General features: G+C 44.7%; 1 protein-coding gene across 4 annotated transcripts; it reads right to left on the bottom strand.

The window, feature by feature from the left end:
• Positions 1-33,103: 33,103 nt before the first annotated feature.
• On the bottom strand, positions 33,104-62,590 carry KLHL26 (kelch like family member 26). 4 transcript variants are annotated; one of them, XM_069217192.1, is made up of 4 exons: positions 62,485-62,568; positions 61,268-61,430; positions 40,547-40,729; positions 33,104-35,074 (listed from the first exon to the last, which is right to left on the bottom strand). In XM_069217192.1, the coding sequence occupies exons 2-4, from the start codon at positions 61,285-61,287 to the stop codon at positions 33,493-33,495; spliced, it is 1,785 nt and encodes a 594-aa protein (XP_069073293.1). In that variant the 5' UTR covers positions 61,288-61,430; positions 62,485-62,568; the 3' UTR covers positions 33,104-33,492. The 4 variants fall into 4 exon arrangements, with proteins under 4 accessions (XP_069073293.1, XP_069073294.1, XP_069073296.1 ...); XM_069217193.1 differs by lacking the exon at positions 61,268-61,430 and having other exon boundaries at positions 62,485-62,581; XM_069217195.1 differs by lacking the exon at positions 40,547-40,729 and having other exon boundaries at positions 62,485-62,569.
• Positions 62,591-72,089: the final 9,499 nt, after the last annotated feature.

The raw sequence follows: 72,089 nt of genomic DNA, 5'->3' as shown, positions 1-72,089 counted from the left end.
CTGCTGAAGTAACAGGGTGACAAGATGTTATTGTGAAGCCATCAACCTGCTGCAAATACTGCCTGATAGACCATGGGTGGCCTTCCATCTGGGATAGAGCAGAAAGCATTTTACTCTGAGACTGCATGAGGGACCATCTTTTAAAAGTCCCTGTCCCCAACGATAATTGCTGGTGCCACCTACCATCAACCACTGAAACAAGCTAATTGCTGCCCAGACCCAAATTTGCCAATATCACTTTGCACATACGTAGGGCCAGATTTACTAAGGACGTCCTCTGCCTTGCCGTGACACAAATCATCACAAGGCAACACAATTCCTTTAATGGGAGTAACTAGACCGCACAAAGCCACATTGCGTGGGTCTGCATGGTTTAGTAAATCCAAAGTAATGCAAGGCAGTGCATATCGCTGCCATGAGTTACCTTGAGGCAAGGAGGTGTTCCATGGTTGGAATATTGGGCATTCCCACGCATCCATCAATTAATTTTGACACAATCCCAGACTTACAAAGGTCAGGAACCTGGCATTGCCCCAAAATGGTGCACCTCCCTGACCTAGGCAACATATCTTTATTTCTCTGTGTTATTTCCTCTTTGTATGTATGCGGAATTGTGCCGCACACATACAAAGAGAAAAATACCTTTAAGGACTGATTATGTGCAGAAAGGTATCCATTTCTGTACAAAAACATCCTGCCTGTAATGCAGGCAACCTTGCAACATGGTGAACGCACAGCTGCTTTGGCGCTAGGCAGCCACAAGTGCTACAGCGCTATGACGCAGCAGAAATGCAACACTACCAAACCAGTATCCCTCCTGATCTCATGAAATTCATCAGGATGAGAGAAGTGTCTGCCTTAACTAGACACCAACCCTTTATGAGTGGGGAAGGAAAAATTCAGTTTTCTTATGTGCAACCCTAACACACTCTATTAATGTCATGCTTCATCATCTGGTTTACCCTGACTGCTAAAGGTCAGAGTGAGCTCAATCACATTCCAGGGAGCTCTCATACTTAGAAGAAAATAGACTAGGGGGTTTAACTTTAAAATAAAAATCCCTTGTCCACTCCAAGGTATCCCTTTATTTGTGCGGTGGACGGTAACAATGAAAAACTGAACTATGGAAGGGTGTTGAATGATTTATTGGTCCTATGACCCTTACTCATCAACAGCAGAAATGCGCCATTGTGCCCTATCATATCTTTATAAATATGGCACATTTCAGCTCTCTCCCGTACACGGAACGCAGCAAGTTGTCTTGCTGCGTTGCATTGCGTGAAAGAATATTAAATCTACCTCTTATTTTTTAGCCAGTATTTGAATTTTTAGAAGCAACTCCTCTGCCCCAGAAATGCAAAATGCTGTTGGTGAAAAATTCTGGACTGCCTGATGGACACTGAATCACTGCAACTCCATTTCCATTTAAAAAAGATAAAAACATTCTCCCCTTTTTTCAATTTATATTGCACTTGCTACCCCGTGTCATGAGTAGTAAGCGCTATATAAATTCAATTACATACAATGTAATTTGTGCTTTCTGCCTTTTTTTTGTTGCTTGGGTATCAGACTAACAGTCCAGTTTGAAGCAGGGAAGAGATTGCCTTTCAATTGCAGACGGTGCCTCGGGCATTGGTCATCGCAGTGTTAATGTGCAATCATTGTCTTCCCTTTAAAACAATGAGGAAAGCTAAAATACACAGCCCAACACAGCGAGAGCCCTCACAAGGGGTTTGTGAATTAGCATATTTATACTCACCAGTCACCACCACCCCTACTTTGAAGACACTTTCTAGCAGCACCAGAAGCTGAACATGTCAACTAAAGAAAAAAAAAAGATTTTAGCTTATACCAGCTTCCGACACAGTGCTCTGCTGAAGGCCTTTTAGCTCAATGGGTGTTGCGCACTGGGGTACCAGTATACTCCACAAGCTCTCATCGGTCTACAAGGTAACACTTCTGATTGAGACTAACAATTAGTAACAGTATTAGCCACAAGAGCGCGACAGTTTTAAAGCCACCATTGCCCAAACGTCACAAAACTTATCAACCTCAGTGTAATACAATAAAGTTCCACTTGGTGGCGACAGTCTGAAGGCTTTCGCTGTGATCAGCGGTTAATACCATCGAAAATCGTTCTCTTGTAATACAACAATGAACCACTGGGTGGCGCCAGTCTAAAGGTTAACACTGTCATCAACAGTTAATGCAATAGGGGTATTACCCTTGCAATACACAAATAACCCATGTGGTGGCGCCAGTCCAAAAGCTAACGCTGTTACGGGTTCAGGAACCTTTGCTTCTCTCCCATCGGCCTTTACTGACCTTCCGGCCTTTCCTCAGGCAGCTCCTCCGGCGAAACGAAAGTTGGTGCCAGTCAAATAGTCTTTAAATTGCGGGTTGTAGCTCCCCCCACCTAACCTCCCCCCTCAGTTTCCACAGAAATGTTAACTGGAAAAATCTAAATTGGGGTCTGAACCTCTCCTAATTCACTTCAGAAAAGCCTCTAAACAACGACATCATTTGGACAAGTACTCGGAAAATTGTGTTTTGAAATAGAAAATGAACACAATTGCAATGCTCGAATTATTCAATAAATTATTTTGAAAATCAAAGGTAACAATAAACCCACATTTTGGTCAGGTTTCTTAGACTGTATGTACCCAAAACTGAAGACCCTTAGGCAGTTTACTTTAATGTTTTAGAAAGCCGTTTTAATTCCATACGGAGCACTGTACATACTTTTGTTTTTTTTCTCTTTAAATACCACAAGCCCCACCTCACCTTTCAGAGCCCGGGCTCACCATCTTCAATCTCAATTCAAATTTTAGGCAACCGTGCAACGTTTTAGCCAGCAAATATATGCACTCCCAACATGGTTCTGTGTCTCGTGACAGCTGTGAAAATATATTTATTTGTACTAATTTTATCAAAAGGCTGTGGGAAAATGTGATGTCATTATGGCGAGAGGTTAGGGTTCAGCCAGAAAAAGGTCAAACCCAACTTGCTAAAAGTTTACGTCTATATGAGGAGGATAAGACGGTCTGACCACGAGGTGGCGCCCTCCCCCTTTGACAAAATGTGCCCGTAAACTCATAGTTCAAACATCTCTGACACTGGCACGTACAGGGTGTGTCCTCCTGGGACTAGTGACACCACAGGCAGCTCTGCAGAGAGTCCATGGCTGCACCCCTGTAAGGGCACACCCCTCCCCCCCCCCCCCAAGGACACAGGAGTCACCGGGGGTCAAACACGTCGGGGCCATCTAAGCACCATCTGAACTGAGATCCAACCTGGTGTTTTGTTTGCTGTGCGGAAATGTTATGTTGTTTTGTGTTTTAATGTTCACAAGATGGAGCCAACCACGTGATACCTGCAGGGAGGCGAGAACCTGCAGTACTCAGTGACGTCGGTTCATCAGAATGGGGCCTTATGACATCACGAGGCTGAGGCCTTGTCCCACGCGTGGCCTGTACAATGCTTCCTGTTTACTACTAAGTACTCACCCGTGGTCTCAATTCACAAAAATTCCACCCGCCCTGACCTTCCCTACCACACATGCTTACACATACACACAATCTCTCTTACATACACACACTACCGGCAAGCACGCAAACAAAACACGTTTTTTAAAGCATTTTTTACTTACCTCAGCTACTAGGGAAGGTCATATTCCAGCTAATTGTACTCCATTTTTATGACAAATAATGAAGAAGGTAAAAGTATTAACTATTAGTGTAATAACAACAATGCCAGAAAATGACAGTGGAGCACCAACTGAGATGCCCTCTGTCTCTGGCATTAATTTTGCCACCTCTAAGGCCAAGGGTCTCAAATGCAGAGCCAGGGGTTGCAGCCATGTACTCCTATACTCATAGGAAGAATAAGGAGTTGACCTGCCTCTGCCTTCATCACCTAGGAGATCGGGGTAACCATAGTAACCAGGTGATGCCCAGGGCTCCACTACCGTTTTTCCATTTCCTAGTGGTCTTCTGTGCTTAATTTGTTAAATATGTAAATAAGCAAATACATGCAGGGCCCAAAGAATTTCCTACCAGGCCTTTTGTGCTGTTGGTTGCCAGGGGTGCCACTTACCAGGTCTGCCTGGTCTTCATTCCACCTTGCTTTTTCTTCCACCGCCCTCCACTGTCGCTTTATCTCACTCTCACAGGTTCCTTTTCATCCATGCTTTAACATGTTGACACATTTTTCCTAACTTTCTCTTCCTCCCCATTTATCCCTTTTCTGCATTTTCAGTCCTTAATTTGAGCAGGTGTTGCATGTGGGGCCCACTGGCACTCATTTTTGGGGACTGGCACTTATTATTCTCCAACAGGCTTTGATCCAGAGCACAAAAAGGGGAAAGAACGAGGGAGAGAAAGACGCAATAGGTTCATAAAGGGATAAATCAGGGATGAAAAAGAACCTGCAAGAGTGAGATAAAGAGGCAGGAAGTGTAGAGCGGTGGGAGAAAGAGGCATGAGGTGGAATCAAGACCAGGCAGCCCCGGTATTCATGAGATAAAGAGACAGGAAGTGTAGGGGGTGGAAGAAAGAGGCATGAGATGGAATAAAGACAGGCAGCATATTCATAAGATAAAGAGACAGGAGTTGTCAGGTGGTGGAAGAAAGAGGCATGAGGTAGAATCAAGATCAGGCAGCCTCAGTATTCATGAGATAGAGACAGGAAGTGTAGGGCGGTGGAAGGAAGAGGTATGAGATGAAATCAAGACCAGGCAGCCTTGATATTCATGAGATAAAGAGATAGGAATTCTAGGGCTGTGGAAGAAAGAGGCATAAGGTGGAATCAAGACCAGGCAGTCTTGATATTCATGAGATAAACAGACAGGAAGTGATGAGGGTGGAAGAAAGAGGCATGAGGTAGAATCAAAACTAGACAGGCTTGGTATTCATAACATAAAGAGACAGGATGTGTAGGGTGGTGGATGAAAGAGGGATGAGGTGGAGTCACAACAGTGCAGCCTTGGTGTCTGGCATGCCAACCTTCACTAGCATCAGCTGCGGGCACCTGAGCAAAACTTGACCTCATCACATATTCTTTTAAAAATTAGCTTAAACTGTCATGTCTGAGACAAAGTCTGATATTGAAATATTATTCTCGTTCACCAAAAATGTGTGCCAGTGCCCAGCACCTGCAAACACCGGCAAAAATTAAGCCTTAGTCAGTAGTGCCTTCTCCATTTATTAATTTGCATACTTTTTTTTAGGTATGTGCTGATGAGATTCAGATAGAATTGCTCAGATGCATCAGGAATCTATTACCTGTTCCCTTTAAATCTACTCCAGCGCTCACCTTTGTGAGTAAGACTCAAGGTTAAAAGTGCAAAGTTTAGATGTTTAGATCTTCTTTTCAAATTTGCTTCAGAGAAAACCTTGTGTGAATTGAATGCAGTGGATCTGTTATGAATCCGTAAGCCACCATTCGCGACAGAAGCCCGTCAAGCCATGTAAATATACCAGCCGCAGAGCTTGATGTCACTTATAATGCGAACACAACAAAGCGTGCAAATAAAGACTTGTGAAACATGATATATTACCTCAGGTAATACATTTCTTAGTCAAGCGAACTAAATGACAACATTACCCGACACTGTTAAGATCCCAACACGCACAAAAAAGATGGCGTAAGGTGTCGCTCTTGTTACTCAATTACCTACTGTACATAAAAAATTAACAGCATGACAGTAAGATACAAGGAATTTTCTACAAGAACATATTTGACGACTGCTAATGTGGCTTAAATAAGTGCTACAGGCAATATTTAATATGCCTGTAAAAATGACAAACTACACATTGCAGACATTTTAAATATTGTTTATAGCAGCAGTACCACTAGTATTGTCGTACTTAGACTACGAAATGCTGAAAACTGAGACTCACCCATAGTTTCTCAAAATCTGGTCCACTGGAATTTTGCCACTACACATGATATTAACATATGATTATGGATCTGCCAGCCTTGCCGCATAATTCATCCTCTGTTTCATAATTTGCTAATTTCTGCATCTAAAGTTATTGTTTTCCACTCAAGCTATCTCTTGTTAAAGCCTTAAATCTTCTAGTGAGGCACTCATAAAATAAAAATATAATGTACTATGTTGTTCTGCAGGATTGGTTATTAATTAAAAGGGTGTTTCAGAAGAGAGTATCTTAGTCTAGAATACACTAAAGCCAGAAGTGAGGGGCAGGCGGAGCATTGCTTCCCTGCAGAGATGGAAACCGAACAGAGATATAGCTTCAGCGCAGTGATCACATGCGCTGAGTCTTGAGAAATGGTCCCCAAACATCAAGGATCCATCAGTGATGGAGAAAGGACGGGTCAAGGTTACATTACTTTACCTAGGAAGAAGCCCCTGCATGAGCTGGGAGGGGAAATGTGAAAGTGGACAGAGATTTGGATGCACTTTGACCTCTGAAGGTTACATATCCTATAAGTATAACTAACTTTACTACTCCCCAGTATCAGTCACTGAGGGTCCCTTTTAACTTATCTACAACTAAACTACAAGCAAACCAGCAGAACCAATTTTTTTGGCAATGTCAGCACATCCTTCGTAACAATCAATTGTTGCTGTTGTTAACAAATGCAAGATGGCAAATCTTGGCACATACGGAGGGGAATTACCTGGGATACCGGCCAAACCCTCACCCAGGAAGCAACAGAGTGGGGGACCTGGGTCGCCATAATGTAAGACTGGGATATACGTGTAACACTACCGGCCTGATTTAGATCTCGGCAGAGGGGAATACTCTGTCACAAACGTGACGACTATCCCGTCTGCTGTATTACAATCTCCATTGGGTATAAAGGGATCGTAATATGGCAGACAGGATATCCGTCACGTTTGTGACGGAGTGTTACCCTCCGCCAAGATCTAAATCAGGCCCTATGTCTTTTTCAAAGCAAATATGTATCAGCCTCAATATAAAAGTGTATCCGCCTCACTGTAACTATGTATTGGTTTCAATATAACAGTATATCTGCCTCAGTGCAACTTTGTGTCTGTTTCAGTGGAACTATGTAACTGCCTTAGTGTAACTGAGTCAGCCTCAATATACAAGTGTATCCGCCTCACTGCAACTATGAATCAGCCTCAATATGACAATGTATCTGCCTCAGTGGAACTGTGTTTGCCTCTTTGTAACAATGGTGGCATCAGTGGAATTCTGTATCTGCCCCCAATATGTTCATGCATCTGCCTCACTATAACTATGTCTACCTCAATATAACTCTCTATCAGCCTCACTATAACTCTGTGTCTACCTCAAAATAACTGTATATACTGGATATACCAATAGCAATAAAGATCTGTAGCTACCTAAATATAAAAATGTGTCTGCCTCATTATAATTCTGTATCTACCTTAATATAACTCTGTGTCTAGCTCAATATAACGCTTTATCAGCCTCAATATAACTCTGTATTGACCACAACATAACTCTGTATTAACCTCAATATAACTCTGTATCTGCCTCAATTTAACACTGTATCTGCCTCAATATAAAGGTGTCTGCCTCAATATAACTCTGTATCTGCCTCAATATAACTCTGTATCTGCCTCAATATAAAGGTGTCTGCCTCAATATAACTCTGTATCAGCCTCTATATAGCTCTGTACCTGCCTCAACATAAAGGAGTCTGCCTCAATATAACAAACAATACTATGAACATAACATAAAACATGCTAAAAAGGTTGTCAGCTCAACGAAAGCGAGTTAAGGCCACAACTGAGGAGGATGGGCCAGCCTAAGAAATAAAAAAAGAGTGCACCAAAAACTACATAAGTTAACAAAAGAGTAGAGGCACATGTAATGGGGCAGTGCCCGTGGGGGGAAACCAGTGCTTAATTTGTGCTGGTTGTTTCCGGTGCTGAGCACTGGCACATATTTTTGAGGGCCGGGGCTTATTCTTCTGCCTCAAGCATTTGCTGCGAGCGAAAAGACACATACGGGAAAGATGGAGGAAGAGAAAAACGAAAAAGCGTCACAAAGGGATAGAGTAGAAAGCTGCAAGAGTGAGCTGAAGGGGCAGGGAGTGGCTTCATATGGAGTGAAGTGGCTCAATATGGTTTCAGGATTACTCTGCCTCAGTATTCAGTGTTCACACATTTAATTGCAGCAGCCGCATGTTTAGGAGGAGGGCTTTGGGCACCAGCACATTTTTATTTACAAATTAAGCACTGGGGGAAACAGCACACCAAAAGATGGGACAAATAGCAACGGTCCACCAATTAGAAGCAAGGAATTTAGAAGGCCACAGGAAGGAACGAATGAAAAGGGTGGGCGTGGTAAAAGCCCACAGAGGAGAATACAGCATGTCGAGAGCCAGCGCTTGCTCTAGCCTAGACCTAAAAACAAATAACAGGCAGAGGATGCGCCCTACCAGTGTGGTTTGGAATACCTCTAGGTGGCGGGACCAAAACTGATTCACGTCTGGTCAGGGCCAGAAATGATGGAATGGAACACTACAAGCTAGACGTCCCGGTGGTTGGCGCAAACCTTCGCAGCACCCCAAGAAACATGAGCCCGTCCTTCTTCAGTGATGACGTCAGAGCCGTGACGTGCACACACAGCAGGTCTCCCAGACGGACCCCGCTGCAGCTCTGAATTCCGGGGCTTTATTCATCCAGTAAAGCACGGTCTTGTTCCAGACTTCAGCAGCCCGGATGCTGCTGCTCTGCAGGTCCATCTCTGGTAACATAACACTTTGGAACAGCTTGGCCCTCGTCAAGAGGCACTTTCTCCACTTCTAACAGCTTTAAAGTATCAACATAAAAAGCCACTTAACTCACTGGAATCAATCGAGGGCGAATTACCAGCATTTAATCTGCAATTATTGTGCACTCCTGGTGAGTTGTTGAGGATTATGGTGAAAACATTGAGCCTCGGAGCGGCTTTAAAAGTGTCAGCACCCGGGTGCGACGTGCTGTCTAAGTGTCGGTGGCAGCAGTGATCAGCCTGTGCTGTGGGGTGGGCGGCGAGGCAGCCAGCCCTGCATCCTGCTGTCATGGCAATGTAGGCGCCCGCGTCCGGAATTACTTTGTCCTGTGATCGCTACATAGCGCCTCGTGTGTTCTTTATCACCTTTCTCTGGGCCTCTGGGCACCTTTCCTTTCTCAGAAAGCATCGTGATAAGCTGTATCCCTCGAGGGCCGGTCCATGGAAGAGCCGCTCTCAGGGCCCTCCCCCCAAAATCTACAATTGCGTGTTCTTAACTTTAGTGATAATATATTATTATTATTCAAAATATATTGTATTTTATATAGTGCTTCGTATTGCATTTTTGTCGTTTCTAAGGGCAGGACCCACAGTGCTCCCGGATCCTGTAAGAATTGTAGCGAGTGAATCGGGCAGATCTTTCCCCCTCCATCTATTCATCTTTTGTTCAGGCACTGCTCGATCTGCAAACACCAGGTAACTGCACGAAAAATAAAGAGCAGGGGCCAAGTGGTTCTTAGAGCCTGCTGCTGGCAAAATCTAGCTCCCTAAATTCCAAGGCTGCCTGGTCTTGATTCCACCTCATGCCTCTTTCTTCCACCCTCTACATTTCCTGTCTCCTTATCTCATGAATAACGAGGCTGCCTGGTCTTGATTCCACTTTGTCTCTTTCACCCATCTCCTACACTTCCTGTCTCTTTATCTCATGAATTCTAAAGCTTCCTAGTGTCTCTCTATCTCATGAATGCCGAGGCTCCCTCGTCTTGATTTCACCTCATGCCTCTTTCTTCCACCCCCTACACTTCCTGTCTCTTTATCTCATGAATACAGAGGCTGCCTAGTCTTGATTCCACCTCATACTTTTTTTCCACCACCCTACACTTCCTGTCTCTATCTCAGGAATACCGAGGCTGCCTGGTCTTGATTCCATCTCATGCCTCCTTCTTCCACCCCCTACACTTCCTGTCTCCTTATCTCACTCTTGCAGGTTTCTTCCCATCCCTGCTTTCTCCCCTTGACACAATTTTCTAATCTTTCTGTTTGTCCTTTGTGCTTTCCTACATTTCCCTGTCTTGCTCTAGGTTAAAAAGGAGTGCCGGTGCCCACCACCTGTATCCACCAGCATAAACTAAACACTTTCTTAAAGAAACCCCCTTGCAGTAGGCAGTCCAAATCCTGGGAAAATATTTAACAATCTGTGTTGGAAATGGCCCTTTTTGCAGGGTTATCCCCAAACATTTTGCCTTCCTCCTCCTATTTTTCCTGATCTGTTTTTGCTGGTTTATTGTCTCTGCGCAGTTTATCACTGCTGATCAGTGCAAGTGCTCCCTAGGTAAATTGTATCAGTGATTGGTTTATCCATGATTGGCATATTTGATTTACTAGTAAGTCCCTAGTAAAGTGCACTAGAGGTGCCAAGGGCCTGTAAGTCAAATGTTCTTAGTGGTTGTGCCACCCACAAGTAGCCCTGTAACCATAGCTCAGACCTGGCACTGCAGTGTCTGTGTGTGCAGTTTTAAACTGCCAAGTTGACCTGGCAAGTCTACCCACTTGCCAGGCCCAAACCTTCCCTTTTACTACATGTAAGGCACCCCTAACGTAAGCCCTAGGTAGCCCCAAGGGCAGGGAGAAGTGTATGTAGAAGGTAGGACATGTGCTGATGTGTTTTACATGTCCTAACAGTGAAATATTGCCAAATTCGGTTTTCACTATTGCAAGGCCTGTCTCTCTCACAGGTTAACATTGGGGCTGCCTTTAAATAACTTTTAAGTGCAGTTTCCCTCTGAGAGCAGATAGAGATGTGGAGTTTGGGGTCTCTGAACTCACAATTTAAAAGTACATCTTTTAGTAAAATTGGTTTTTAAATTGTCTGTTTGAAAATGCCACTTTTAGAAAGTAGGCATTTTCTTGCTTAAACCATTCTGGGACTCTGCCTGTTTGTGGATTCCCAGTCTGGGTCAGTTTGACAGTTGGGTTGTTTGCACCTCTCCTCTAGACAATGACACAAAGGGGGTTGGGGTGTAGCCTGCATAGCCTGATGCGCCATCTGAGCTAGAGTGGTGGGAGGAGTGGTCACTTACACCTGAAAGGACTGTGCCTGCCCTCACACAATGCAGTCTTAAATCCCCTGGTGTGTGTCTGGGGCCTGACCTGGGCAAGGCAGGATCTTGTCAACAGCAGAGACTTTCCTTTGAAGTTGGGTAACTTCAAAGGCAGAAAGGGGTATAAGTAGTGGACCCAAAGCCCCAGACTTTTAGAATCTTTCTGGATCAAGAGTAACCTCTGCCAAGGAGAAGAGATGAAGAGCTGGAGGACGAGTACTGCCCCTTTGCTGCGTGTGCTTTGCTGGGTTGCCTGCAATTGCTGCTTCTGCCTTAAAAGAGAGCAAAGTGTGAACTTTGCTGTGTGTCCTACTTGAGAGAGTTCTCCAAGGGCTTGGAGTAGAGCTTGCCTCCTGTTGGAAGTCTCAGGGATACCAAAGACTCCAGTTTCATCTGCCTGCAGCACTGGGAACTGTGTGTTCTGTGCTGTTCAAGAAGAAAAACCACTGTGACGCCGCCAACGACGTCGCTGGCCTGCACTGTGACCTGCCGACTTCACACGTATCTGCACCACCCCGCTTCACATCACAACCCTGGTCTCACCGACGCGCCATCTGACACCGGCACTGAGCCGCTGCTTGCACTGTGACCTGTGGGCCCCGCACTCCGGCATCGCCTTGCTCACACCGCAGCCTGGGCAATCCCGACGACATAGAAACTCATCCCACCCATGAATTGTGTGGTCATTCTCTCCACAGTGACAGAAGACACAAAGAAACAACATTAATTCAGTCACATTCAGGTTTTATTTCTACCAATGAATTACACAGAGATTAGTAACATGGTTAGTTTATCACTGAAGTAGCATGCAAGAGAAGCGAGGCCACCACCAGGCTGGACACGGCCCAAAGGGTGATAGCAGAGCCCACACGGGGCAGGGTCATTAAACAGTGGAGTACGCCACATATCACTTGCTCCTAACCCCTGTCTTATAATTCTTCCTGAGTTGAACTTCAGTTAAGACAGAAGTCTTTAAACTGGGGGGCGGACCCCCTTACAGGCCGTAAATGGTCCCAGGGGGCACCAGGCTCTGGCCAAGAGAAGCATTATGCTGATAACAGGACTTTGTTATAAGCTAAAAAAAAATGATCAGCACTAAACCGCTCTGTGGTGGGCCATCACTAACATGTTTTGTCATTTATATCCAAGCTGGGAGTATGTGTCAAAAGAGAAGGGACTCCAAATACTCTTCAAAACCCCCACCCTCACTTCTAATAGTAACACTTTGAATACGTTCACAAGTTAGTAGGGCCTACCTGACCAGAACAGTGTTTGGCATCGTATTCAATTGTATTTTTAAAACAGTAATATAACTTAACTGCAGTGTTTAAATATGTCTTCACATATTTAAACATTGCCAACTTAACAGAATATTTGTGAAAAATTCGGAAGGGGGCCCTGATGATATTTGTTTTTTTCACTGGGAGGGTTCGGCATTAAACAGTTTGAATTAAGATTATTGGCCTACGCTTCTCCACAGACACGTCACCATCAACCTCTAAAATGCACATGACCAAAAACCGCTACTCATCACATGCTACTGGCTGGAGGTTGGTACTGACACACTCTGCCCAGCTGCACATATTACTGCCACTGCTGAGTATTGGCTCATCTGGGAAAGGGCAGCCACTATTTCCTTCCCAGGGGTGAATTGCACCTCCAGAGACAAGGTGGACACTGTCTTTTCGTATATACAAGTATCATGATGAGAGCAGCACCACGGTGTGTCACGATGAAGGCGCGTGGGGCCAGCATTACCCCAGCTCGACAACACATTAGCATGGAGTGATGATGATCCACGGCTGTGGACCACAGCTTAGTGGCGGGTGAAATTCCCACGCAAAAAGCGAAATGTTAGAATTCCACTCTTTTTTCCGCCCGTAAAGTGGGATGGGACCGCTGCTTCGTGGGTGGGGAAAAATGCTGGAATTTCGTTTGTAGGAACCTGGGGCCTTTAACACGCATTGCTCCCTGGATGTTCAAAGGCCAACAGTCCAGCAACTGGTAACCAGTGTAAAGGCTGAAGCACGGGTGTTGTGTCTTCCCTTCAGTGCGTATAAATTAACAGTCTTTGCACAGTGTTTTTGATCATTTGCAGTTCTGTAGTATAGAAACTGGGGCTACGAAGCAGAGACATCAAAGAGAGGGACAGGGAGTATTAAAGGTCCAGTGCACAATCTCCCCAAGTAACGATAAACAAAAATGAATACACTGTTCCTAACATAGAGAAGGGAAACCCACTGGTTTAGGAGCAAGAGTCCTCACACATCCTTTCGGATATCATGCTTCATCATCGGGGTGCTCCTGGTCAGACCGGCGCTGCAATGTCTGACGGGCTCCCCGTGAGGGGGCTCTTTGCCGGAGATCTTTTATAGTAACTGCCGTGGTAGAGTGTGGGGAGCTAAACCTACAAGTAGCTAGTAGCTCAAGACAGGGGAGGATAAAATTGGTTCTATACCCCATCAAAAGATCACTGATTTAATGGTCAACTAGGGGATAAGGCCAAGATTAAAAACAACTTGAAAGTGGACGAAGAGATAATGCTCAAACACTTTCAGGAAAAATAGGTACAAGAAACTTTCTCAAAGCCACCTAAATATTGGTCAACATGTTTCGCGACTCTCGGTCTAACAGATCCTAAGGTGCTTCTTCAGCACCATCGAAAGCAACTTCTGTTATCGCAAGAAATAAAGTACCTAATATAGTTAAACAAAATCAAAGTGTAATAAATCAAACTAAACGTCACAGTCACTTACAATGAAGCGTACTGGCCAACCGGTCAACTAAACACATGTAGGTCGCCCATCCCCAACTGTAGGAACGGCTCCTTAGGAGGTACACACAGGGGATTGTCGCTAGTCTTCCTACGACAATCTCTGCCTCTGTCACCTACCCCAGCGTGTCCTCCTGTACTAAGCAGAGTCCATTTGTCTAATGTCTGGGAGACATCACAAGCAGGTGCAGTCCGTTGTTGGGGGCAGAGAGCTCCACCCCCAGTCGCAGCTCGAGGGTGTGACTGGGGATGGTGGGGGGCTGCAGGGGGAGGGGGAATTAATAAAATAAAATACAAATAAAAAATAATTACACTTACTTCCTCCATTGCTATGATGTGCTGCTCCTCTCCCTCGACGTCGCTGCCAGAACAAGCTCCCAGCCTGCCCTGCGCCAATCCTGACGCTGCTTAGAGCAGCATCAGGATTGGCTGGGAGCACCCAGCCAGAGCGCTCCTAGGCAGATTGGGAGCCTGTGCAGACTGTAGACAGCCTATTGCGCATGCGTGGTTGGCCGGCCAAACACACATGCGCTCTGGGGGGAGTGCACTGTGCACTCCCCTTGTCCAGGTCATCCCACAAGGCCCCGTCCCTTTCACATGGTTTATTCTTTCCCTGTGAAAGGATTTGCAGCGGTTGCTGCTGGCGGGAGGGCGATGCTCCTCCGCCCTAGCAGAGGAGCCGCCCCTGTCCACCCCCCACCACCAACTTTTCAAACATGAAGAGTGTCTGTCAGGCTAAGCAAAGGTGAGCTGGGCAGTCATGTTCTGGTCAGGCAGCCAGGCACTGGAAACGAGCTTTATGCGCAGGCGTCTGACTGCCTGAGCCACAGTTCACAACCCTGTGGGAATGACTTCCTCAGCCTGGCAGAGCTCTGCGAGGGCCTCCCCATCATGACAAGAGGGTACGTCTCCAATACACTCACACCTGGGCGCTTCAGTTTTAAGCCCACAGGTGCCCAGGTCAACTGCCCACCTGAGACGCTCAGCACAGAGTGGGGTAAGCAAGTATCACTGACCACATCCCATTCTGTGACATGTAAGGGGAGGTCCTCCTCTCAATGGCTGACCTACTGAAAGGTAAGCCAGTGACAGGAGGTGAAATCCCTTCCTTAATCATCCAGGAACTAGAGCTTTCCTGCCCACCACCCAATGCAAGTTTTTTTATTTTATTTTATTTTAATGTGTAGCTATGCATGTATGTACATTTGTGCGTGTATGCGCTTGTGAATGGTGGGTGTCTGTGTGCATGCTTGTGAAAGGATGAGTTTGAGTTTGCATGCAGATGAGTGTATGTGGGGGCACATGACACACCTGCTCCACTCAGGCAATCCTAAGTGTGCGAATGGCTTGACGTTTCTGAATGTACCGCAGGTTGGGGGCAGGTGTGTTGCAGTGTCCACTTTGAGTAGAATGCTTTACTTTGGTCTTCATGTGGTTACAGGGATAGGTCAGATTGCAGTGGCATGACGATCTTTTGTGACCACCATTGGTGGTGTTGGTGGAGCCTCCAGTTCTTTGGGCCAGATTGTCATAGGTTTGCACTTGTTCCATTGTCCCTATGTCAGGATCTTGATTTTGGCAGAGTTTAGTTTACAATGGTTGGCCATTATCCATATCAGTCAGATATGTGACTCACAAACATTTATTGCTGATGCTTTCACCCCTCTTTCTTGGCACTCTATTTTTTCCTCTCCAATAATTTTAAAAGCTTTTGATCTGCTTGGAAGTTCAGGCAGAGACAAAAAGAATCTCTGAAAAATGTTAAAATGTGTTGCACATTTTTTTAATATTTTGGGGGCACCACCGCAATACAGCGCCTGATTGAAACAAATGTCCTTGTTGTTGCATAATGAGGGGTACTGCCCATAAGGCAAATCCACATTTTGCCTGGAGCTCCAAAAATCAGTGCTTTGGCTGTAGATATGTGGCCGCTTTGTGTGTGTGTGGGGAGGGGGGGGTCATGGTTTGAAATCTCTCCCCCCAGTCTCAAGGCTAGCAGTGTAGCTAGATGTCACTGTGGGAAATGTAGCTAAATTAGCCCCCGGGGCAGGGGCACCTATGCCCCCTGCTGGGCCATTGGAAATATTGCCACACATCTTCATGTGAAATGGACCATCATGTCGGAACGAGCTGTCAGGAAGTGAGGAGACTGTAGCTTAGCCCTGGGGCGCTGGGAAATAAAACGAAAGCCCTTCATAAGGTAAAGCCCAGTTAAAAAAATATATAACATTCACCACATCTAAAGGAAGGCATCTAGTGGAAAGGCAACTCCAGTTCTCTTTTTACCTATTCTAGCATCATCTATGATAACCATATCCCTGGATAAAGGTGTTTCAGCCGCTTAAGCTTGGGTGGATGATGGTGCCCTTGACTCACTAGGGGACCACGGCTGCTCTGCGGTGGGTGCTCAGTTTCTGTGCACAGCCTGATCTTCTGGAGATCTTGGGCACAGTAGAAACATTTTAAATCTGCGCTCCAAGGCAAGTAGGAGAAATGGTGTGACTTTTTTTTTAGATTGAGACTATGTCTTGCTGTCTTGTTTTCACGTCATTTTTTTATTTTTTTTTGCAAAGGCTGATGCAGACTTTGTTGCAGGAATCCGATCGCCCACCAAGAACTACAGCATGGCTTGACTGGTGACACTGGCTCAAATCCCTTCTGGTCAAGACCTTAGTTGAGAAAGAAGATCCCACCCGTCTCTGGTGAACCTTCCAGATATATTCATGTGTGGTTGAGACCGGGTTAAGTGTCCCAGTGAGTTCAGGTACCACACCTAGCTGAACATCTGAGGATGTGTGTGGATAAGGGGGAAACTGCAAGGGAACAGTAGTGAGGTGCAACCATGAGTCCCTCTGAAGCCCTAAAAACACAGCTGAATAATGAGGTGATCCTTTGTCATGCCACATTGTCTCATCGTTGGGCCACCTAACCTTGCAGCATCTACCGGAGTGTGAAGGGTCATCTCCTGGTCAATGCACCTTGGACAAGTGCTGCATTCTCAGTGACGTGTCAGCCCCCTGCACCCCAGGGAAGGTCTGATCACAGCAGAGGCACGAAGAAAGGAGGGATAAGTTATCTAAAACACAAAGCAGACATAGAAACCAAGGCAAGGGAACAACCAAAGTCCTGCTAAGGCCAACAAGCTGCCTTCTTCTCTTACTTAAAGTATTTGCAAAGAATATGTTTCTGGGACTGGTCCATTTCTTTTGCCAATATCGAGAAGCGAGATGATTCAAGGTGCCGTTCACTGTAGCGCGTTTATTCGAGGTCTACTGGGATTGTGCGATTCCGAGGGATTTTGAGGCCACTGCATTACCCACATAATTAGGGATTTGCCGCAGTTGCCACGTCATTCGCCGTCATCTGCATAATTTCCACAGGGCAACCAAAAAGCGATCCGAGCTTCAAAGCATCAAGTGTTAATACAAATATATTGGGTGTAATGCAGCCCCCGGCACCTTGTGAAGGACATCTGGTCGCCTGTCACCAGCCCACGAGGGTGAAAACGATGCATTTGCAGGTTTAAAGTTTGGGTTGGTCTTGGAAGAGTTTATGGGTGAAAACTACACAGCGGGCCAAACTCACAAGCCCACGAGTATCGTTTTGACAGCTCTATCAACAGACTAGGTGAATAATGGATATTTCTGTTAAATAACATTACGTCAATTTGTAAAGCGCACATTCATCCTTGGGCATTAAGGCACTGAATAGCAGCTGTTTATTGTCACTTTTTATCAACCTTAGAAGGATGAAAGGCTGAGTGGGCCGGCTGGGATTTGAACCTGTGACCAAGAAGTCAAACACAGACTCCTGAGGTGGGTACATTAGCGCACTGAGCCACCAGACCCGTTGCCTTTTCAGCCCTAAGGAGTAAGTTACAGAAGACATTCCTCTAGAATGTTAATCACGTTCCCAGTTTTTGCAGTTAAGTTACGTCTATGCTTTAGACTGACTCCTGTGGGACCTGCCTATGCATAGTTAGCAATCATGAGCGCAGGCACGGCATGAAAAACAGTTATTGCAAAATGTAGACAGGTGTTAAGAGGCCAAGTGACCCGGAGGTTAACTGAACTTTAATTATCTAGCTTTGGAGACAGCAGAAAATGTCAGTGGAGGCGGAGAATGCCACTCAAGCAATCAAGTGAAGGGCACGGGGGCTTGGCAACACTCGGCCTCCTCCTAAATGTTACAGAAGCGATGCCCGCACATGAGAGGGGAGCAGTGGTTTGCGCCAGGCGTGCCATCAAGTCAGGCAGGGAGAGGGAGAGGGAGATGCTGATGTGTGAGGGCCTGCGCCTGGATTCACACCGCCGTTTAGGAGTTCAATAGACCAACAAATCACCCGAGGCGCCAATGCAGGTTTTTAAAAAAATCACAGAATAAGGATTTTTACTAGCTTGTACTAAGGTAATCTACATTTTACAGAAGACAAGAAGGCAGAAATGATGTGGTTTTTCCTTTAAAGACATCCTCCCAACAGCACTGGGAACTCACAGCTGGGGGGGGGGGGGGGGCATCATCTTCCTCCTTGGATGCTTCTCCAGGCAAGGTTTGAGAATGTGTAGGTGGACACGAGAGGGAATAAGCAGTTCTGATCCCATCCTAACTTAGGTCACAGTCCTGGTCAGCGAGAGCTGCTGCCACCACAGGGGCTGCTGTTGTCACTCTCTGTGGACCCGACGGCTGTCACTCACATGCACATCTGTCACCAACCTCAGGCCTGAAAGGTGGACCCTTAATACACCCATCAGAGACCTCCTGCCCGTGGTATGAGTAGCGGAGGGGGAGAGGCGCCTTCCCAGTATGGCCATTTAAAGACAAAGTGAAAGAAAAAAAAAGATGCCCCTAGGGTTTTTGTCCACCCCCCACTGTCCCTCCAGCCCCCTATTAGACACCCCCTTTTCTCTCACATTCTCTCTCTAGCAAGCCTTTTTCTCTTTCCACTATACTTCATGGTCACATCTTTTATTTACATTTCTCGCTTTTCACTGTCCTCTTCTCTCGCCATCGTTTTCCCTTTTCCCTGGCCCTGAACCCCTTCACCCCTCCCTCTCACTCTTTCATCCCAGTGTCCTCTGTTACACATACTCACTCATGCTCTTCTCAGCCTCCTCTACTCTCTGCTACTTCCACCTCCATCTGCACCTTTTTTCCGAGCACATCCGCTGCTGGTACTGGGGGAGGGGGAGAGGCGGGGAGAGAGAGAGAGACTAGTATGTCGTACATTCCTTTTAACATTTCTTCCTTTCAGCAATCTCCTTGTTTCAGTTTCTTCTCACTGTTCTCTCAAGGACTCTTTATTTCCCAGACACTTCTGTTACTCTCCCAGTGTCACTCAAACAGGCTGACGCCCTCGCACCGCTCAACAGACATGCTTCTCGCACAAACACATCACCTTCCCTCTTTCAAATCCTTCTCTCGTTCATTTCTTTTGCGCCACACTCAGATGCATCACTTCTTGTGTGCCACACTCAGATGCGTCACTTCTTCTGTGCCACACACAGATGCATCACTTCTTCTGTGCCACACTCAGATGCGTCACTTCTTCTGTGCCACACTCAGATGCATCACTTCTTCTGTGCCACACTCAGATGCGTCACTTCTTCTGTGCCACACTCAGATGCGTTACTTCTTCGGTGCCTCACGCAGATGCATCACTTCTTCGGTGCCTCACGCAGATGCGTCACCACTTCTGTACCACACGCAGATGCGTCACCACTTCTGTACCACACGCAGATACATCACTTCTTCTGTGCCTCACGCAGATGCATCACTTCTTCTGTGCCACACTCAGATGCATCACTTCTTCTGTGCCACACACAGATGCATCACTTCTTCTGTGCCACACTCAGATGCGTTACTTCTTCTGTGCCACACTCAGATGCATCACTTCTTCTGTGCCACACTCAGATGCGTTACTTCTTCGGTGCCTCACTCAGATGCGTCACTTCTTCGGTGCCTCACGCAAATGCGTCACTTCTTCTGTGCCTCACGCAGATGCGTCACCACTTCTGTACCACACGCAGATGCATCACTTCTTCTGTGCCTCACGCAGACGCATCACTTCTTCTGTGCCTCACGCAGACGCGTCACTTCTTCTGTGCCTCACGCAGACGCGTCACTTCTTCGGTGCCTCACATAGATGCGTCACTTCTTCGGTGCCTCACATAGATGCGTCACTTCTTCGGTGCCTCACACAGATGCGCCACTTCTTCGGTGCCTCACTCAGATGCGTCACTTCGCCTGTGCCACACACAGACGCATGACTTCTTCTGTGCCACACACAGATGCATGACTTCTTCTGTGCCACACACAGATGCATCACTTCTTCTGTGCCACACTCAGATGTGTCACTTCTTCTGTGCCACACGCAGATACATTGTAGGAAGGTAGCCTCTTTCTAGCCTTGTTACCCCCACTTTTGGCCTGTTTGTGAGTATATTTCAGGGTGTTTTTACTGTCTCACTGGGATCCTGCTAGCCAGGGCCCAGTGCTCATAGTGAAAACCCTATGTTGTCAGTGTGTTTGACATGTGTCACTGGGATCCTGCTAGCCAGGACCCCAGTGCTCATAAGTTTGTGGCCTATGTGTGTTTCCTGTGTGATGCCTAACTGTATCACTGAGGCTCTGCTAACCAGAACCTCAGTGTTTATGCTCTCTCTGCTTTCTAAAATTGTCACTTCAGGCTAGTGACTAATTTGACCAATTCTCATTGGCACACTGGAACACCCACATAATTTCCTTGTATATGGTACCTAGGTACCCAGGGTATTGAGGTTCCAGGAGATCCCTATCAGCTGCAGCATTTCTTTTGCCACCCATAGGGAGCTCAGAAAATTCTTACACAGGACTGCCACTGCAGCCTGAGTGAAATAACGTCCACATTATTTCACAGCCATTTTTCACTGCATATAAGTAACTTATAAGTTACCTATATGTCTAACCCTCACTTGGTGAAGGTTAGGTGCCAAGTTACTAGTGTGTGGGCACCCTGGCACTCGCCAAGGTGTCCCCACATTGTTCAGGGCAAATTCCCCGAACTTTGAGAGTGCGGGAACACCATTACACATGTGCACTACACCTATGTGTAGCGTCACAATGGTAACTCTGAACATGGCCATGTAACATGTCTAAGATCATGGAATTGTAATCCCAATACCATTCTGGTATTAGGGGGACAATTCCATGATCCCCCGGGTCTCTAGCACAGAACCCGGGTACTGCCAAACTGCCTTTCCAGGGTTTCCACTGCAGCTGCCAACTCCTCAGACAGGTTTCTGCCCCCCTGGGATCTGGGCAGCCCAGTCCCAGGAAGGCAGAATAAAGGATATCCTCTGAGAGAGGGTGTTACACCCTTTCCCTTTGGAAATAGGTGTGAAGGGCTGGGGAGGAGTAGCCTCCCCCAGCCTCTGGAAATGCTTTGATGGGCACAGATGGTGCCCATCTCTGCATAAGCCAGTCTACACCGGTTCAGGGATCCCCCAGCCCTGCTCTGGTGCAAAACTGGACAAAGGAAAGGGGAGTGACCACTCCCCTGACCAGTACCTCCCAGGGGAGGTGCCCAGAGCTCCTCCAGTGTGTCCCAGACCTCTGCCATCTTGGATTCAGAGGTGTTGGGGCACAATGGACTGCTCTGAGTGGCCTGTGCCAGGAGTTGACATCAGAGACCCCTCCTGATTAGTTCTTACCTCTTTCAGGAGCCAAGTCTCCTTTCTTAGTAGCCAAACCTCCTTTTCTGGCTATTTAGGGTCTTTCCTCTGGGCTATTCCTCAGATAACGAATGCAAGAGCTCACCAGAGTTCCTCTGCACTTCCCTCTTCGACTTCTGCCAAGGATCGACCACTGGCTGCGCTAGGACACCTGCACAACCGCAAAAAAGTAGCAAGACGACTGCCAGCAACATTGTAGCGCCTCATCCTGCCGGCTTTCTCGACTGTTTCCTGGTGGTGCATGCTCTGAGGGCTGTCTGCCTTCACCCTGCACTGGAAGCCAAGAAGAAATCTCCCATGGGTCGACTGAATCTTCCCCCTGCTAACGCAGGCACCAAACTTCTGCATCACCGGTTCTCTGGGTCCCCTCTCATCCTGACGGGCGTGGTCCCTGGAACACAGGAGCTGGGTCCATGTGTCTCCCACAGTCCAGTGGCCCTACTGTCCAAATTTGGTGGAGGTAAGTCCTTGCCTCCCCACACCAGACAGAAAACCTGTGTAATGCGTGATTTGCAGCTGCTCCGGCTTCTGTGCACTTCTCCAAGGATTCCTTTGTGCACAGCCTAGCCTGGGTCAACCAGCACTCCGTCCTGCAGTGCTCGACCTGCTGAGTTGGACTCCGACGTCGTGGGACCATCCTTTTGGGGCTCTGAGTTCACAGATCTTCCAAGTGCCTGCTCTGGTACTTCTGCGGGTGCTGCCTGCTTCTGCGGGGGCTCTCTGAGTTGCTGAGCGCCCCCTCTGTCTCCTCCTCCAGGGGGCGACATCCTGGTCCTTCCTGGTCCCCAGCAACACCCAAAAACCTCCACCGCGACTCTTGCAGCTAGCAAGGCTTGTTTGCGGTATTTCTGCCTGGAAACACGTCTGCAACATCCAGCATGCCGTGGGACATCTTCCATCCAAAGGAGAAGTTCCTAGCCCTTTTCGTTGTTGCAGAATCTTCGGCTTCTTCCACATGGAGGCAGCCCTTTTGCACCTTCCTCTGGGGTTTTCTGGGCTCCTGCCCCCCCGCGGACACTTTTGTGACTCTTGGACTTGATCCCCTTGCTTTACAGGTCCTCAGGTCCAGGAATCCGTCTTCAGTGTTTTGCTGGTGCTTGTGGTTCTTGCAGAATCTCCTAGCACGACTATTGTGTCTCTCTGGGGCAGTAGGGTAACTTTACTCCTACTTTCTAGGGTCTTGGGGTGGGGTATCTTGGACACCCTTACTGTTTTCTTACAGTCCCAGCGACCCTCTACAACCTCCCTTAGGTCTGGGGTCCATTCGTGATTCGCATTCCACTTTGAGTATATAGTTTGTGTTGCCCCTAGACCTATGTCTACATATTGCATCCTATTGTGATTCTACATTGTTTGCACTACTTTTCTTACTGTTACTTACCTGTTTTGGGTTTCTGTACATATAACTTGTGTATATTACTTACCTCCTAAGTGAGGGTATTCTCTGAGATACTTTTGGCATATTGTGACTAAAATAAAGTACCTTTATTTTTAGTAACTCTGAGTATTGCGTTTTCTTATGATATTGTGCTATATTATATAAGTGGTATAGTAGGAGCTTTGCATGTCTCCTAGTTCAGCCTAAGCTGCTTTACCATAGCTACCTTCTATCAGCCGAAGCTGCTAGAAACACCTCTATTGTACTAATAAGGGATAACTGGGCCTGGCACAGGGTGTAAGTACCACAAGGTACCCACTATAAGCCAGGCCAGCCTCCTACATGCATCACTTCTTCTGTGCCACACGCAGATTCATCACTTCTTCTGTGCCACAAGCAGATGCATCACTTCTTCTGTGCCACACGCATCACTTCTTCTGTGCCACACTCATCACTTCTTCTGTGCCACACACAGATGCATCACTTCTTCTGTGCCACACTCAGAGGCATCACTTCTTCTGTGCCACACTCAGATGCATCACTTCTTCTGTGCCACACGCAGATGCATCACTTCTTCTGTGCCACACGCAGAGGCATCACTTCTTCTGTGCCACACTCAGATGCATCACTTCTTCTGTACCACACGCAGAGGCATCACTTCTTCTGTGCCACACGCAGAGGCATCACTTCTTCTGTGCCACACTCAGAGGCATCACTTCTTCTGTGCCACACTCAGATGCATCACTTCTTCTGTGCCACACTCAGATGCATCACTTCTTCTGTGCCACACTCAGATGCATCACTTCTTCTTTACCACACGCAGAGGCATCACTTCTTCTGTGCCACACGCAGCTGCATCACTTCTTCTGTGCCACACGCAGCTGCATCACTTCTTCTGTGCCACGCGCAGCTGCATCACTTCTTCTGTGCCACACTCAGAGGCATCACTTCTTCTGTGCCACACTCAGAGGCATCACTTCTTCTGTGCCACACTCAGAGGCATCACTTCTTCTGTGCCACACTCAGAGGCATCACTTCTTCTGTGCCTCCCTCAGAGGCATCACTTCTTCTGTGCCTCCCTCAGAGGCATCACTTCTTCTGTGCCACACTCAGAGGCATCACTTCTTCTGTGCCACACGCAGATGCATCACTTCTTCTGTGCCTCACTCAGAGGCATCACTTCTTCTGTGCCACACGCAGATGCATCACTTCTTCTGTGCCACACGCAGATGCATCACTTCTTCTGTGCCTCACGCAGATGCATCACTTCTTCTGTGCCACACTCAGATGCATCACTTCTTCTGTGCCACACGCAGATGCATCACTTCTTCTGTGCCACACGCAGATGCATCACTTCTTCTGTGCCACACGCAGATGCATCACTTCTTCTGTGCCACACGCAGATGCATCACTTCTTCTGTGCCACACGCAGAGGCATCACTTCTTCTGTGCCACACGCAGATGCATCACTTCTTCTGTGCCACACGCAGAGGCATCACTTCTTCTGTGCCACACGCAGAGGCATCACTTCTTCTGTGCCACACTCAGAGGCATCACTTCTTCTGTGCCACACTCAGAGGCATCACTTCTTCTGTGCCACACTCAGAGGCATCACTTCTTCTGTGCCACACTCAGATGCATCACTTCTTCTGTGCCACACGCAGATGCATCACTTCTTCTGTGCCACAAGCAGATGCATCACTTCTTCTGTGCCACACGCAGATGCATCACTTCTTCTGTGCCACACGCAGATGCATCACTTCTTGTGTGCCACAAGCAGATGCATCACTTCTTCTGTGCCACACACAGAGGCATCACTTCTTCTGTGCCACACTCCGATGTCTGCTGCCCAATCCACGTTCCCATTCGATGCAAAATACCAAATATTCAGTTACCCTCAGGTGTACAAATGTTGCGACAGAGAATCAAGGCTTCATGCCACAGTAACACACCCTGAATTACTGTGATATTTCACAGGCTCCTTATGGACTCTTTGACTCATTTGTTGTGACATGTTTGCACATTTTAAACATCACGGGACAGGTCAGAAACTCACAGAAAGGTCTGAGAGATGCACCTGCTCACTTTAGCATTACAGACAGGGCCACGGAATTTTTTCAATTCTGTGGCAGCACGTTTAACTCATAATAAAAAAAAAATGTGTGCAGCCCAAACAGATCAAATGCTACAAAAAATGCCCTCAGCGTTGGCTCAGCCAATAAACAGCAAGGGGACAAATAAATGCAATTAACGCCCCGCCCTAACCCACTGTTAATACCCCAAGTAGAAGTCAATGGTACTTTACTACGCCCCACTCCCGATTACAATGAGTCACATTTCTATGGTGCAGAGCGTGCAGGAACCCTCTACAAAAACAGCCGTTCAAACATTCAAGGATATGCAGACAACTCCTCACTGTCAAGCAACCTTGCAGATTCATCCTGCGAAAGCTCTCAGGCGACGTTTCAGTGTGGGCGAGAGAATGCGAAGTCCTTGCTCACAGACTCAATTATGTGCCCAAGTTCTTTCATTTATGTTCCTGAACTATCCTGAAACCTTTTCACAGAAAGAAGAATCATGTGAAATTACTCTATACCCATAAAAAAGCCTTGCTGGAAGAAACTGCTTCGCACCCACAAATAATGTGTTTGTTTCCAGGGAAACAATCACGTTTGGCTCACTCCTCGGTAGGAAGGCTAGCAGGAAAAAATAGAAGAAAATTATACAAAAAAATAATAAATGTACATAATGGCTTTAGAAGGATTTAGAGACAACAGTGGATTTAATTTTACAGAATTAAAAGTTTTTTCACAAAGACAAAAGAAAAAAAAGTTATTTTAAAGTGCAAATGTATCACGTCTGATACGATTTGTTTTATATGTATTGTCTGCCCGTGAACTGTGCACTGGGAGAATTCTGTTTAAATGAGTTGTGTGATCTTGGGATCTTCATATCTTCGGATCAGTCTTGATCCAGGCTGGAATCCTGCTAGGATTAACTGCAGTGCTTACAGGATCAAGAGTGAAACCAATTGGGAAATGGAAACACAGCGCCGCGAAGGCCAACCTTGTACTAGTAACGCTAAAACTAGCACACCCTTAAAAGAGTAGGGGGGTGGTAGTGTCCAAGCGCTAGAATTTCCCTCTGGGATCAAAAGGCATTAAACGGCGGCTTTTACAGCATCTTATCTTCAGTTGACCAATCTGTATGACCCAGACGATTCAAGAGCATTGTCTAGCACAATCATGAGTACTTATGAATGCTTCAGGAGTACTGAAAAAAATCTAGCACAACTGCCGGGGTGGCGAACGAACAGATGAAATACACTCAGAAAGGGTAACCCAACATGGGTCCCACATCCTGGACAGGTTTTCAAGACATCCACATAAATTTACATATAATTAATCTAAAGGTTTTCGTTTTGAAATCCACTGGTAGTGCTGAAAATGTGGCTTTGATTCATTCTTCTTGGACCTATACTGCACAGGCCTGCAGCGGGCCAAACTTAAGTACCCTGCAAGTTCTATATTTAGAGTCGAGAACGCAAACAACCAGGCGCTACAGTTCTTGTGTATTATATATAGTCCATTAACTGCACCGGAGACTGAATCCAGAATCTCAGAATTGATTTCTCAAGTACTTAAAGCAGCCATCATGCAGTGCCCTTAGAGGTGGATTTGAGTCCTTAGTACAATGAGGTGCAAACGCCAACGACACATCCTGTGCTGAACATTTGCAGACCATCTGACGATTCGTGTCGTATCCAGATTCTTACTCCAGGCAGAGCGAGTGTGGGTTCGTCACCCCGTGTTGAAGTGATGCAGACCAGTGGTGACCAGCCACTGTTGGAAACGATTGTCAAGAGAGTAGTTCCCGGAGGTAGCCCAGGTTATGATGACTTGTGTGGACCGCGGTGCTTCCGTACGGTGGTCTGGTTGCTGTAAAGGGGAGCTGGACCAGTCACTGTTGGATGGGGCTTTACAGAAGGTATTGTCAAACATTCTACATTTTAGCATCTTTTAGTCGTGAAGGTTTAAGGTCCTTGGTCCTACTGGAGGCCATTGACGGGGGTGAGGGGAGAGCGGTTGAAGGTCTGTGGCCGGCGCAACATAAGAAATTTCCTCATTATAGGAAGGCAGGTAAGTTCACGGGATTGCTCTCTGGCTTGGAGGAACAAGGAAACAGGCAGCGTGGAAGAATCCCAGCGAAGGGACAGAGAGAGAACTTTTGACTCTGATCAATGCTGCTTCAGCGGACATGAAATGGATTAACTAGATGACTTCAGTAACCTGCGTCTCCTTCAATACCTGCGCATCCGAAGAACGTCCAGTGAACCCCGAAAGTTGTTTTAAAATGAAAGTTAACCTCTCTAAGGTCCCAAGGTTTGATTTAAAAAATACAACGTTCAAGTTATATGCAACACAGTAGGAACTTGGTGCAGCGAACGCACTGCAACTGACTCATTATTAAACTATTATGGAATGTTTTACTGATACCAAAGCAGAGCTCAAGGTAAAAATAGAAGAGTCAGAATATACACCCGGTTCCTTATCGAGATCCTCCTTGAAGGATACATTTTCACCCCTGTAGAGGAACCAGCACACCGGCCTTGAGGGGTTCAACTTCCCGGAAACACAATAGGATATTCTTAAAATCTGGGGTGAACTCTTGCATTTCTTGGGAGTCTGCTTATTCATGTGCTGATGTTTAATTACATTTCTATTTTACAGGCTCCACAGAGTGGCCTTTGTTGCTTTAATGTTTGTATTAAGAGAGCTTCAAGTCACCCCCAAGGACACTAATTTGATTCTAATAACCTCAGGTCAAAGTTAAAATGACACTTGCCAGCCTTGCTCCAAGCAGAAACACATTCTCATCAGGAAAAGCATGAATAATTAATCACTTCATAAGACCCACGAGAAGGCAAGACTGGGGCTTGACGTATGCTGGTAGCTGCAGTTGGTGGGCAGTGACAATTGATTTTGGGGACTAGGATTTATTTTTCATCATCAGACTATGACCGAGAGCAAGAGAAAGAAAGGCAGAAAAGGGTGAAAGAATGAGGAAGAGAGGCAGGGAAGTGACAAGAACATTGGAGAAATCAAGAATGACATTACCCTGCAAGAGGGAGCTAGACAGACAAGAATTTTACAGGGTGGAAGGAACAGACTCGAGGATGAATCAAGACCACGCAGCCTTGGGATTAGGCGATGCCAGCGTAAAGCAGCATCTCTGGTGTACTCGTAAGCAAAATCTTGGGCTCGTAAACTTGATTATTATTTTTGTTTACAAAATTAGTGAACTGGCTCCCAGGGTTCTCCGTCTACAGAGCCTGGTTCTGTGGCATCTCAGTGAAGAGGAGGTTTTTCGATCACATCATTCCTTTGTGGCCACAGACCATGGCCAAAGAGAGCTGCCTGATTCTACACCAAAGTCCTAACAAAAATACAAGGTGCAATCATCCTATGCTGCATGGCACAACAGTGGTTTAGCTAGGTGCAGCAAAGTCACCTTTTCTGGAAGGTATTTCTTGATGATTACCTTTTTCTGACCTCTATTGTTGCTGTATTGCAACTCTGTGCACAGTGCCACAACTACTCTGTGCCACAGTGTGTCCTCTGTCCCTGAAGTGGCACCTTAACATTGGTATCACCCAATGCTTTATTTAATTTTCAGCTAAGGTCACTGACAGCTGCTGGTGAAATTGTACAAGTCACCTGGAATGACAGGTCATACAGGAGCGGCAGAGTGTATTTACACTGCCTACACACACAACATAAAATATGGCTGCAAGAAGCAACGCCGTGCTGTATCTGGGCAGCAGTTTACAAGCACTGCACGGCAGGAAAAAGTGCCTCTGCTAAGGGAAAATCTATGTTTATATATTAGGAGCATCATTTGAAAGGTGTGGCTTGTACGCCCAGAGGGGCAGGTTCCCAATAGAAAAAGTGACACAGTACATATTGGAAACAAATCTGATTTCATTGTGCAGGAAATGCTAGAGTTTTCATGTGCGGACCTCAATAAAGTTCTTACTTCACATCCCAAAATGGAAAAATGCTATAATAATTACTGAGCTATTTTCCACTTAGTTTCAAAAATCAAATTCAACGGTGAAAGCAGCTTTTTGATAACTTTACTGGAAAAGTAACATTTACAAAGTGTACTTTGTGCTGTCTGAGAGAAAACTGGCTCCAAATCAGTTTTGCCTCAGTATACTCCAGAGGGCGATTGCCCATTTGTGGCATTGAGTTAGCGGCCAGGATCCTAGATGGCAATTGCTTGACCTTTGAGCCCAGAAAGGCTGGGATGTTGTCAACAAGTCAGGTAACAGGCTTTCTGGCTCCAACTCCCGCAGGACAGAAACCCCGTTTTCAGCCCTCAGTGAATTGAAGGTACTCCCCCAGAACATTCCTGACCTAAGAGGAACATCAGGAATGAAAGATTCAGCTAGACGCTTGGGAACGAAGAATGAAGGATGCCCGCCAGCACCCTGGGGGCAATGAATGCTCTCCAATGATCAAGTGCTTGGCCTCCTGTTTGCCTGCCGCAAGGATGCATAAGGCAGATGGTCTCCCTTCGCAACGGAGGATCCAGCTGATCAGCTGTGATTGGACACCAAAGAGCCCTGGCTGGAGAGGCACTGAAACTACCCTGAAGACCTGGGGGCCTCAGTAGAGATCCCAGGAGTGACTCTCCTTGTGTCAATGAACTTTAAGCTGTAGTAAGGAGCAGGGAGAGATAGGCCTACCCCAAACACACTTATCCACCCCCTTCCCCTGCAGCCACCAGAAGAGCACCAGGAAGACTGGAAGCACTGAACATACCACTGTGGAAAATGACTGACTCTGCTTCTGACCTCCTGGACTCTAGGAGGCCGAAATGTTAGCCAGTAAGTTTTTCCTTGAATTCATTTCTGGAGCAAGACCGACCTCTGGTGGCCATTTTTTTTAAAGTCTGCCTGACAATGCTGATGTCTCTAACCCTCATGGGGTAATTAGAAAAAGAGCTTCAAGGAACACTACCAAGAGAGAAGCTTTGGCTCCATTCAGATGTAGGCTTCCTAGACTACAGGATTTGACTGTGCAGAAGTTGTATGCTGTCACCGAAAAAGAGTGCTTGTTGCACTCTGATTGGCTGCCATCTTCTAAGATGGCCACCAGATCAAACGTAAGAGCGTGCCGGCATGCAAGGGAAAATTCTTGCTAAGGTTTGATAAGGCTAAGACACAATGACTTTTTATGTGGCTATCAAGCTCAGCTGGGCAGGCACAACTTGGCTGGGGCAGAACAGCCATGTGCAATACAGGCACCTTCTATGACCAGCTCAAGCTATCCGTAATACCCAAGTAGGGCTGCCAGTGTGTCATTGGCCCTACTGCAAAAAAAATAAAAAGGGTAGTTCATAAGCTTGACTGGGTTACCTTCTTCCCTCAGAATCATGGTGTCAACTATAAACACAAGAAGACCCAGTCTGACATCTTTTGCCTGTTGCCGAATTGCTGTGCCAACTGATGCCTGCAAATGATCCCAGAATACCTCTCCTGGTGACCACGATCCCACAATGATCAGCACGGTCCGTGCTGCAGGGATGAGAGCTTTGCAGAGTGTGGTGTCCAGCAACGTACTGACGAGTGCACTGTGCACCTAAAGTCCAACATTGTCCGTGGAAAGCTTCCTGTTAAGGTGCAACATTGTTTCACCCTTTTAAGAAAATGTCAACATCATACAAAATGTAGTTTAACGAATGCTAAATGAAAGCAAAAAGAGGGTGGAATTCAAATGCTACAGCAGGAAAAAGTATGTTATGTTCGCTCATCCCTCTAGATGGAAAGCCAGTGGGGTGTACTCCCACAGACCAGGCAGGTGCCCGGTAAAGTACACATATGTTCAGTTATGGGCATACACAGCTTTACTGGCGGAATCTGGTATGAACACTACATGGTAAAATACTGCTTGCACATGGCATAACATGTTTATTTTATTTTTTGGCATGTGGTTGCAGGTTTTGCACAGTGCCGAGAATAATGTGTGTAATCGGTCTACGCAACTTTGACCAATTGTGACCTGCAGACTAGTTCCAGATACATTCTTAGTGCAAAATAGTCAGTGGTGAAGGAAACCTCAAAGATGAATCAGAAAAAAACAGGGTTGCCTTGTCTGGTACAACAATAATTGTGCATGGGTCGAAACAGAGGTATGCTTCTCTCCGACAGGTATGTGCACTCAAAACGAAGAACCCTTCCAGGTTACAAGGTTTATGGCTCTGGCTGCAGAAGTCCATCTTACATTCCTGCACACAAATCAAGTTATATTGCTAAGTCACTCAATTCTTTGTTCATGTGTTCCACTTCTGCATTGTCTGGAATTACTTTTAAACATACACAGCAAACATGCAGGTTAGATGGCACCAAAAGGATGACTTGTCAATACAATCTTGAAGGCTCAGTATATTTCACAGTTGTCAAGAAAACAAGAGTCTGTGATGGACATGGCCACTCCGTAAAACCAGTGGCCAACTCTTCTGAGGTTACATTCAGGAATGCATGTGCACAGTAACTGCCTGATCTGTATAGGCAATGGTATTTCATTGTCAATGGATCACAACAGCCACTTGCGTTCTCCTCAATGTCACAACAATATCCAGTTATGGCAGCAAAAAATATTAAGAACCAGAATGGACCCAATCTTATTTCATCAATAAATGCCAGGAGAGTCCAGCGTAGGTCTTGGAAGCTAGATCTATGGCAGATCTTCAAAATAACCATAGTATGTAGAATAACTCACAATTCATCTTCATGGAGAGGTTTTACATAGTCAATGGTCATCGTGAGAAACTGGTCTGGAACTAATCCTCCTGAAGATCCGCTGGAGAACACGGTGGCAAAAATTACATTGGAATAACACTTAGAACACTCAAATGGTCCAATATATTGACTGGAAGCAAATAAGCTTTGTTTTAATTCAGCGGCAAAACTGATGTCAGCATTATGTGATTCTCACCAAGAATAAACTCAGGAAAATTGTTGTTCAACTCAATCACTCTCTATTTTTAGGGCATCTCCAACAGCTATTCAGTTTATCTTTAAGGCCCCAAAGAGGAGTCAGGAAGGGCGATGCAGGACGCCACGCCTGCATAGCCAACACTTCCAGATCCGAGGTGGATATTTGGAGGATGTCTTTTTAGTGCAGCTTTGACCAGAAGAAGCCACACTTGCCATTAAGGGATACATCATTCTTTTAGAGACATCTGACCCATGCCAGGTTTTGAAAATATTCACTTGAAATCAATTTAAATACAATGGACTTATCTCATAAAATTGCAAAATGCCCTTCTTAAAAGTACAGCTGTATTTTTAAAGCCTACTGGTGACAATGCATAAGCCAGACCTGCAGCTTAGGTGAATGGCTTGCAGAAAGGGTAGAACCGGTCAGACTGGCAACGCACATGGAATGGCTTCCTTGAGCGACTTCATTGTGATGAAGGCCTAATGATGTCAGCATTTACGAGACACACACACAAGGAAGCAGCACTGATACGTAGAGACAAATTATAAGTAATGTAGTAGAGGGAATGGATTGCAAACCAGGCACACATCTCACTTCCCTGCTTTGTGGTTGAGATGTGCAAGAAACACAGGCCAGCCCTCCCGCCCAACTACAAGCCACACTGTGCACCAGTAGCCTAGGCTGGTAAAAGACACGCACTCCATGTTTTGTGCAGGCGTAGATTTCCCATCACAGAATTTAAATAAAAACTCATTAGCCAGAATGTGGTTGTCCTGCACATGCAACTTGGATCTGACGCTACATGGTGGGCACACCTGGCCAAGATTCAAGAATACTTTATGAGGGGGGGGGGAGGGGCAGGGGAGGTGCTGACACGGCATCCTAATGGGTCTTAATTCAGATCGTGCTTGTTTGCTAAATATGAAGACAGCCCATAAAAGGCACAGAAACAAATGAGGAAATGTATCAAAAAACACAACAAAACAAAGGTGCCTTTTAACAAACAAGAATTGTGCTGACAGGCTATGTTTTCAAGGGTAGAAAAACACAAAACAACACACTGAGGCACACCTGACTAAATCCCCCATTAAAATATTTCAGGACTAAGAAATCAACAACTATGCAAAATTGATTCCATCACTATGGCATTCGAGGCAAGGCTTTCTTGACTTGTGCTGCAAGTTTACAGTTCTTCCTTTTATTTTTTTCAGTTTCTGAGGTCTGTAGGTTATAAAATATCATACGACAGAATAGATGAGATCAGCAATTAATAAACAATGGTGTCATTACTTCCTAAACGCTTATCAAAGTATAAGCAAAACTGTGCTTCTTGTTAATTATGATTAACATTAAAATGCTTTATACACACCCAGAGTGTATACTTATTTAAATGGTGAGGTCTGCTGAAACAGATTATTGTGCCCCCTTCACCTTAACGTAGTGCCACAGTGGTATACCAAAATCTTTGCTTTCTGTTTATTGTGCATTGCCTCCCATGGTCAGCATTACGACTTTGGTAACACCATAAAAGATAAGGTGTACTGCAAGTGGCTGCAGCCGGTCTGCTATCTCTGCGTGGTTGTCTGTGGTAGTATCACAGGAGCACATGCTATTCCAGCAAACGATTCAGGAAAATGCAGGTCCCTCTCCCACTCGTCGCTCTCCGTATTATAGACCTGCACAATACTGGTGACATTGTTCAAGTGCCAGTTATACCCACCCACAATGTAGATCTTTTTTTCTAGCCGGCAGCATCCCGCCTCCGACTGTCCAGCCCTCATTGGGCTCACAGTTGTCCATACGTCGGTCTCAGGCATATAATATTCCACAGCCAAAACATCAAAACAGCGGTCAACATGGTCCATGCGGCCTCCAAGTGCATAAATTCTGCCATTTGCACAAACCATGGCATGAAGTACTCGGGGCTCGTTCATTGGTGCTTTAGATTCCCACTGGTCAAGTGTCGGCTCGTAGCAATGCAAAGCCTTTTTGTCTTCCACAGATATGCCATAGCCCCCAGATATATACAGCCTGCCCCCCGCAGTGGCACCTGCATGCCCCCACGTCCTGCGTTTTAGAGGGCATATGTAGGTCCATTCGTTCCTTTTGGGACAGTATCGCTCAACAGATGCAAGACTACCTGCTCTGTTTCTGCCTCCAGTTGCATACAACATTCCATGCAAGACATTCAGCTGGAACTGTATCCGCCGCTCCTGCATTGCTTGAATGCGCAGCCATTGATTTAAGTGTGGGTCGTAACGAAAGCAAACATCAACAGCTCCTTCTCCACTGCGATACTGCAAGTGCTGGCCACCCACAACATAAACAAAGTTGTCCAGTACTGCAACACATGCATGGCTGTTGCCCATTTCCATCTCCGTCAATTCCTTGAACTGTCGCGCACTGATTTCAGGTAGGTAGTACACTTTGCTGCTCACAGTTCGATCATTGTCTGTATAAGGGGTCCCGCCAAATGTTATCAGAGACAAAACATCTGACCGAATGGTGGTCCGAGGGGACTGCATCTCATGCTGGCGAAAAGGCAAGATTTGGTAATTGAATGCTTCAAGGAGATATTGTCTGCACAAGACATCTTCTACCATGATGTCGACAGTCTGGACACTGTCCACCAACTCTGAGGATTTCATTAAAGGAAATCGGACATGGCAAAGTACTTGACTGGCACTGGCACGACGGGACTGGTCATATTGTAACCAACGGATAGCAGCACGGAAAAGATCGATTTCACTACAATTTTTCAACTTGTTACTTTGCAAGAAGAAGACCAGTCTTTCCAAAGGCAGATGAAGAAAGTCCTCTTCCTCAGAAATTTGAAGAAAATGTCTAAAGGTGAAGGCGTCCACAGACTCCTTTAAAGAGGCAAGGCTAAATGTCGTCGCCATCTGCCCAATATTAAGACACGTTTCGACACTCATAGCAGACTTCAGGAACTCTTCACAAAGTTCCACAATTGGTACCATCTGGAGGAATACAGCAGCGCCCAAGACATCCTGGATGCAGTCTAAGTTGAGGGTCACCTCTGAACTATAGGCAAAGTCAATAATGTGCTTGAGTCCTTTGGCAGACACACCTTTCAGTTCAATCACCTCTTGAGTGCACTCTCTCATTCCGCCAGTGAACATTGCCCTGAAAGAAATAAAAAGCCACTTGTTAAGTGATATCATTAGGATATTCCATAGCAGATTGTAAGACCAACACTACACAACTAACATTTCAAATTATTTTTTTTTTTAAGTAAATTTACTAAGAAATCATTATTGATTAAAAATAAAAGAACAATCTATATCCTCTACATTTTTTAATAACAGATGCAAAGTGTTTTAAGCTAATGACACATGGTATCTTCTTTGAAGAGTTGAGACGAAAGGCTCTGTTCCATTCCAGTGGGCATTTAAATGCATGAAAGTGGAAACCTCATAAATAATGTAAAAAAAGGGTTTGTCAAGCTAGGGAATCTCAAACCCCCTGCAATCCTCCCTCCCCCTCCTAAGATTTACTCTCAGACCTCTCAAGGGCACATTTTCAAGATTATGAGTTTTGGCCGACACGTCGTTACAAGAAACTCCCCCAGATCCGCCATCTGCTCCCGTAAGATGCGGTGGATCCTTCACCATAAGCGCCAGCAGTGCGCTGCCTGATCGAGAGCGAGTCCACCGCTCCATCGTCTTGTGGAGTTACCTCTGTAACAATCTGGCACACAAACCGTGGTGGATTTCCACTCAAAGCAAACATGAATTCTGTAACATGCCGGTGGATAATCACATTGTGGAGCAGGGATGTACAATGTGGAACTCGGAGGGTGCCCTGCCAGATTTGTCACAATAAGATAATTATGCATACATAAATGAAAATGGATATAATTTCCAAAGCCAGATGTTATCCTGAATATCTGATCTGGCACCAGCTCTTCTGAACCTATGCTGAGCACCCCTGCTATGGAGGTTATGCGTATTAAGATAGATACACCTGACAAGCTGCCTTGCCAAATTTTCTGTATCGGATGCGATTGTTTTATGAAATAAGCATTCTTTTGACTTCAGAAATGAAAGAAGATGAACTCCAAAACGAAGGTATTTGAAAGCAACGCTACCTATAGTGGGTTTTATCCGATGCAGACCATGTGACGGATGCATGGAAAGTCCAGTCATTGACTAGATTACCGTCAGAAACAGAAAGTAAACAAACCTTTTAAGACTATTTAATAAAATGTCAAAACACTCATAGGGGCGGAAGTGGACTGACCCAATGCCCCCAATGAGTACAAACAACTGAGCCCAAGCCCCTCGTTGCATGTTTTCTTTCCTTAGTTACAAAAGGGGCTACTCACTAAAGCAGTCTGTAGCTAGACATATAAATATAATTGTTTAAAAACAGGTCATAAAATATGCGTTAGTTTTTTTTACACTGTAGAAATGACTAAGCAATAACTGAGAAACACTTGTTTTTATGACTTAGCTATGAATGACTTAACTAGATTATTTCAAACCCGCACGGTAGATTGCCTTAAGTGATGAAAAATTAGATCTGCCAAATAATCAGAGTTTTCACAAGCGATAAACTGTTATAGTAGCTAATAATTCCTATTAGTCATGATATTTTGCTACATTCGACACAAATGAGTTATTTTTGGCGGTGAGCGTTCTATCAGTCTCCCATAGCCCTATTTAACTAAATGAAAATTATAACAGAAAACGACTTGGCGATCACGCTGTTAACAGCAAAGAACACGCAGGGAAAAAGGTTACGGTTATGAATACAAATTACAATATTAGAATTTCAGATTTTTAACTACACCGCTAGCATGGCACATCCCTCGCAGCGAGGCACAATGATTCACTTAATGAATGTAAAAACAGCTTGCTTTTAATACTTCACCATTTTCAATAAACCCAGATTCTTTAATCTGAAATTGTTTTGCCCCGTGACAGATTAAATCAGTTTGCAGATTCTGGAATTTTCTTTCTGTGCTCAAATTATGAAGTGGCGAGTTCTATTAGTCGCCAATGTTTTGTTAACTCTAAGCATAATGAGAATGTCTTCAAGGTACACCTACTTCAGATGGAGTGAACTCTTTCCCTAGTAGCAAAAAATAAAATAAAATAAATCCTATAAAAATAAATAGCTCAGACTGGAACATGCAAAGCTTAACCTGCACTTTAGAACTCCCGAGAAAAATAATAAAAGAAGGTTAATTGCATGGTGATCTTTTTGATAATGTGGGAGAAAGTTGATTAGGTGACGCGTGTTGCCAATTATTTTTCATCTTTGGAGATCTGAATGACAACAGTGGATAGATTAACGAGCACTGGCAAAGCTAATAGGTCTGGAGTTGCTCCATTAACACAAGCATTGTTAGCACATCAGCGAGATCTCCACGGGAGGGAGCTATTAGGAGCTGACAGAGGGTTACAGTGGTAAAGTAGTCCTTCATGCAGCTCAATGCAACACTGGAGTGGAAGCATACAAATACACTCAAAAGGCCATTAACATTGGGCGCCAAATGAATACACCACTGGGGCGAGCCAAGATGTGACTGACAAAGTCTCAAGCCAATGGTTGTAAGAGGCTGGTCGAAGAAAGACAATGTTTTAAAAGGACAGGCCCAGTGCCCTCGCTGTGTATATTGTGAAATAGGTAATTCTGACAGTTGAGCTGTCAAAACCCAGATCTAAAAATGGTGGTAATTTATATGAAGAAAAATACTGAGGAGAGACTTGTTTGGCTAAAAGAAGAGTTAGCTATTTTATAAATTATTTTTTCATTTCACATGCAAACCTACAATTCTGAAAGGTCTCGGGTAAAAGGTGCAAACATAGGTCCAGGAATACTAGACCCACTCCAAATTTTCATGGCACATTTACACTCAACGGGCCCGAATGAGTGACTATTTTCTATGAACGGAAAAATGAGGCATTTTACTAGTGAATGAACAGTGGTTATGAGACCTATGTCGAAAGCGCTCGGTGTTGCCCCTGGCGTATGGAGGGGTTCTCCAATCGTATTGCAGCAAACAAGTTACTGCGTTAAAGTATAAGTGTACCAGGGAGGTAACAGAGAAGGAGTCCGCTTTGAGGATACTTAGCATCAGCTGGCACATATCTACAAAGTGAACTCTACATAAGTAGAAAGGTATTGTACTGTATTGCAAAAGGGGTTGATCAGTGTACAGACAGAACTGAATTATTACTGGTAGATATAAAATTATTGGTGGAAACAAAACACGTCGTCTGAGAAGTATCTTATCACTTCTTGAAATTGTTACTGGAAGATTCAATTATATTTTTTTCTGTACTGTTGTTCAACTAGAGTGACTAGGAAAAGGGATAATTCTGGATAAAGATACTTTTTATCAGTCTATCAATTCACATCAAAACCAACGAAATTGCGTACAACTATTTTTCTCATACCCAGATTATTGTATTCTCACATAAAGTACATATTTTGGCAGCAATGTAGCACTGTACCACTGTCAAAGGGTATTAGGGGCAATACAGCAGCCTGCTCGGGTAACATGTTGAAATTTAGTTCTATAATGTCCAGGTGTGGCGAGCACCTTACTAGTGTGGCTGGAAGTAACAGTTCCCCAGATTTTGTCCTACACTCATGGTAGGACCAAAAGCTGGGTCGCCGCCAGAAATACATCTGTGCAGTGCTCCACATATTCAGACTGTGCTCTATGCTTTATGAATGTGTTTAGAAAATTACCAATAGATGTTGATGGCTCCTTTAAAACATTTATGTGACCTCTGAACGAATATCACTTTTTCCTGCAATATTGTTTGTTTTTTATTTTTATCAGGGCACTCATACTTTGCGATGGCAGAGGGAAGTAATTAAATCAATCTCTCAACCAGAGACCAAATCTGAAAGTCTGCTTTGCGTGGACAATGGTGATTTACAAGAAATACCACCTTTTTACACACAACATCATTGTACTCATGGCATATTGCACAGGTTTCCCTTTGGTCAGGAGCTATGCCTGTACTGTTAGTCACTGAGCCTGATGAAGTCCAAAATGAGTTCACTCTCGGGCCGAAACAACAGTAAGCACCATTCACCCACTGCATGCACTTTGTATTTATGAATAAAGTACTGGTTTATGAAGTGGGAGCAGTACCCTGGTGGATTGTTTTGTGGTGTTAGTGCACTATAATGATATGCAATGGAGTTAGCATAGACTATTGTTCTGTCAATGATCACAGTGTTAATTTGAAAAGGTGATATACATTTTTTATTGCTGCGCTTAATGAACTCTATATTGTTTATTACCTTATTTTACTGAATCACACTGATCGATGGCAAAACTGTTCATTTGTGATTTCATGTGTGATCATCTCCATTATATAATGCTGATCACCCCAGGGGTAAAAGTGTGACCCTACCTGATTTTCAAATGCCAGGCTATTTCACGTGCTTACCAAGGAGATGGTATAAACAACCCACCTAAATGGCCTAGCACACAACCCTGTAGATACAAGACTACCCACGTGAGTTCATGCCATTCGTTCTCTGGCTCTGCAGAGCCCCACAGCCTCACCTGTTCATTTGTACCTGTGCCCTGCATGTTCCTAATTTGCTCTTAATAGGCAAGACTGCTAATAACAAATTCCCACGTCCTATCCAGAAAGTGTTTAGAAGCCGCAAAAAGTGGCAGGGGTGCTGCACCAGCCAGCCCCCTAAATAAATGAAAAAAATGCAAGAAATAAGAAAGTAGAAAAACAGTGTCAGTACTAGGAGATACAATCATTCGCGAAGAAAAATAAATTGCATCGGAGGACTGGCAGAGATGGCAAGGTGACAAAAGCCACTTGGACATCAGGAATTGAAGATATACTCTAGTCTGCAAAAACTGTGAACTGGCTCTGGTAACAACCAACCTGGAATGAGAGGTCGGCAAAGATCAATTACTCAGGCCAGGGAGGTTCTGTGGAACTAGGTCATCCACACACTATAGGAAGGATAATGAAACATTTAGTGTGAAGATTCAGAGTGGAGGCAGCAAACACAATTCAGAGGTTGTGAAGCTAGTACAGTGAACAACGGGTAGAAACACTGAGTACCGACAAGACAAAGTCCGGCTACGAGAGGGACCGTAAACTGCTCCTATGGCAGGCCAACGAAAGCAGATGCGCAGAACGTGCCTGCCAGCCCAACACTGCATGAACACTGAGGCCCCGAGACACAACGGAGGAGGCCCACGAAGCCGCACAACTTGACGATGACCTTAGGCAAGCATGGGGAGAGGTGGAGGGCGCATCAGTTCTCATCAGTTTTTCCACTGACGGACTTTAGTTTTCATACTTATGCAACTGGTGATCAGCACACTAAATATTTGTCCAGCTCTCTCTACCTGGCAGGATAACCAGCTACACAACGAAAGTGCCCGGAGAAGAAAGATTTACATAACTGGGAGTGGAAATATATTTCATTCTTGTATTTCCAAAGTAAACTGGTTCATCTGTAGTAAATAAAACATAAATAAAAAATAAAAAAAGTAGGAGAAACCTCAAAGCAGCAACATCTGTGTCAAGAAGGTAATAAAAAAAACGAAGTAAAATCAAAACTGTTTCTCTAAAAGATCCCCTGAGGACTCCTCACCTGAAGTAGTCACTGCAGGCAGCCAGAACAACTTTGTGAACCTGAAAAGCTTCATTATTGATAGTAAGAACCACATCGAGGAGCTGGCCCTGTGCCCGCAGTGCTGCGAGTCCAAGCAGGAGGGTTGTGCTATGGCCAGGAGCTGAAAATGTGCATTTCAGGGCACTGTTCTTGTCAGCCATACTAAAATAAAACAAGAAAACAATTTAAAAACTCTAAAAGTTGTGTTACATTCATAAGCAGGCTAAAAAAAGTACAGTTACTGATGCATACAAGTTTGAAAATAAATTTGATAATGGATAGAGATTGAAATGATATATTTAAGGCTACAGCAAGAGAAGACAGAAAAAGGTCGCTCTCAGCTACCAGTAGCTAATAACTCCATACACATGCACCAAATAAATGGTATTACATGGAACAAGGCCATTTATTGATGTCTATGCATAAATGTGTACACAACGGAATCTCATGCGTAATCGATGGTGCTGCCTTACAAGACTTTTTTTAAAGATACAAATCGGGAAACCTCAACACTTTCAACGTATCTACGAATATCAGAAAAATCAAAATGCTAAAAGATGAATATGCTCCCTGAGATTGCCAAAGAAAGTCAGATGGTTGCTAAAGTTGACAAGTAAAAAAAAAACTGCAACAGTACAATATGACCAAACTCACTATTCGGCCGAAAGACTCACAGCGAAACACATACCTGGAGGAACATGTTGCTGCTAAATCACAGGACCAGGAAAAGAGGTCTGTGTTACGAACTTACTTGCGTAACGTTGGTTCAGTCAACATGTATTTTCCGATATGAGAGGACACTGGGCAGTTTTTACCCAGCCATGGTATAATCCGCATTGCTTATCCTTTGGGCGACCGATGGGTTTGACGACACTAACGTGAAGGAGAGAAGTCCAGAGGGCAAGAAGGACTTAGATGGTAAAGTGTAACAGAAGAAATGTTACATAACCTAAATAGGGATGAGAATTGTTTTGCAGAAGAAATAACCAGTCAAAAGGGAAATAACAAAGGCAATAAGGGTGAAAAATGGATGTGACGATAGGAAAATGCAGACAGTGTTCAAGAGGTGTAGAAGTCATGGAGCTAAGTAGCAGACTTGAGAGGAACGTGAAAGATTGCCAGAGGAGCAGAAAGCTCCAAGGAAAGCTTTGTAAAGGGGCTTAAAAATGTTACATTGGTTAAAAAATAGCAACAGAAAAACTATGAGAAAAGGAGCTAAGAAGACCGGAGATAACAGAGGACCCTGCTAAATCCCCGACGACTAATGCAATGTACAAAGAAAGAGCAAAGGGGTGGCAGAGTTACTAAGAGCTTGAGGAAAGCATGGAATACTATGGCCCACTAAAACACAGGAGAAGCACTGGTGAAATAAAGAGAGCAGAAGTTCGCAAGACTGCCTTAGAAAGGACACACCAGCAAGACAATGTACAAAGTAAGAGAAAATGGGCTGAGCAGCAACGAGGGCAGAAGTTAGCAAGCACGCCTAAGAAAGTCTTAGAAGATATAAGAATGTAAAATAAACAATTAATGATAAATACATCAGGGCAGTAGAACAACAAACGTCGGGTCATAAGGCACACTGGTGGAGTGGTAAAACCATGTTACATTTAAAGCCTCCAAGAGTGCCACATGAGCAGTCGTTACATTACAATAAAGAAATGAAACACTGAAAAGTACAAGATGAGGAACTACAAAGTTTTCCTTTTACAGTATGTTGATAATAATTATGAGCCCATAATAAAGAATGCCATTAATAGAAATATGCTACCAACACTTATCTCAACGTCTAAATCTGGAAAGAGGAATATCCGGGGGTCAAGAATTGGTGGGTCAAAATGTTCTATGAACACGCAAGCAAAGAAAAAGTGAGCTATGTAAGTGTTCATTATTCTACAATATTTGCCCAAGACGACAAAAAAAGGAAAGAAAATCAGTGCCAAAAAAAGACAACCTTTGGTTAAATTGACTTCACGATTACAATTGAAAATCACTGAAATTCCTCAGCTAGGGTTAGTTACACAACTACAACCACAAATAAAACTGGTGACAACATCAATTAAATCACTGAAGTAGTGTCATAAAACAGTGCCTGTAGATTTAAGGCAGCCGTTTAACGGTGTAAATTTGGTACAGCAGAAAAAATGTCTTAGAAACATTACCCAACCACAAAAGGCTTCATTTTTCCCAGACTAGGAACAGGTGTTCATAAGGGTGCAGTTCCAGCGGCAGACAACATGTGAGATCAAAGATATTACATAGATGCAGCAGGGCATAACATGTCAAAAGTGCCCAACTGTGGTGTCATTTCCCCATGTAAACTGTTATGTGCCTGAAAGTGCTATATCCTAGAAAGGTCCATGCATATAATTATTAGACTGTGTGACCATATATAGAAAAGTGCAAGCTATGCTAGATCAGTCATTTTAACAATGAAATCATGTGATTTATTAGATAATGGCATTGACGCTGTCACCTATGTCATGACTGATGCAATGAGCACTGCGAAAGAGCGGGGGCATTAGGACCTCAAAGCTAACCATGAGTTGGGGAATTTCAGTGGCTTTGAATTTGTGGATCATAACCATTTTTTTCCAGTGAATCAAATTCATGATCACACCAGAACAACAAAGTTAGTTCATCTGAGATCACACATTGCACAAAATATCGACTAGAGTGAATTTGCAGTCTTTACACCTCACCGATTGCATGGAATGTCTCATGTCATTGCTCTGTGATTTTCCACAAGCTGTTGGAGGTAGTGGGGGGTCATCTAGAGTGGGGCACACTGGGTGTACCGCCATCTATTGGTGGCGTTCCCGTGCTGATAAAGTCACAGCTCCCTTGTCCCAGTTAGAGGTGGGGGAACCACAGGGTTTTTGATGACAGAGCCTCAGCTGGCTCCACCTTGGAAACCTCTGAACACTGCAGGACGAACAGTGGGGGCTGGTCTTCCACCGATCACTGGTTGTGGCCTCAGTCTTGAGGACACCACCTTAAATATGGCTTATGACATGATAACCAGGAGAAGAAAAAAAAAAAAACACAGTTAAAGCAAACTATAGCACATGCACCTGCCATGCAAACCCAGGGCTCGAAAAATGGCAAGTCATATTTGATCAGCTCGAGCTATTTTTAGGACTTACTCGCCCCTTCTGGCAAGGTGACAAAGAACAGGTGTCCTGTTCAGTCAGAAAGTGGAGGGGCAATAAAAGATGCCTTTAAATCTTGTTCTTGTTTGTCACATTTGCTCTGAGTTCACAGACAGAGGTCAAAAGTCAGTTTACCTTACAATTAATTTTCTTTCTGACTGCAGAGTTCCAGGATTTTGTAAGGTGAACTGTCTGACCTGCTGGTTAGAGTGTGAAATAAAAGGCTACAGGGTGTCAGGTTTTTCCTAACACACAACATTTTAATGACTAAGTCAACTGTGCAAACATTTCAAAATATATATATATATATATATATATATATATATATATATATATATATATAGTTGTAAAAGGCAATTTTTTGTATTTCTGTGTGATGAAAAAATATTTTAATTGGATGAAAACAAATCAGAATACTTTACATGTTGATGTGCAAAGGATGTTTTCTGAAACTCAATTTTCACAGATTGTTACTACACTATACAGTTTTATCAGCAACGCTGAAAGTTAGTGGAAAGGTTTTTGGACATTTCTTGGAAATTTACTCTGCGTAGATGACAGCTACCACATCATACTTTAGTAATATATTTTTCAAAAGCGAGTGTTTAAACAAACCGAGCAACACTCGTGCCCTGATGGCAATGCTATTAGTAAACTAAAAGCAAGTCATGAGTCATGTGTCCCCTATATGTAGGTTAGATTCTTATGATGCATGCAGCAAACCTTAGTCTACTTAATCAAACAAAAGCGGTTTTTTTTGTACTGCAGAAATGCTGAGCGCACATATTTGAAGGTGCAATCATACGTGAGAATGAAAAAAAAGGTGACTGTAAACTATTTGCCCAGGATCACACAATCCGAGACCAGTTTTCAGGTCCAGTACATTACAGTTAGGTGGGGTAGATTATTCAAGTTACTCGACTGCAGGTCTATTAACATGTTTATGATTTTTCGAGGCCTGAAACCATAATGCAAACACTAAATGCCACTTAATAAACCATCACTCGTGCACTGCAATGCACACTGGAGAAGTTTCTGACCCCTGCTTCCAATGCGCCTTCTTCTGCTTCAGCCTTGCACTAGGCAGGGCCCGTCATAGAAGAACAGGAATTGTGCTACAGCAGATTTCAGTGCACCCCCCTGGGAATGGAAGATACCAAGAGATATCAACCTAACACTTCCTGGCATACGCCCAAGCAAGGTTTGTTATGGGACAGGAGAAAGCGTGCAAAGCAACTAGCAAGATATCATAAGCTACCGAGTGAATTGGTTAAATATTTTTTTAAATACCCATAAATTCTAATAATCACTTTTTTTCTTTCTGTCAAATTATACTTACTGAGGCTGCTGTAGTTCACCGTTCAAGGCTTAGGTTGGGTTTAAATCACAAAAACTGACAATTGGGGATCTGTATAGGGTCACATAATACACACAATTGACAACTGTACCCAAACAGTTCTCACCTTGCTTTTCCGTCTAAAAAACTATCTAGAAAATGCGAACATTTAACTAAAGGGTTCCAAAAACATATGGCCCCTAAATATTTTGTTACTGAGCTTATCATTTTGTATGGATTCAACTACAGGGTTCCAAAAACATATGGCCCCTAAATATTTTGTTGAACTTTGTATGGATTAATAATAACCCGAGGAACACTCACCCACTTGCATGTGTGTTTCTTCATCTTCTGTACTAGTGACTGACAGTCTGTCTTATAATGTCCATAAAATGGAGCTTGGAAAACAACGTTCTTTGACCTGGGATGGCCAACCAGATCCACTAATGTACCACTGTAAAGCTCTATGTTCATAAAAAGAAACACAAATATTTGTCCCTAGGTTACCTTTTCCTTCTTGCTTTGTTGCACAAGGAGGTCTTGTTCATCTTTCACCTGGACTAACAAGTCATTATGACTTGACAATGATATGATAAGTCAACAGGCTTATGCCTTTTGACGGGTCTCAAGCTGGCGGTCTGAACATCTAAGGCGTTTCAAGAGAAAGGTATTTGTTACGGAAGAGGGAATAACATTGCTCTTCCTGCTTACATAATGGATACAATCATTGAAAACCTCCAAGAAGGACTTCTGTGGGGAGAAAATAAATCAAATCACTTCTACTCTATGTGAAATGTTTTTGTTTTATCTCTAAAGCTGCATCAGTGGACGTCAGCGTGGCATCGTAATGTACTTGTTAATTGATTATTCTGCATACTTAGGGATCTTAATCCCAGGATGCGTCTCCTTACAATATGGAGACCATGGAAGATTAAAGTTAGGTCTTTGCTTTTGTTTGCTTCGTTTTCAGATGCAACTTCAGAGGTTTTTACATTCCTAACTTTGTGTGCATTTTCCCCTTTAGGCTTCTGAATTTATATGGTAATGGTGCCTTTCTCAAATCTAGCCCATACAGTTAAAACTCCTCTAAAATCAACTGTAATCTATAAAAGTGTTTCAGCTAAAAAACGCTTAGGTAAGAAATATTTTTTTGTTTTTGAGGCAAGCCAAAGTCGACAAATCTCTCATCAAGCCTGACACCTGAAAAAAAGTCAACAAAAAGAACGCAGTCTACTTACAGGGTCATTCCGACCTAGCTGGATTTATCAGGAGGTGAAACCGCTCGTAAGAATTATTGTCAGCACAGAGTGCAATGCCTCCTGCCCCTGTAGGTTTTAACTCCAGATTCAGGTCACTACATTTTATATTTTACTTTACTGTGTCTCACAGACAACAATGTCCACTTCTGTTTTTTCCAAATCTCTTAATAGCATGTAAGCAAGATCATCACAGCTTAAGCATTCCATTCTCCATCATTTCATCAATATAGGGGTAAAATATTCATAAACTGGGAGGATAGGTATTCATGATGCTCGTGAAGGTTCTTGATGGGGAAAATTGTCACTACTCAAACATGTGGAGGTGCAGATTTAAAACAACTGGGAAATGAAATGAGGGCGGGTGTTTTTGAACTGGCTAAGAAGAAAAAGGGACTGTCGTATGGCAAAATTGAGACCATGGTCAAGGTTCTAGATTTTTTTTTCAAGGTCACACTATGAAAATTAGGCTATTGAGGCATACACCACCACACTGAGGTCAGTAGCCTCAATGGGCAATTATTAACGCATGAATTATGAACACGTTGTTTGAGATCAGATTTTACTGAAAAAGAAGAATAAAAAAGCAGGCACATATATGTGTGCTAATTTATTCTTATGTGCAACAGTAAATACTGCCAAGGAGCAGGGATTTCTGAAAATGTATTTTTGTAGATTGGAGGGGCACATATGGGCACTAATGCCGTAGTTAGGAAAACAGTATAAAAAAATAAGTAAATGACTGCAAAGTGGTGGAGAGAAGACCACACTCCCAGTGCTTTAAAGGTGTTAGATTTGGGGAATTCAGGATATTAATAAAATATGCAAACACATGGAAGAAAAGGTGGATTTGTGCAGAGTGTTCAAGAGTGGATTGTCAGGGAACGTGCTTTTAATAGAAGAGAGCTGACAGCAGTGATTTCAATTTACAGATGGTTTGGAGTTTGAAGATAGGTGGAAACAAAATAAATGATCATCCAGGTTTATTGCTGTGGATAGTGTGAATGCACAGACGATGGACGATTCTTGTGACTAATACTGTCATATTGGTAGCAACTTTTTTAATACTATTTGATGAAGGAGGCGTTGGTGGGTTTTCATGGAGACAAATCTTTTAGGACGATATTCTTTTATGGCAAAGACCACACAGAGTATGACCATACTTTGTGGGCTTTAACTTTGTGACTTCCTCAAGTTCAACATTAAGGTTGGACAAGTTTGAGTTTTCCCACAACAATATTACGTTTTTGGGACACACCACATAAATTAAGTCCAACAATCCAAAAGTGGACACTGTAAGCTCCTGCACAAAGTTCTATGAACAATTTTTACCTTTTTTGCCTGACTTACTTGTATTCAAACTTTGTCAAGAATTGTGCATTTGTGATGATGAGCCATTTCATAAATTATAGAAGACAAATACAAATTTCAGTGGCGTCTGAGCAGGATGCTGCCTTTGGGAAGGTGAAAGAGAACATTGTCAGAAGGCTACCTGTTCCCTGTGTCTTAAACATCTCTTGGGTGGGGGAGAATGCAATGGATGCCAGTGGGAGCCTAGGATAAAAGGAGGGTGAGCATGAGGTTGCTTTTACATTGAAAAGCGTGGGTGATGGTGATGTTGTTGGTACGTGTTGCATTTCAGAACAGGAATGGTGCAAGGAAATAAAGATCAGTTTAGGACTGAAGATGGTTATGGAGTATGTTGGGTCAGGCTGGCCTGATGAAAGGATGCTTTTCAATGAACTGAAATAATTTATTTAAAGTGCAAGCTGGTTGAGAAAGGTGTGTTGATATGTGGGAATAAAACAGTTCCCCAGTATGGATTTAGGAAAGAATTTGTGGATGGTTTCAAGAAGACCTTTTGTGGATGTTTGCCACGGAGAGAAATACTAGACAAGTGTTTTGGAGGACAGCAATGGATGTTTGCATGGAAGCTTCAGTCAGTCAAGGTGCCAACTGTATGAATGGTAGCAAACTGCCGAAAGTTTGTAAGGATGGGGCCAAACCTTTTAATGTACCTAGGTCACCTGACAATTTAAGAAGCAGCTGGGCATCAACTAGAACCCATGTGACAGGATAAGTGTAGCCAGAGATCGAAGAGACTTTAAGGACGTTTTTTGGGAAAGAAGGGAGCATTTGGGTATTTTACATATCAGATGATGGGCCTGAAATGTGAAGATCAGGAGAAGAACTGCCTAGGAACATCATCTAAAAAACAGAACTGTAGCCTCAGCCATGTTCATTTCCCACTGACGACCGACTTGACAGAGTAACTTTCAGGCCACTGTCTCTCTTCATCTACTAGGGGAAATTCCAACCTGAACATTGAGACTCCCTCTGCCGTAAATGAAATCCTTGACTGCACAGTAGCCACCCACCCAGGAGACTAGTAGAGGCAGGCAATGGTGATACTAGGGGGAGGATAGAGGGTCACAGATGTTCAAAGACGGCTTCCCCCAAGAGAGAAGTAATGATGGCACTCAAAGTTTGCAGAATCCATACTAGATTACAAAAATAGCTTCATAAAAGAGATGACATGTTGAGAGTAAAGGGCATGGATCTTTGGAAAGCATGTTGGGCATTCATCTAGAGGGGAGACAGATCTGATGGAAGCCAAAGGTTGACAGTGTTTGATCATTTGTAACTGTTTAAAACACAAGATTGAGTGCAACAAAACCAGAAGCAAATGGCACATCAGTCACCAACCCAGGAGAAATAAACACTTATCTTACTTCCTGGAAGCTTAAAGGATACTCTCAGAGCTAGCACAGAAATTGCCTTTTTTCCAACGATTCAGAAAGTCATTGTTCCACATCCCTGCAACAATAATAACCATGGCAACACATTTGAAGAGTTTAGTCATAATGGAAGACCTTGGAAGATGGTGCACTTTAAGAGCAGGCTTAACCGGTAATTAAAAGAGGAAAAACCTTGGCTGGATTTTGCCACTAGAATTCAATAGAAGTGGCCAATGAGAGTCAGGAAATACTCCAGTAAAAGGGGGCATTTTGGGATCCTGCAAAGTAATATTTGAGCAAATTAACACAATCAATAAGCCAATCTGAAAGTGGTCAGTAAATGCAACAAAAAAGGTCAAAACATGAATATAACTTTTAATCAGTTTGAAACCAATGGAAATCCTTTTGATCAAACAGTGACGGCAACAGTTAAGAGAAATATCTGGGAGATGGAAATTAATGATTTCAAGCATAAGCCACATCATCATTGCCTAATACCCTTAGGGAAAAAGGAATTTCAAGAGTTGGTCACAGACACTTTCCAGGCTCTATCTCCAAAAAAGAAACAAATAAATAGAGAACTCCAGGATTAGCTGGAATTCGGCCTCCCTCCGGCCACGGAACAGCAGCCTCCGCTCTTCCCTATCTCAGTGGTTTTAACAGGGGTATTCGAGTCACACAGACCTCACTTGGGCACGTCTCTTTGTCTGGCTTGGCAAAAGAAACAAGAATTTGCAATGCAATAGGTCTCACATTTGTGAGTTGGATTTACATTGGCAATGTAAATGACAATGTCTTTTAACTATGCTTTTTGTTTTGGAGTGTAGTGGATTTATTTTAGGTGCCACAGCAACCCTCCCAGGCCTGTCCCTGCAGAAAAGGACACAACAAGGCTGCCATCCTAGGAGTGTTTTTGCCTCATTCCTACAGACTGGCTGGGATACCCTAGAGATGCAACCCTTTCTAGTGTGTTTACCTAAACCTTTATAGCACCAAACAAGGCATAAAGAGGCACCTTTGTGGCATTTAACCCTGAGAACCAGGGGGCAAAATATTTAGGAGCCAAGAAAAGGGGCAGCCATATATTTCTCTGTGTTAAAATTTTAAAGGAATTATTCCTCTACATTGGCAATACCAGCCTAACTTTTAAAAACACTGACCATATACAAACAGAATTAGAGGCTTCAAATGTGTGCAGATTGGTGAAACAGAGCTTCAGTGGTAAATGCGCCAACAGGATAGGTTCCAGAGGAGCGACATGTGCGACCTTGGGTCAGTGATTTAAAAGAAAAAACAGAAGGGCTGGTACTCTGTATTCATTTAAAGCACTGCCTTGGGTTAATAGTTTCATGGCAGGCATCATCTCAAGACTGGACTCAGTAGTAGAGATGTGTGTACCTGAATCTCCTGCACCTTAACAATGCTTTTTCTGTGCATACATCTGTGCACTGGCTGATGTGAGAATGCTCTCTCTTGGGGTGGCTACTCAAAAAAATTAGGTCTTGGCCTTGCCATCTGCACCACTCAGAATAGGGCAGGAAGCCTTGGTTTGGACGATAGAGTGTTTTTTCACGTAGACCAGTGGTGCCCAGTGAGGCTCCTACAGGGCTGGCTCATTGGCATTTTTCAGGCTATGAAAAGGATTCAAATGTATGTTGTTTTTTTTTGAGAGTCCGAGGTAGGTCCAGGACCAGGTCGGAGTTTCCTGATACCCACATAAGTTAAATTATGTAAAAATAATTTATATGGACCTCAAATTTCAAATATTTGCAATGTGAACAAAATGTGGGATGCAATTATGTAAAAAACCCTCTACTGTCTTTTCGCTGTAGCCCTGCGCGAGACATTTTATAATAACCCATCAATGTTGTGCCAGCGACAAATCTGGAGTCCCCATAGCATCTATTTGTAGTCTTTCTTTGTTGTCTTATGCAACAACAAAAAAAAGACTTCAGTCACAACAACACATTTGGGTTACATAAGTACAAGCACTGTCTGGTCCTGGTGGCCATAGTTTGTGAAACAACAGTTCTCCTATTTAAAACATCTCCTGCCCATGGAGTCCAGGATTGACTTCGAGATGTAGTCCTTGGGGTTTGTATCCATTTAACCCCTTTGCTGCGAGGCCTTTTCCCGCACCTGTGCTGAGCCTTTTTTTGGCTATTTGGGGCAGTTCGCGCTTAGGCCCTCATAACGTTTTGTTCACATAAGCTACCCACGCCAAATTTGCGTCCTTTTTTTCCAACATCCTAGGGATTCTAGAGGTACCCAGACTTTGTGGGTTCCCCTGAAGGAAACTAAGAAATTAGCCAAAATACAGTGAAAATTTTGTTTTTTAAATGGGAAAAAAGGGCTGCAGAAGGCAGCTCGTGTTTTTTCCCCTGAAAATGGCATCAACAAAGGGTTCAGCCTCCTTCCAGTTAGTGACCGAAATGGGTGAAAAACCAATGCTGGATCCCAGAAAGCTAAACTTCTCTGAAAAGTAGACAAAATTCTGAATTCAGCAAGGGGTCATTTGTGTACATCCTACAACTGTTTCCTACAGAAAATAACAGCTGAAATAAAACAATATTGAAATTGAGGTTAAAAAAAACAGCCATTTTTCTCCACATTTTACTCTAACTTTTTCCTGCGATGTCAGATTTTTGAAAGCATTATACCGTTACGTCAGCTAGACTCTTCTGGTTGCGGGGATATATAGGGCTTGTAGGTTCATCAAGAACTCTAGGTACCCAGAGCCAATAAATGAGCTACACCTTGCAATGGGTTTTTATTCTATACCGGGTATATAGCAATTCATTTGCTGAAATAAAAAAAGTGAAAAATAGGTATCAAGAAAATCTTTGTATTTCCAAAATGGCCACAAGATAAAGTGTTGAGAAGCAGTGGTTATTTGCACATCTCTGAATTCCGGGGTGCCCATACTAGCATGTGAATTACAGGGTATTTCTCAAATAGACGTCTTTTTTACACACTGCCTTACATTTGGAAGGATAAAATGTAGAGAAAGACAAGGGGCAATAACACTTGTTTTGCTATTATGTGTTCCCCCAAGTCTCTCGATAAAAATGGTACCTCACTTGTGTGGGTAGGCCGAGCGCCCACAAAAGGAAATGGCTCAAAACACAACGTGGACACATCACATTTTTTCACAGAAAACAGAGGTGTTTTTTGCAAAGTGCCTAACTGTGGATTTTGGCCTCTAGCTCAGTCAGCACCTGGGGAAACCTAGCAAACCATCGCATTTTTGAAAACTAGACACCTAGGGGAATCCAAGATGGGGTGACTTGTCGGGCTCTGACCAGGTTCTGTTACCCAGAGTTCTTTGCAAACAACAACATTTGACCAAAAAAAAAAAAAAAAAAAAAAAAAAACACTTTTTCCTCTCATTTTGGTGACAGAAAGTTCTGGAATCTGAGAGGAGCCACAAATTTTCCTTCCACCCAGCGTTCCCCCAAGTCTCCCGATAAAAATGGTACCTCACTTGTGTGGTTAGGCCTTAAGCCCACGAAAGGAAATGGCCCAAAACACTATCTGGACACATCAAAATTATCAAATACAAAACTACCTGTTTTTGCAGGGGGGCACCTGCGTTTTTGGTCCTGGGCTCAGCAGTCTTCTAGGGAAACCTACCAAACCCAGACATTTTTGAAAACTAGACACCCGAGGGAGTCCAGTGAGGTGTGACTTGCGTGGATCCCCCAATGTTTTCTAACCCAGAATCCTCAGCGAACCTCAAATTTAGCTAAAAAAAAACAAAAAACTAATTTTCCCCACATTTCTGTGTGGGATCACTGCACTGGGACACATTTCATACCTGGGACACATTTCATACCACCCAATGTTCCCCTCAGTCTCCCGGTAAAAATGATACCTCATTTGTGTAGGTGGGCCAAGTGCTTGTGAAAGGGAAGAGCCAAAAACATGTCGATATTGAGGGGGAACAAAGGGGGTCCAAAAGGGCAGTTTGTAAAAAAAAAAAACATTTTTAGGCTGACAACCGCAGCAGAATTTTTATCGGTATAGATGAGGCAATGCTGGGTGGTAGGAATTTTGTGGATTCCTGCAGATTCCAGAAGGTTCCATCACAAAAACGTGGGAAAAATGTGTGATTGCCAGCAAAGTTGGAGGTTTGCAGGGGATTGTGGGTACAAAAATAGTGCAGGGTGCATGTGAAACACACCACCCTGGAATCACCCAGATGTTTAGTTTTCAGATGTGTCTAGGTCTTGTGGATTTTTCTACGTGGCAGCGTCCCAAAGTCCATAAAGTGCAGTCTTCACCATTCCAAGTGGGACGATTTTCAGAGTAAGCCAAGTTCTCATGGCCCAAATGTAAAACTAAAACCCAAAATAATCAAATGTCTTCTTGCTTGCTGTGGGATAAGATGTTTTAGAGTGCGGGGGAGAGCTGAAAGACTGTTACCCCCTTCAGTTGAGGTAGGGGCGTAAACAGGCCCATACTGGTTGGTAGCCACCACCCCAATATATATATATATTTTTTTAATTACCTGGCATCTAGTAGACTTTCTTCCCCCCTGGGGTGTAGATCAGGGGTAATTGCACCATCTTCCCACTGGTGGGCAGAACAACTTTGGCCCCATTTATTTGGGGTAGGGGTATGGCCATACCCCCACCCTCTTATTTTTGGAAAAAGAAAAAACTTCCCTGGCCTTTGGTGGGCTTTCTGCGCCCCCCCCCCCACTTGTGGCAGATGGGCCTTCCAAAAATAGGCCCATCTGCCACCAATGGGGGGCAGATATGGCCAACAGTAATGTGCCATAATGGGGAGCGACCCTTACCCAAGAGGCTGCCCCCCTAAAGAAAACACACGCATACACACACACACACCAATCCCTCGGTTTCAACCCCATGGGGGCAGATTGGCCTAACAAAAATCGGCCGATCCGCCCCCAAGGGGGGCAGAAATGGTCTAAATACAATTTGCCCCTCAGGAGAGCGACCCTTGTCTAAAAAAAATAGCCCTGGCGCCTAGAGGTTTCTGCCCCCCCTGGGGGCAGATCTGCCTAATAACAATAGGCCGATCTGCCCCCGGGGGCCGAAATGGCCTAAAATAAATTTCCCCCCACCCTGCACCCCCTCCCACCCCCCGGGGAGCGACCCTTGCCTATGGGGTCGCTCCCCTTGCATGACATTGGCGCAAAAAAAAAAAAGATCCCTGGTGCCTAGTGGTTTCTGCCCCCGTTGGGGGCAGATTGACATAAAATCGGCCGATCTGCCCCCAAAGGGGGCAGCAATGGCCTAAGTACAATTTTCCCCTCCAGGGGAGCGACCCTTGCCTAAGGGGTCGCTCCCCATCTGTAAAATGACAACAACAAAAAAATCCCCGGTGCCTAGTGGTTTCTGCCCCCCTTGGGGGCAGATCGGCCTAATTAAAATAGGCTGATCTGCCCCCCAGGTGGGCAGAAATGCCCTAAAATAAATTTGCCGCCCAGGGGAACGACCCTTGCCTAAGGGGTCACTCCCCTTGCGTGAAATTCACAAAAAAAAAACCTCCCGTGTCTAGTGGTTTCTGTCCCCCTTGGGGGCAGATTGGCCTCATAAAAATAGGCCAATCTGCCCCCAAGGGGGGCAGAAGTGGCCTACATATAATTTGCCCCATAGGGGAGCGACCCTTGCCTAAGGGGTCGCTCCCCACCTATAAATAAAAAAGCAAAATCAAAAACAAGAACAAAACAAAAAAATTATCCCTGGTGTCTAGAGGTTTCTGCCCCCCCCCCCCCCCGGGGGCAGAAAAGGCCTTAAAAAAAAGGCCCCCCCTGGGAGCGACCCTTGCCCAAGGGGTCGCTCCCTCATGCCAATTTCCTGTAAAAAAAATACATTCCTAGTGTCTAGTGGGCGTTTTGGCTTTCTCTTCCGATCGCGCTGGAAGCTGAGCTTCCAGCGTGATGGGAGGAGGCCTCTGTGATAATCAGTGCGCGATCGCACGCTGACGTCACGGGGTGGGGGGGTCAGGGGTGGAAGGGGAAGGGCTTCCCCTTCCATCCCTGCCTTGGCTAGCGCTCCCTCTGGGCTGTGTGCCCAGGACGTAATGGTTACGTCCTGGGCATACGAGCACTGTGCCTCAGGACATAACCATTACGTCCTGAGCACAGAAGGGGTTAAACAAACACATATATATTCCTATAGACACAGGGAGGCATGGTAAAGCACTGAAAGGAACACCAGTAGAAGCAAGAGGGAGAAAAGGGTCAGAAAAATATTTTCTTGACATTGATTTTCCATTTACTTGGTAATCAGAAATAATGCATAGAGTTTACATCAAATGATGCATGGGAACTTAGTGGAGTGGTTACATGAAGCCTGGAGTTGGAAGAGAGGAGAGCAGGTTAAACGTTACTGGACTGTGACAGACGATGCATGGATCATTATATACAGGAGTCCATAGGTGATGGGGAAGCGCTCTGCGCCTGTGGATTATTAAGGGCTAGTGATATCACAATGAAGATACTAAATTCAAGAGACAAGGCTGGGTTTTGCAGGGCTTCAACACATGAAACTAGAGCTAGAAGAGTTGCATTAGAATCCTGGAGTTAAGAGCTTTAGCAGGCATCATGAAGAAGATAGATAGACAGATAGATAGACGCTTGAAGGACAACAAAGAACCAAAGAAATTCCAGCACAACCAACAAGTAAAAATAAATGGCTCAAATGAGTAGGTCAGAACAGTTGCAATGCAATGAAGTACTGATCCCCGACCACTTTTATACAGAGGAAGAGCACAGTAGGCCAAATTAGCAGAGATGATAACCTGATCAAAATCTTACATAAAGCACAGACTGACACCCATGGGGAATGCCAAATGGATCATGCTTATTGGTTGAGAGATTCTTCTCTGGATGGACCCACATTCTTGCAGCCAAAACGTTTCAAAAGCACCAGGATTGAAACCAAGAATCTCACTGGGGTCCTTGCAGGTAAGCACAAGGAGACAGCGCTTCTGTGCTCTACACGGAAGCCCTTGCACAGAGGTTTGAGTGAAACCCACAGGGTCCTGAACCCTGGGAAAATGCCAGAGATAAGGATGCAAGAACAAAATTAATGAGGACGAGCATTACCTACGGGAAAGTAGAAATTTGATACACTGGAGCACTTATGGACCATGATACTGCCGCAGGACAGTGAGTGATAGACAGCCACTGGACTACTTATATTACTTGTAGCCGACACATTAGGTATTTATTCATTTCAAGATAGCTTGTACCATCATGAATATCTGGCCCAACATGTTTCCGAAACGGTGTCCACTTGTTAAATAATGCCCACTCTAGGAGTAATTACTGATCGAAGGACGTTCTACTCAGCCATCTAGTTCCTCTCTCTTCCTTTTCAGACTTGTTGAATCTCTGGTTCTGAGACACCATGTACTGAAGACAATGACTGCTAGCTGGCGCGTAAAGCACTCAATATGTGTTCCTGGGTACTGTGGAAATTCTGTACTATAAACTCTCAAACCATATGGGCCGTAGAGATCGAGGCATATGTGAGTACATAATACCGTACAAGACACTTCGGGATAAGGGGAAGGATCTTAGCACCTACAACTATTTTTTTATTTCTGACTTTGAAGGCATCGTAATTTTAGAATTTAACAGTGGAAAATTTAGAATGTTTAAACAATAACTATTATAAAATATAGCCCATCTGCGATAGAGACGCTACAAAGAGCATTGCATATTGGTCATAAGCACCAAAAGTTACTATCATCTAAATAGTTGGCACTCATATTATTTAACTTCAAAAAGGACACCGTGGCATATGGTTTTCCAACCTGTGCCCCCGCTTTTCGCAGGGGATAGATGGGGGACCTCTCTCACATTATACTCTTCATCTCATACCCCTCCGCCTCAACTCCTCACATACTCCCCGGATGGTGTGTGAATATTCTGTTGACGTTTCTTCGCACAGCATGCTTACCGCTATGGCTGGCGGACATGGACAGCATTAAACTGTATCATTTTGCTGTCTACTCCATGTTCACATGGATGTGCTAACGGCGAGTGGTTGTACTTACTCACTGTCCTAAGCGGTCGATGTTTATTTTGTTGGCTATTATCAATAAAAACCAATAAAGATATTCTTTAAAGAGGATACAGCTCTCCGTCATGCAGTGCATTGCAGATTTATGCCGTGGGCTCTGCAGCCACTTGCGTCTTCATCCCTACTTTGCACATGAATGGATCGGCTGGTGTAACTCAACCACTGGGATTTAATGGATAAGATGCAGACTTTGGATCCTAGAAGTAAATATATAATTTCAGTGGGTAGCCTGGCTACCAATAGCGCTTCCTCTGTTTTAGAGGACCCCATTATGTTGTGAACAGCATGGTTCTACATTTCACAGTTCATCCAACACATCCCAACTTAGGCTAATTATTCAGTTATTCCTCAAATTTTACTCAAATGTAGCTCCTAAGACGTATTTCACGTTGAGACATGCACAGTGCTAGGTTGCAAGCAACTGGATATACAGACAAGATCCGGCTTTGTTTTCTGTTCTCCAGGTGAGTCACCACCTGTCATCGGGAAGCAAACATTTGAATCAAAAACTGTGCGCTGTGGCCGCACTCCAGCAAAGCACCATCAGTGGCTACCAGATGTGTGGCCCAACTTTGGTATCCCTTGTGCTGGTATAACATAGTCTTAGCAACTGAGACCCGGGTTGCAATTCCGGAAGTGGCACTTGGCCAAAGTTTTGTGTGACAGTGGGCAATTTGCCTGTTTTCCTTGTACCTCAAAGGTAAATATGCGTAATGCAAACCTATGCTCTGAAAAGAACAAGTGCGCTGTGTACTGTACCCATTACATGTTTACACACCAGAGCATCCTGGTTTCTGTAATTCGGTCTGACCCGGTACGCACCCAACATACTCCACTACGCACAGTACCCTATGCTACTGAAACAAGAAAATCATGTTCACTGTGAAGTGGTAACTCAAATTCCAGGAAACATAAATTGGCATTGGGAGCAAGAACTCTTTGTACAATAAGAAACATAACCAATGCTTCAAGATGAACAATTAGTTTAGAACATTTAGTGATCTATCTTTGCCAAGAGGTGAAGAAGCCTTGATTAAACTCATTTTTATATGTGGTTTCAAATCAAAGACCAAGCTTTCTACTTTGCGTACTTAGATGTGTATCTTGATGGGAGATGGACAGAAATGGTGGTTTATACATATTAAATATAGGGCATACCAGACTTCAACAACTTTGTGTCCAGTGCAGGAAAACATACGTCGCAAAAAGTGCAATGCAAATAAAAAAATGCTTTCTCTCGAACTTGTGTAGCTTAGCAGTCAATCAGGAGTATTCAAGCAAAGCAAAAACAAAAACAAAGTAAAATAAAACGTTGCCCGGGTCCTAAACTAAAGAGGATTCATTGTTGGTAATAATATGCCTGTATGCAGTAGGAGCACGACTCCCTCATTGCTATTGACGAGTTATGTTTGGATGTCACAGTACGGATCCCATACTTAGAAAAGGGAGAATGAGAGCCACAATCACTCAGACTGTCAGTTGGTTCTCTGCTGAGCCTCTGCCCATCCTGCCTGGGCTCCTTACTTCACAGCTGGTCTTCTTTCTTCACTCGTGTTGGTGCTTTGGTCAACTCCAGTCTCATGACCTGGTCCTCGGCATCCCGTATCTCTGTGATATGGTCTAGCATCCATCCATGCCCAGCCTCCTTCCTCAGTCTTCACTCCAAACTGCTCGTGAGGTTTTGATAATACACCTCCGCCCTAACTAAGTTAATAAAATTTCAGCCTCATTGCTCAATGTGATTGTTGAGACATAAGGTTGCTCTCAAGTTTGCCAGTACTCTGAACCCCAGGCACCCGGTCTACTGCCTAAGCGTCTGGATGCCTAAATATCTGCGTAGGTTCTTTCGACAAAGCTTTGGCTCCCTATAATTATGATTGGCTCTAGACAATTTATCACCTTCGCAAGAGAAGTGTACTATTAATTATCTCCTACCATTTTTTCTTTTGAGCTCAAAAATACAGGTCCATGGGGACTAGTAATCCCTAGGGCATCTACATATGGGCCAGCAATCTGTATTAACGCAGAGCCATATGCAAGTAAGTGAAGCATTCACTGCTTAAAGTATCCCGAATGTCACTATTTTTTAATCTCACAAAAAATAAAACTAATTAAAACAATCCTACCACAAAATAAACCTGTTTTAAAGCTAACTCACAAACATACCACAGAAATGAAATGTGTCTCTAATTAGGGATTGTCTTGTACTGTACTTATAACTCCAATGTAACAGGTCGTGTGGCATGTGGAACATGCGCTTGGAAAGGTGGAAGCGAGCCAGACTACCGTTGATGTCCATGTTGGCCAAGAAGGTGCTAGGCGCTGCTTTAATAAGGATGGCTTTCATTCCTACAGATGTGAGTTTCTGTGCTTGTTCTAGTTTCTCTTTCATGTGTGACTGATAAGCAGAAGAATGATCAGCAGAAACACATAAAACTATAGCTGGCAAGACAGAAAACCAAGATCCTCAATTTACATCATAAAGGGATCGCTCTAGAAATATCCACTTTAGATCACTAATTTACCTTATTACAGTTAGCTCATTAGAATGCGTATGCAGGTAAAAGAGCAATATATAGATCACATATACTGATTTCAGACCCACCTTTCACTGAAACAGCATTTGCTTCGGACAAAATAGAGGACGGTCAGCATGGATACAGCCCAGTGAATGACTACATATGTACAACAATACAAGCGTGAACTAATGGGCACTAGAAATAAGTGAATATGGTCACTTAACATAGTGAAGCGAGCATGTGTACTTGTCCCAGTTCTCTGTAAGCTATTTATTTCAGATTTAAGAGACTAATACAAACTGCAATTCTGGGGACAAAGTAAGTTACAAACTATATTGCATGAGTTACCCATCCTGAATGTGGATATCAAAAATAGAACATTAGGGTTTAGAAACAGCCCAGAATGCACTGCAGTTAGATTAGAGAATAAAACAAGCACTTGTAATGCAATGGGTCTCGCATTTGCTCGAGTTAAAGTTATTAGCGCTGTAAACTTCTAACCGGACTTTTCTTGCCACATAAAGTGAAAATGAAAAGTAAAATAGTTTCATATAAGCGAGCCGACGGCCGCCATGAGCACAAAAGCAGACACACAAAAGGAAACAGAAGTTTGCTCTCATTGAAAAGTATCGGCAAATTGCAATGATCCATGTAACAGGGTTGATGTCATTCAAAGTGCTCGACTAGTGCCGAGCGAGATCACGCTGCCTACGAAATAAGAAAAAATAGTCCAGAAAAAATGTCAAAAACATGGAGCCTTGCATGTTTTCAGTAGTTGGCCGGTGCGCTCGGGGAGGGCTAAACGCCGGAAAAGGCATGACGTGTGTATACCTTTCACTAATGAAATCAAGTGAATTTTAAAAGGCAAGCCCACAAACCAACCAAACTGATAGGCGTGACATGGGCATGGTTATAAGTCCACAGAGAGATTTCACCAGGGACAGAGCGTTTTGCGCTCAACCCTGAAAGACTATTATTCAATACACCCAACACACGCACACAAAGATAGTAACTTTCACACACTGCAATAATATGAAAAAACTTGTATTCTCTAAGAATAACATATCCCTGTGTTCTCAGAAGTTCACCTTTCTAGAAAATCAAATAATGCATGACCACCTCAAGACCACATGAGGGTGCAAATAGTTGATGCTGCTTTTTAGGTCGAGCCTACCAGAAATCAGGTGCCTTTTGTTGGGAGGTATAGTGTGCCTTCCGAGGAACACAGAAAGGCTTGGAACCCACCCATTGCGTACCATTGATTGGATTTCCCTGTCACTCTTAGTTACCATCTTCTTATTTGTGTCACAAAATGTCAATCTTGAATTTCCCTATCCCATGGAGCATTGCCTCTTTACAATCTCCATGACTGGCTGGCATCGCTGCTTCCAGAACTTGCTTTTCAAACACTATTTTTTTTCTTTTGTCTGAAATTCTTCATTAGTATGTCTTCAATCCATATCCCTCATTCACGTCTCGCGCCCTGTGTTTATCCCCTCCCTCTTGAGCTTGCAAGTGTGCCCCTACTCCCAACCCACAGTCATCATGTTGCTTTCCCTCAATCCAAATGTTCATCTTACTCAAGCCCTTCCACTCCTGCAGCTTTTGTGCACCCTCCAGCCCTCCCAACAGTTGCTTTCACCTCCTGTGTTGTTTCAGCATCCCAGCACCGTCCCCGATTTGCCGTTTGACCTGTCACCCTTCGCCATGTTGCTTTTCCGTTCCCCCGCCTCTCCCATGTGCTGCTTGTGCTTTCCACACCTTAAAAAACACTTCTGCATGCTTTATCCGATTTGGATCAATAACTAAAAAGAAGAAAAAATAAAACACTTCACCATTTTGTAAGCACACACGCCTACAAAATGACATGGGCGGCCGAGTCCACAATTTTCCTTTTTTTTTAAAAAAGTTTAGCCATAATGCATAGCATTGGCAAAGCCAAAAGGGTCACAAAACCGAGGCCTATTGGCTTTGCTAATGCTTGTTCTAGCTGGGGACAGTGCACTTCTCTAACTTCTGCAACAGCTCATACGAGAAAATACAGCCCTTCAAGACAGCAGACCTGCTCCTCCTTAGCTAGGAAGGGCCTGGGGTTTACAAATGGACAGGTGGAGAGGGCGGACACTAGGCAAGCAGCTGTCTGCACTGAGCGTGTGGTCAGATCTTTCAGATGCTGATTCCATTAAAGGGAATGTAGAATATGCTATTTAAAGACAAAAATACAAAAACATGGCCCCTCGTGTCACTGACAACTTGAGGTGATCTCCATTCACCCCCACCCACACAAAGCACACTCAGCAGTCAATCCTTACAAGGTAGGTAAATACAGTGCCATAAATTGGATAACAGCAGCGTCTATATTCGCAGCACTTAAAATAGCAGAATTAAGGTGTTTGAAACTGATTAAAAACATGTTATTATGATTAAAGTCCCTTTGGGTGCCATGGAGACATTTTCCTCGCTAGATGTGAAAGTGACTGCAAAGGGGGTTGACACCTTCCAACTGTGGACGAGATGGTATACATGGATTTAGGGGGGCAGCTAACCCAGATAATTAAATAACTTCAGCTGAGGGAGGGCAGTGGCACTGGAGAAATTAGATGCACCCCATGAAGCCTCCTTTTAAGACAAGGTAAAAAATATACGGGGGGGGTGGAGTGGGGTCTGGTCCAGAGACACTTCCAGGCTACTAGTTTCGTTCCACCACTTGCAAATACATTATTATTTTGAGTCTAATGATTAGATGACCCACAACCCATTCATTCCTCTGTTAGATGGTGAAAGGGCTGCCTCCTCCCGTCTCGCTGCTCATGCAGGAGTACACGCCGGCTCCGGGGGTACTCAGCACGCGAGCCTTACCTCCCACCTCCAGGCCGAGGGGTCCCAACATCCGACCGTCTGGATTTAGCTTTCTACTCCAAGCTGACTTCAACATAGAAGGAGTCCTGGAGACCGGAGTGAGCGACGGCGCGGAGAGCCAATGGCAGAGCTGGGTTACGGCGATTGACAGGCTGAGAGCCGGCACTGGGAGGGGCTTGGAGGGGGTACTGCCGTTTCACGCCTCTGATTGGTGACGACTGAGCAAACCGAGAGAGGTGGTTGTCTTACTCGTGCCGGAAGGTACCGCCCCTAGTTCTGTCCCGGAAGAAACTGATCTGCTGAGCCGGAAGTGATCAGCCAGTTGAATGTAGGCCGGCACTCCAGGCGATTAGGTACAGTTTTTAGGACGCAATTTCAGAATAAGACATAGTCTGAACACTGGCCCACGTACCTTAATTTGAAGGAGGTGTGGCCTAAGGCTCAAAGCTGCTCACATGGGTAATGAGGAGCCAGATTCGAGTCCCAGCATCAGCATAAAGTCCTGTGATTTTTGGTGAAAATCACTCAATCCCCCAAAGTTTAAGAAACATAGTCTGGCGTTCTATGGTAATCTGGAGCTCGTGTGAAGTTTGGGCCATGTAAAACTGCAATATATATAAACGTATTTCATAGATACCAACGTTTTACAAGAGGAAAGAGGGACATTTTAAAACAAAAATCGTGAAAATGTTTTTTACCCATTTACTTTTCTTGAAGGAGAGGCAATATCGGGCGGGAGACAACCCAAATTAAGCCATTTCTGGCTTAAAAAAATAGGGAGTCTCCTGCCTCAAAAGGGTCTTCTGGCAAGTATGATACTTTAGGAGCTATATGCTTGTGAGTCCACAAGCTGGGAAATGTGTCATGCTGCCCTTGGTGTCTAAAAATGGCTGGCGAGTGAACAGTGAGTGGCTGTGGTGATGTCACAACACAGTAGACTATGGGTAGCGGACAACTGTAGAAATTACAAGCAACTGTCAGAAGGAGGCCTTGAGATACCCTATTTTCCTGACAAGTTTAAAGCACTGGGGTTCACACCTCACTCCATTTATTGTAGTGTATTACATGTTCTGAAGCACTTGTCCATCCAGGCAGCACGTTACACCTTGAGAGGGTGTGATCAGAAAAACTCTTGTCTTTGGTTTGGGATGATGCAGGAAGTGTTTCTTTGTTTTGCTCGATAGGCATCGAGGTGCAGTTGTCGTGTTTTTTAGACTGTAGCGCTTAGCGGTGTGATGGATGAATACGTTTAAGATGTAGGTGGAATGTTAAGGACACAGTAGTGTTTGTCTGTGTAGCTCATTGGAAGCAAACCTAGGCCACAAGACCAATGGTGCATTGTGTTGCCATAAAAAAGGTAAGGGCTTGAAACTCCGTTTATTTTGACCTTGAGCGAGATGGCCAGCATAGGTTATCGAACACATCAGGGGTCAGAAAGCTGGTTGACAGCAATTTGATAAAATATGTCAATGTCTGGCATGGTGGTCTCAGTTTTAATGAGTGGCTGTAGGAGGCTGGACTGGCTTGTAGTGAGTACCAAGGGGTACTTGCACCTTGCACCAGGCCCAGTTATCCCTTATTAGTGTATAGGGTGTCTAGCAGCTTAGGCTGATAGATAATGGTAGCTTAGCAGAGCAGCTTAGGCTGAACTAGGAGACGTGTGAAGCTACTACAGTACCACTTAGTGTCATATGCACAATATCATAAGAAAACACAATACACAGTTATACTAAAAATAAAGGTACTTTATTTTTATGACAATATGCCAAAGTATCTTAGAGTGTACCCTCAGTGAGAGGATAGGAAATATACACAAGATATATATACACAATAGCAAAAATATGCAGTATAGTCTTAGAAAACAGTGCAAACAATGTATAGTTACAATAGGATGCAATGGGGAAACATAGGGATAGGGGCAACACAAACCATATACTCCAAAAGTGGAATGCGAACCACGAATGGACCCCAAACCTATGTGACCTTGTAGAGGGTCGCTGGGACTATTAGAAAATAGTGAGAGTTAGAAAAATAACCCTCCCCAAGACCCTGAAAAGTGAGTGCAAAGTGCACTAAAGTTCCCCTAAGGACAAAGTAGTCGTGTTAGAGGAATAATGCAGGAAAGACACAAACCAGCAATGCAACAACTGTGGATTTCCAATCTAGGGTACCTGTGGAACAAGGGGACCAAGTCCAAAAGTCACAAGCAAGTCGGAGATGGGCAGATGCCCAGGAAATGCCAGCTGCGGGTGCAAAGAAGCTTCTACTGGACAGAAGAAGCTGAGGTTTCTGCAGGAACGAAAAGGGCTAGAGACTTCCCCTTTGGTGGACGGATCCCTCTCGCCGTGGAGAGTCGTGCAGAAGTGTTTTCCCGCCGAAAGAACACCAACAAGCCTTGCTAGTCGCAAATCGTGCGTTTGGCGTTTTTGGACGCTGCTGGGGCCCAGGAGGGACCAGGAGGTCGCAAATTGGACCTGAAGAGAGAGGGGACGTCGAGCAAGACAAAGAGCCCTCACTGAAGCAGGTAGCACCCGGAGAAGTGCCAGAAACAGGCACTACGAGGATGCGTGAAACGGTGCTCGCGGAAGTTGCACAAAGGAGTCCCACGTCGCCGGAGACCAACTTAGAAAGTCGTGCAATGCAGGTTAGAGTGCCGTGGACCCAGGCTTGGCTGTGCACAAAGGATTTCCGCCGGAAGTGCACAGGGGCCGGAGTAGCTGCAAAGTCGCGGTTCCCAGCAATGCAGCCCAGCGAGGTGAGGCAAGGACTTACCTCCACCAAACTTGGACTGAAGAGTCACTGGACTGTGGGGGTCACTTGGACAGAGTTGCTGGATTCGAGGGACCTCGCTCGTCGTGCTGAGAGGAGACCCAAGGGACCGGTAATGCAGCTTTTTGGTGCCTGCGGTTGCAGGGGGAAGATTCCGTCGACCCACAGGAGATTTCTTCGGAGCTTCTGGTGCAGAGAGGAGGCAGACTACCCCCACAGCATGCACAAGCAGGAAAACAGTCGAGAAGGCGGCAGGATCAGCGTTACAGAGTTGCAGTAGTCGTCTTTGCTACTATGTTGCAGGTTTGCAGGCTTCCAGCGCGGTCAGCAGTCGATTCCTTATCAGAAGGTGAAGAGAGAGATGCAGAGGAACTCGGATGAGCTCTTGCATTCGTTATCTAAAGTTTCCCCAGAGACAGAGACCCTAAATAGCCAGAAAAGAGGGTTTGGCTACCTAGGAGAGAGGATAGGCTACTAACACCTGAAGGAGCCTATCAGCAGGAGTCTCTGACGTCACCTGGTGGCACTGGCCACTCAGAGCAGTCCAGTGTGCCAGCAGCACCTCTGTTTCCAAGATGGCAGAGGTCTGGAGCACACTGGACGAGCTCTGGACACCTCCCAGGGGAGATGCAGGTCAGGGGAGTGGTCACTCCCCTTTCCTTTGTCCAGTTTCGCACCAGAGCAGGGGCTAAGGGGTCCCTGAACCGGTGTAGACTGGCTTATGCAGAATTGGGCACATCTGTGCCAAAGAAAGCATTTCCAGAGGCTGGGGGAGGCTACTCCTCCCCTGCCTTCACACCATTTTCCAAAGGGAGAGGGTGTCACACCCTCTCTCAGAGGAAGTTCTTTGTTCTGCCATCCTGGGCCAGGCCTGGCTGGACCCCAGGAGGGCAGATGCCTGTCTGAGGGGTTGGCAGCAGCAGCAGCTGCAGTGAAACCCCAGGAAGGGCAGTTTGGCAGTACCAGGGTCTGTGCTACAGACCACTGGGATCATGGGATTGTGCCAACTATGCCAGGATGGCATAGAGGGGGCAATTCCATGATCATAGACATGTTACATGGCCATATTCGGAGTTACCATTGTGAAGCTACATATAGGTAGTGACCTATATGTAGTGCACGCGTGTAATGGTGTCCCCGCACTCACAAAGTTCAGGGAATTGGCTCTGAACAATGTGGGGGCACCTTGGCTAGTGCCAGGGTGCCCTCACACTAAGTAACTTTGAACCTAACCTTTACCAGGTAAAGGTTAGACATATAGGTGACTTATAAGTTACTTAAGTGCAGTGTAAAAATGGCTGTGAAATAACGTGGACGTTATTTCACTCAGGCTGCAGTGGCAGGCCTGTGTAAGGATTGTCAGAGCTCCCTATGGGTGGCAAAAGAAATGCTGCAGCCCATAGGGATCTCCTGGAACCCCAATACCCTGGGTACCTCAGTACCATATACTAGGGAATTATAAGGGTGTTCCAGTAAGCCAATGTAAATTGGTAAAAATGGTCACTAGCCTGTTAGTGACAATTTGGAAAGAAATGAGAGAGCATAACCACTGAGGTTCTGATTAGCAGAGCCTCAGTGAGACAGTTAGTCACTACACAGGTAACACATTCAGGCACACTTATGAGCACTGGGGCCCTGGGTTACCAGGGTCCCAGTGACACATACAACTAAAACAACATATATACAGTGAAAAATGGGGGTAACATGCCAGGCAAGATGGTACTTTCCTACACAACCCCCCCCCCAAACGAAGGACAATAAGACTAGCCATGACCTGATGAGTCTTCATTGTCTAAGTGGAAATATCTGGAGAGTCCATCTGCATTGGAGTGGCTACTCCCAGGTCTATGTTCCACTGTATAGTCCATTCCCTGTAGGGATATGGACCACCTCAACAATTTAGGATTTTCACCTTTCATTTGTTTTAGCCAAAGTAGAGGTTTGTGGTCTGTCTGAACAATGAAGTGAGTGCCAAACAGGTATGGCCTCAACTTCTTCAGAACCCATACCACAGCAAAGGCCTCCCTCTCAATGGCAGACCAACGCTTTTCTCTAGGGGTCAACCTCCTACTAATAAAAGCAACAGGTTGATCCTGGCCCTCAGAATTAAGTTGTGATAGGACTGCCCCTACTCCTAATTCAGATGCATCAGTTTGGACATAGAATTTTTTAGAGTAACAAGGGCTTTTCAGGACAGGTGCAGAGCACATGGCCTGCTTCAGCTCCTCAAAAGCTTTCTGACAGTTTGCTGTCCATAATACCTTTTTAGGCATTTTCTTGGATGTGAGGTCATTAAGAGGGGCTGCAATGGAGCCATAGTTCTTAATGAACCTCCTGTAATACCCAGTGAGGCCTAGGAAGGCTCTCACCTGAGTCTGAGTGGTAGGGGGAACCCAATCAATAATTGTTTGGATTTTCCCCTGAAGTGGTGCAATCTGTTCCCCACCAACAAGGTGTCCCAGATAAACCACCTTACCCTGCCCTATCTGGCACTTTGAAGCCTTGATAGTGAGGCCTGCCTTTTGCAGGGCCTCCAAAACTTTCCATAGGTGGACCAGGTGATCATCCCAGCTGGAGCTAAAGACAGCTATATCGTCCAAATATGCTGCACTGAAAGCTTCCAGCCCTTGCAGGACTGTGTTCACCAACCTTTGAAAAGTGGCAGGTGCATTTTTCAAACCAAAAGGCATTACAGTAAACTGGTAATGTCCTCCAATGGTAGAAAATGCAGTCTTAGGTTTAGCATCTTCTGATAATTTGATCTGCCAATACCCTGCAGTCAAATCAAAAGTGCTTAGATACTTGGCAGATGCCAGTGTATCTATAAGCTCATCTGCCCTGGGTATAGGGTGAGCATCAGTTTTGGTTACCAAGTTGAGACCTCTATAGTCTACACAAAACCGCATTTCCTTCTTTCCATCTTTAGAATTGGGTTTTGGTACCAGTACCACAGGAGAAGCCCATGGACTGTCAGAGTGCTCAACCACTCCTAGTTCCAACATTTTCTGAACTTCTTGCTTTATGCAGTCCTTGACATGGTCAGGCTGCCTATAGATCTTACTTTTGACAGGTAAACTGTCTCCAGTATCTATAGTGTGCTCACACCAAGAAGTGGTGCCTGGCACAGTAGAGAAGAGTTCTGAAAATTGTCCTAGGAGATTTATGCAATGGTCTTTCTGCTCAGCAGTAAGACAATCTGCCAAAACTACACCTTCCACAAGAGCATCTTGTTCTGTGGAAGAGAAGAGATCAGGTAGAGGATCACTGTCTTCTTCCTGTCCCTCATCAGTTGCCATGAGCAGGGTGAGATCAGCCCTGTCATAGTAGGGTTTCAGGCGGTTGACATGGAGCACCCTAAGGGGACTCCTGGCAGTGCCTAAGTCAACCAAGTAGGTGACTTCACCCTTCTTTTCAACAATTGTGTGGGGTCCACTCCATTTATCTTGGCGTGCTCTTGGGGCCACAGGCTCCAAGACCCACACTTTCTACCCTGGTTGGTACTGAACCAAAACAGCCTTCTGATCATGCCATTGCTTCTGGAGCTCTTGGCTGGCCTGAAGGTTTTTACTGGCCTTTTTCATGTACTCAGCCATCCTTGATCTGAGGCCAAGTACATAATCCACAATATCCTGCTTAGGAGCTTTTAAAGGTTGTTCCCAACCCTCCTTTACAAGTGTGAGTGGACCCCTAACAGGGTGTCCAAAAAGAAGTTCAAAGGGGCTGAAGCCCACTCCTTTCTGGGGTACCTCCCTGTAGGCAAAAAGGAGGCATGGTAGAAGGATATCCCATCTCCTGCGGAGTTTTTCAGGGAGACCCATAATCATGCCTTTGAGAGTTTTATTAAATCTCTCCACCAGTCCATTTGTTTGTGGATGATAGGGTGTTGTGAACTTGTAAGTTACACCACACTCCTTCCACATGGCCTTTAAGTATGCAGACATGAAATTGCTTCCCCTGTCTGATACTACTTCCTTTGGGAAGCCCACCCTGGAAAATATTCCCAGGAGGGCCTTTGCCACTGCAGGAGCTGTAGTGGTCCTTAAAGGAATTGCTTCAGGATATCTTGTGGCATGGTCCACTACCACCAAGATAAACCTATTGCCTGAAGCAGTAGGAGGGTCAAGGGGGCCAACTATGTCAACCCCTACCCTTTCAAAGGGAACCCCAACCACAGGCAGTGGGATAAGGGGTGCCTTTGGGGTGCCACCTGTTTTGCCACTGGCTTGACAGGTTTCACAGGACTTACAAAATTCCTTTGTGTCCTCAGACATCCTAGGCCAATGAAACAGGGGAACAAGCCTGTCCCAAGTTTTCATTTGTCCTAGATGCCCAGCTAAGGGAATGTCATGTGCCAGTGTTAGGAGGAACTTTCTGTACTCCTGAGGAATCACTAATCTCCTGGCAGCTCCAGGTTTAGGATCCCTATGCTCAGTGTACAAGAGGTTGTCCTCCCAGTAAACTCTGTGAGAGTCACTGACATCCCCATTAGCCTGTTTGACAGCTTGCTGTCTGAGACCCTCTAATGTGGGACAGGTTTGCTGTGCCACACTCAGCTCCTCTCTGGCAGGCCCCCCTTCACCCAAAAGCTCAGCAGTGTCTGCTTCCAGCTCCTCTGGTGTAGGTTCTGCACAGGGAGGGAATTCTTCTTCCTCAGAAGTAGAATCCACTGTAGAGGGAGGGATAGTAGGAAGTGGTTTGCTTCTACTAGCCCTAGCTTTAGGGAGCACTTGGTCCATTGTTCCAGGATCCAAGCTTCCCTGTCCTTTTTGCTTTTTGGCCTGAGCCCTTGTCAAAGCAAAAATATGCCCTGGGATGCCCAGCATTGCTGCATGGGCCTCCAACTCCACATCTGACCAAGCTGATGTCTCCAAATCATTCCCTAATAGACAGTCTACAGGTAAATCTGAAGCTACCACAACTTTCTTTGGACCAGTTACCCCCCCCCAGTTGAGATTTACAACAGCCATGGGGTGGCTTTGTGTTATGTTGTGAGCATCGGTTACTTGGTACTGGTGTCCAAGTATGTGTTGTTCAGGGTGCACCAGTTTCTCAATCACCATTGTGACACTGGCACCTGTGTCCCTGTAGGCCTGGACCTCAACACCATTTATTAGGGTTAGTTGCTTGTACTTCTCCAAGTTATGGGGGCAAGCAACCAAAGTGGCTAAATCAATAGCCCCTTCAGAGACTAAAGTAGCCTCTGTGGTCTCCCTAATCAGACCAACCCCAACTAAGTTACCAAAAGTGAGCCCAGCTACTCCCTTGGATTGGCTATTAGTAGGTTTGCTCCCACCACCACTGCTATTAGTAGGGACACTAGGTGTAGCAGTAGGGGTTGTAGTGGTAGGAGCAGTGGTGCCTTTCTTTGGACAACTGGGATCTGTTGTCCAATGGCCTTTTATTTTACATAAATAGCACCATGGTTTCTTTTCCTTGTTCTGATTAAAGGAGGATTTGGGCCCACCACCCCCACCAGAGTGTTTTTGTGGGCCTGATGAAGACTCATTTTTAGATTTGTCCCCACCCTTGTCAGAAGACTTACCATCCTTCTTTTTGTTGCCATCTTTGTCACCCCCTGTATGAACTTTTCTGTTCACCCTTGTTCTGACCCATTTGTCTGCCTTCTTTCCCAATTCTTGGGGAGAGGTCAGATCAGAGTCCACCAAGTACTGGTGCAACAAATCAGACACACAATTATTAAGAATATGCTCTCTCAGGATTAAGTTATACAGGCTGTCATAATCAGTAACTTTACTGCCATGTAACCACCCCTCCAAGGCCTTCACTGAATGGTCAATGAAATCAACCCAGTCTTGTGAAGACTCCTTTTTGGTCTCTCTGAACTTTATCCTGTACTGTTCAGTGGTTAAGCCATAACCATCCAGGAGTGCATTCTTAAGAACTTGGAAATTATTAGCATCATTTTCTTTCACAGTAAGGAGCCTATCCCTACCTTTTCCACTAAATGATAGCCATAGGATAGCAGCCCACTGCCTTTGAGGGACATCCTGTACAACACAGGCCCTCTCAAGTGCAGCAAACCACTTGTTAATGTCATCCCCCTCCTTATAAGGGGGAACTATCTTGTGCAGATTCCTGGAATCATGCTCTTTTACAGGATGACTATGGGGAATACTGCTGCTGCCACCATGGGTATCTAAACCCAACTTCTGTCTTTCCTTCTCTAATTCAAAAGACTGTCTATCCAAATCCAGCTGTTGCTTTCTGTCATCAGGGTTGGTGGGAGGGACATTTCTAGAAACAGAGCTATGATGGGAATGAACAGTTATGAGCACTGGGGCCCTGGGTTACCAGGGTCCCAGTGACACATACAACTAAAACAACATATATACAGTGAAAAATGGGGGTAACATGCCAGGCAAGATGGTACTTTCCTACAGTGGCAGGCCAGGAGTTTTCCAGAAGCAGTTTGTAAGGAAACTGGTGTGCCGTGGGGATGTGCCAGAGGTAGTATATCATGTGTGTTTTGAGGCTTAGCTGGAGCCAAGCAGCATTCCTTGGGTTGCTCATAGATGAAAGGTTTTAATGCCTTAGGTGAAGGGAAGGTGCTCTTTCAAAGCACTATGTTCTCAGGTGTGTGCCAGACACTGCTGGCACACGGAAGCAAAGTGATGAGCTAAGCACACCTGTCTCCACAAACAACATGCTTCTCTTCTGATGTGGCTCTTGTTCCATGACTGATAATCTACACACCCCAACACAAATGTTGTTGCACTAGTAGCACTGTAAGTTCACCTTGTGATTGCATCTGTGCTGGTGCTAGCAGTTGCTTTCCTGGCCTAGGAAATGGGTCACAATAGAAACTTATGAGTTAC

The sequence above is a fragment of the Pleurodeles waltl genome, chromosome 12 (assembly GCF_031143425.1).
Source record: "Pleurodeles waltl isolate 20211129_DDA chromosome 12, aPleWal1.hap1.20221129, whole genome shotgun sequence".
In the NCBI taxonomy this organism is placed as follows: Eukaryota; Metazoa; Chordata; class Amphibia; order Caudata; family Salamandridae; genus Pleurodeles; species Pleurodeles waltl.
Note: the sequence above shows the minus strand (reverse complement) of the source record. Positions and strands in the feature narration are given on the sequence as shown.

Bases quoted from the DNA above. Each gene is read 5' to 3' on its own strand.
- KLHL26 (XM_069217192.1), bottom strand. From the start codon at position 61,287: ATGCTGAAACAACACAGGAG. The intron at 40,730-61,267 runs GTGAAAGCAACT...GTTTTATTTTAG, and splicing joins ATGCTGAAACAACACAGGAG to TATGGCTGACAAGAACAGTG. The intron at 35,075-40,546 runs GTGAGGAGTCCT...TATTTCTTTCAG, and splicing joins GCCTGCAGTGACTACTTCAG to GGCAATGTTCACTGGCGGAA.